The 60948-nt window shown below is 40.2% G+C and overlaps 1 protein-coding gene and 1 long non-coding RNA gene across 7 annotated transcripts; one reads left to right on the top strand and one right to left on the bottom strand.

Annotated features, from left to right (window-relative positions):
* Positions 1–274: 274 nt before the first annotated feature.
* On the bottom strand, positions 275–3627 carry LOC137384747 (uncharacterized). Of its 2 annotated transcripts, none has more exons than XR_010977653.1 (2): positions 3282–3627; positions 275–2314 (listed from the first exon to the last, which is right to left on the bottom strand). It is a non-coding gene; the product is annotated as an uncharacterized lncRNA (long non-coding RNA). The 2 variants fall into 2 exon arrangements; XR_010977654.1 differs by lacking the exon at positions 3282–3627 and adding an exon at positions 2567–2707.
* brd1a (bromodomain containing 1a) lies at positions 2841–38947 on the top strand. 5 transcript variants are annotated; one of them, XM_068059148.1, is made up of 14 exons: positions 2843–3174; positions 8482–8955; positions 9328–9866; positions 16909–17065; positions 20457–20588; positions 20717–20845; positions 22310–22622; positions 26379–26624; positions 27222–27722; positions 29198–29330; positions 32404–32534; positions 33393–33499; positions 34717–34871; positions 37080–38947. In XM_068059148.1, the coding sequence occupies exons 2-14, from the start codon at positions 8500–8502 to the stop codon at positions 37261–37263; spliced, it is 3183 nt and encodes a 1060-aa protein (XP_067915249.1). In that variant the 5' UTR covers positions 2843–3174; positions 8482–8499; the 3' UTR covers positions 37264–38947. The 5 variants fall into 5 exon arrangements, with proteins under 5 accessions (XP_067915248.1, XP_067915250.1, XP_067915247.1 ...); XM_068059146.1 differs by having other exon boundaries at positions 2842–3174; positions 8482–9866; XM_068059150.1 differs by lacking the exon at positions 9328–9866 and having other exon boundaries at positions 2844–3174; positions 8482–8768.
* The last annotated feature ends 22001 nt before the right edge of the window (positions 38948–60948 follow it).

Here is a 60948-nt window from a genome sequence, read left to right as displayed (position 1 = left end):
AGCCCTGCCTTTATGGCTGCCCGCCAGCTCTGGCGAACGCTGGCAACTGACTCCCAAGACTTGTGATCAACGTCACAGGACTTCATGTCGCGTTTGCAGACGTCTTTAAAGCGTACAAAGATAGAAAGGGGTAAAGTCATGAAGGGATTTAAATACAAGGAAAATACTTTTAAATCTGTGCTGTTGGGGGTGCTGGGAGCCAATATAGCCAATCCCCAAAACAGTTTAAAAAACTGTAGAATCTTTTGTAAAACAGATAGTTAGGATAACACAATTTTCAAAGTGATTTAAAATGTATTTATTATAACATATGTATTTTGATACCTTCCTTTATGCCTCTTCCACTGAAATACACAAACTCAAATTTTATGAAATGTTTCAACACATAACTCCATCAAATTCTCCCTATGCAAACTTATTCTTACATTTGTAATAAATGTGCTAAAATTGCTTGCTTTACAAATAGGAAATGTGAAACGCTCTTAAGTGTTAAACTTGAGAAAAGCATTAATGTGATTTTTCTTCCCAAGGTACGTTTTTAAGAACAATCCTTTACAAGTTGCATTATGATACAATTTCAGTAAGCTTCCCCAAGAAAGTATTTATAAATTCACAAACTCTCATCAGAACAAAGAAACTAATCGATTGTTTCTGACCAGTATTTGCTGCTGTAGCTTGATTTGCTAAACACAGGACATTTTTAAAACAAATACTGCTTACCAACAGAGATTAAAAACATTCTCTGCGTAATGTAGGGAACAGAAACTTTAAAAATTTTTACAATGATTTAAACTGGTAATTTTCCATTGGAACTTTGTGAACAATTGTCAAAATGTCAGGCATCAAATAAAGATGGAAACTACCAGTCACAGAATTGTTAGTGCAAAAGGAGGGCATTCAGCCCATCATGTCTGCATTGGCTCTCCTAATGAGCATTTCACCTAGTTCCACTCACTGCCTTCTCCCCGTAACCCTTCACAGTCTTCCTTTTCATACAACAGTCCAATTCCCTTTTGAATGTTTCAATTGAGCTTGCCTCCCCCACGTTCTCAGGCAGTGCATTCCACACCTTAACTATTCGCTACAAACATACGAATTAGGAGCAGGAGTAGGCCACTCAGCCTTCGAGCCTACTCTGCCATTCAATAGGGCGGCACAGTGGCGCAGTGGTTAGCAGCGCAGCCTCACAGCTCCAGCGACCCGGGTTCAATTCTGGGTACTGCCTGTGTGGAGTTTGCAAGTTCTCCCTGTGTTTGCGTGGGTTTCCTCCGGGTGCTCCGGTTTCCTCCCACATGCCAAAAACTTGCTGGTTGATAGTTAATTGGCCATTATAAATTGCCCCTAGTATAGGTAGGTGGTAGGGAAATATAGGGGACAGGTGGGGATGTGGTAGGAATATGGAATTAATGTAGGATTAGTATAAATGGGTGGTTGATGGTCGGCACAGACTCGGTGGGCCGAAGGGCCTGTTTCAGTGCTATATCTCTAAAAAAAAAAGTTCATGACTGGACAGATTACTCCACATTTCCGCCTACCCCCAATAACCTTCACTCCCCCTTGCTTATCAAGAATCTATCTATCTCTGCCTTAAAAATATTCAAAGACTCTGCTTCTCGCCTTTTGAGGAAGAAAATTCCAAAGACTCACAACCCTTTGAGAGAAAAAAAATTCTTCTCATCTCTGTCTTAAATGGTCAACCCCTTATTTTTAAACAGTGACCCCAAGTTCTAGATTATCCCACAAGGTGGAAACACCCTTTCCACATCCACACTGTCAAGACCCCTCAGGATCTTATGTTTCAATCAAGTCACCTCTTACTCTTCTAAATTCCAGCAGATACAAGTCTAGCCTGTTCAATCTTTCTTTGTAAGACAGCCGCCCATTCCAGGTATTCGTCTCGTAAACCTTCTCTGTACTGTCTCCAACGCATTTACATCCTATGTGAAAAAGTTTTTCATGTCGCTTTTTCTTGGGACGATTTTCTTAAGTTTTTTTTTTCTTCCTTCAGTCAGCAGCTTTTGCATATCCAAGTCAGCCACAATAACAGCAGGTTCAGCCTCTCCCAGATTCCTGATCAAGATACTGAGCCACCCCATTCACCTCTATCAGGCTTCTCCCAGGTTCGGATGGAAGGTCACTGACCTGAAACGTTAACTCTGCTTCTCTCTTCACAGATGCTGCCAGACCTGCTGAGCTTTTCCCAACACTTTGTTTTTATTTCACATTTCCAGCATCCACAGTATTTTGCTTTTATTCTCCCAGCAAAGGGCATGCTCGTTTCGCCTTACCGTGCTGGCAGTGGTTTGCAGCGCCCCTGGAATTGGAAACTGGAGAGTCAGCGCTTCATGGTTGCAAACAAAGCAGTCATATATATATATATATATATATGTAAATGTTGGTGTTTGTGTAAAATGACGCCGCCAAGGTGGTTAAAGGCCCCAAATGTAGTTACGCATATTGGACCCCTTACGCAACAACTGGGCTTTTCCCTCCGGCCCTTTTCGACCCGACCTCCCAGTCATGGGCACCGCAAACAGTACACACTTATCAAGACAAAGCATCGCACCATTTTTTAAAATATAAACGCGAAGTGTCTGCAACTGGAAAATACACTCTCCCTCTTCTGGCCTGAAACCCGGCAACTGGGTTTCCTTCCTTCCTCCCCCCGCACCCTCCTGCAACCCAGGGTTAACCGCGCGCTCCAGTCCGGGGGTGGGCTCGCGCGATCCCTCTCGCTACCCCTCCCCCGCCTCGCTCGCTTCCTCGCGCGCTGATTGGCGGTGACAGGCAGTCAGCCAACGGCAGTTGTCGGCCAGTGAGCCGGCGCGTGACGTCGCCGCCTTCGACGTCTTGTGTAACCGAAACGGTGCATTGTTGTTGAAGAAGCGCAAGAGCTTCCAGAGGAGCGAGAGAAAAATAATCGGCAGAAGGGCTGGCGCTGTCGAATGCTCGCGCGTTCCGTGACAGTTGGCTGCGGAACGCGAGGAAGAGGCGCGCGGGCGGAGCGGTCCTCGAGCGCGGGCCGAGGCTGCCGTGTTGTTATTTGGAAAAGAGAAGCGTCTCGAGAGCGCGGTCCGTTTGATGAACGTCCCGAGAAGCCGAGTGGAGCTGGGGCCTGCACGGAGAGGGCGCGTCAGTACAGTCCCGCACTCGGTGACACAGACACAGTAGGCGGTAAGTCCGCCCTGAAACACAGTCGATCGTGTCCCGAATGCGAGGAAGGGGGGTGTTCACCCTCTGCCTGACTGGGAGGGAGGGGGTGGGGAAGCCCTGCCAAGTACCTTTCTGCTCCTTGTTTTGTTGGACGCCATTTTTTTTGGCCAAGATTATTAATTTGCCGGAGCCCTGTGGGTTCCGGGTATCGTCGGAGTTCAGCACGGGCTACGGAAGGCGGGATGTATGGCGCGCAGTTTGGGGGGAGGAGCCGCTGCATTGCTGGGCCTGTCGGTCGCTGCTGAGGGCCGGGCGCTGCCGCCGCTCCATTCAAACAGGCCCGGGAAAGCACTGGCTGCGGTGACGTCATGGTCCCTCTGCTCCCGACGGGGAGAGACTTCCGGGTTTCTAAACCGACACGGAGTGGCAATCCCCAGCCCTTCACCCCCCACCAGGTTCAAATTACAACTCTACTCCACCCATTTCCTCCCTTATTATCGTGCTGCTGCCACAATTTCTGTTGTCCTGTAATGTGCGCTGGATCTTGTCTTTTCAACTGGCCCGTGAATCTCAACAGCCTTTTTTGCAGTTATGCAATGGTGTTGTGCTATGACATGCTCATTTCCCCTCTGATTATAATCCTGTAAGAACACCACCCCCCCTCCCCCCCCCCCCCCCAACCGCTTTCCAAGACTCTTCCTATGTTAACAGCCATTGTGACTTAAACTTCAGAAAAAAAAAATGTTCAGTTTGGGGAGGGGGCTGTTGATGTGTAATTCGCTCTTGTGGATGATTTCCTATTGTGAAATCGTTCACAGTATTGGCATATCATTCATGTTTTATTTATGCTGCAAACTTTTTTTTAATGGTTTTTTTCTGTTTGGTCAGTATGTCAGATTATATCAACAAGTTGGTGCTTAAACGTAGTGCAAATGGAAGGGAGACAGTATGATTTCATCCATGTACACCTGGTTTGGAAAAGAAACTGCATTTAAAAAAATATATATACTCTGTCTGTTACTGCCAATTAACGCAAGTTTTATTCCCAGTGCTGATGCATAGAAGAAATCAATTATGTTAAATGTTGATTTCTGAAACATTAATGACAATGGTGTCACATTCCTTTGTCTTTATGTTCTAGAATTTAAGACTACACAATCATAAGATTGTTCATTCCTATGTTACAGTTTGTCTCAGAACTCTTGATTAATCACAAGCCATGTCCTTGTCCATGCTGGAACATGCACCCTAAGCAGGGTATTGTGATGCCATGATAATTTGTTTCTTTGTAGCATTTCAATTATTTTGTTCATTTTAAGTGGACCTCAGCAGTTCAGTTATACTTACAGCAACAGTTTTTATCAAGATACTGTTTCTGCTTCATTATTAAGTGACACATCCATTAGTGTGGACTTTCTTGTGGGCTGTGAGGGAGAGCTTGGCTCAATTCGCATCAGTTGTGTCCTAACATGATAAATCTTACTAAGTTCTCATTGCCACCAAAGGCCCTTATTCAGTCTCTAATTTTGTTGTGTTTTTCCAAGTCTAAGCTGAATTTGAAAAATCCCCATGGTAATGGAAAGCATCTGTCTATCCAAAAAAAGGAACCTTGCAAGTTTGATAACTGCAACAGATGCCCTGAGAGGGAACTACAAATGTAAAAGGCTTCCTACCAAATACATTGGGTGGAGTTTATTCAGAAACAATTAAGTACTTAAATGTATGAATATTCAGTGCAGTAGAACACTGCTAAAGCTAATGCAGGCAATCTATTGCAGCAGTCATTTTTAATTGTTTTTAGTGCTGGATGTTATCCAAAATGTTCTAGCTAAAAATCTGTAATGCAGATCTACAAAGCAAATTGCTGGAACCCCTCTTTAGGGCCAGACAATTAGATGCAAGCTTTTGGAACAGCAGAGTCCAAATTGTAACCCATGTATGAACATTAAGATTCCTCTTCTCCCTGCCTGTCAAAAGCTCAGCATTCAATCTGCTGCTTTATTTTAGTAAGCACATCTCCTTTGAGGCCAGAAATTAAAAACCTATAGGTGACGAGAGAAGATGAAACTACCTGCCTCTCTTTCCTTTCCAGTCGTGTTCATCCTCAAATAGTCTGTCTTTGATGGTTAACTGTACTGAATAGTTTATTCTTTCAGATGCAGTAATATGACAGAATGCTGCAAAAAATCCTCCACAAGGCTTCAGCATTGGTTACAATCCTCAATGCTTTTGTCCTCCCTCTAGACCTGATATTCCAGTGCTCTACTGGCTGGCTCCCATTTCCAAAAAATTCAGCTGATCCAAAACTCTACCATCTGTATCCTATCCCACTTACTCATTAGCACATTAATAGTTTCAGCTGTAGATGGGCTAAGGTGGGATGAACGCATGCACTAGAGGTGGAAGTAGGGCAGTTCTTGTGGTGGAGCAGCTGCAAGATTGGAAGGTTGTCAAGGTTGGGAACAGTCTAATGCAGACTGAAAAAGGTACAGACTTGAGTTGGTGACATGGGTGCAAAGTTTGTAGTAGTTGAGGTTCGTCGCAGTCTGGATGTCGGACAAGCATTTTTACAGAATGGTAGTGGAGTCAGAGCTGGATGCTATCCGTATACACGTGAAACTGGCCCTCATGTCTTGATATTGTTAAAGGCAATGCAGTCACCACTGCTTATAGTGGGTGGGTGTGTTGGTATTAACACAATTTCCTCACTACAAGTGGACAGTAAAACTGCATCTTTGCTACTGGTGATTACAACAATATCACTGGTAGCTGGAGGGCAGCAGAATGTTGTGTATATTTTGGGAGGCAGGAGGGCTGCAAAAAAGAAAAATATGCCTGCAAGAATGTTGAACGCATCCTGCAGCATCTCAACGATGGCCTCAAGTGGTGTCACATGCAGTAGGATGTTATACAAAACCTTTTGTGGGGTTATTGTTTTGAGTTCAGATGTGTTATTTGTATTATGACGTGGTCCATCGCCATCTGAAATTGGTGGTCCTCTGCCTCCTCTCTGTATTCAATGTTAAATACAAACAAAAGGTATACTAATCAAAAATTAACTGACTTACTAACACTGGAATATGATCTTCCCAAATTCTGTGGCTACAGTTTGATTCCCATGCAGAAGAATCTTTTGGCGATAGCATATGTTATATCTTTTACTTGAATTGATTTGAGTCATTGTCACTGAATACTGTGAGCTTTCTATTGTCTCAGAACTGAGGAGGCAGTTCACAACAGGTCTTAGGAGGCACATAGGAAAGCAATTGTTTAAAGCCTACCAAAGATCTTGAACAATTTAAGTAGGTGATTTCTCCTCCCCCCCCCCCCCCTCCCCTCCCCTCCCCTCCCTTTATGGGATGATAGCAATGTTTTTGTATGTAGTTTTGAACTTGGTCAGTGAATGAGAGGGCATATCTGTGTAAAATGGCCAACTTATCCCCAGTCTATTCTTGGCATTGCAACTTGCTTGCAACTGAATTTAGATGATCTGTGATTATTACTGAACCTCAGTCCTTATACAGTAATATATCTGGCATAATGTAATTTAGAAAAAATACCCAGGAGTTCCTTTGGCTCAGTTGGTAAATGAGTTATACTGGTCAGAGATTCCAATTTTGATTCTTGCCCTATGATCAGGTAGTTAATTGGGCACTATTGTATGCCTATGCCTAGGAAGGGGGAAATTGATCAGTATTCCCGTTCATAATCATCATCCAGTGATCCCTGCTGCAAAGTGCATATGTATTGTTTGCTGAGGACAGAGTCGAGCTTAACTGATAACTTGCTCAGTTGCTGAATCTACTGACACCCAATGTCAGCTTACACATGAAGGCTGGCTACTTGGGAAATTAGTGCAGCCGAGTGCCTGTGGTACCACATTCTAGTACCAGTCAGCTCCTTCAAGAAAGGCAATGACGCACAATTGGCGAGGAATCATGTAATTTGAAAAGTTATCTATTAATTATCACTTTGAGTGATTAATGCAGAAATCAAACAATCCTCATTCAAACTCTGCACATCTTTGAAATGATGCATTGTAAATTTTGGATAAAACATATACATTCACATTGGGTATCTTTGCCACGATAATTTCATTATAAATTACTATAGGAATTGAATTACAAAATTTGTATAATACATGCAGGAAACAAAGCACCGTCTATTTTGAGATTTAGAAACTTACTGAATATAATTTAAACAATTATTGATAAATGATCTTAAGATGTAATTAATGAACTTCAGAATTTGCAAGTAGCTAAAGCCATTTAAAAACAGCATTTTAGCTTTTATAAATAGAGAATTAGAATATGAGTTAATACAATCAAAAAAAGTTATACAAATCATTCGTTAGGCCACTTGGAGTACTTCTGCAGTTTTGGGTACCTTTATTGTAGAAAGGATATTAAGACCAGAGAGTGTACAGTGTAGATTGACCAGGATCATATCAGGGATGGAAAGCTACAGTAACAAAGACTATATTCACGGGAGCAGGAAAGGCTAAGAGGAGGCTTAATGAAGGTTTTAAATAATGGAAGGCTTTAAGAAACACCTCTCATTGGGAAGTCAGTGACAAGGGGGTCATCAATTCAGAATTGTTACCAAGCGATTAAGGGGAGAGATTAGAAGAAATTCATTTGCTCATGGTTGTTGGAGCATGAGAAATGCTTAACCATAGGAGTGACTGAAGCAGTTATTACATCTTTTAAGAGAAAATTGGATAAATATTTGAAGCTGAGAAGGATGGAGCGTTATGGGCAGAGCATAGGGCAATTCATTAGTTTTGAGTTGTTTTAGTAATGATGAAACACAAGCAATGGGTTGAATATCCTCCTTCTGTGTTGTATGGTTCTGTGGGCATATGTTTGATTCCTGATTTAATGGGCATTAATCTGATTTCAGTTTGGCTTCAGTGCCCTGGGATAGGAACGGCAAACACCAATCCTGACCCTGATCTAATAACCCTTGCTGACGAGCGCATTTGTAAATTTCAGTTGTGGATAGATTACAGCTGAGCTGCAATGTTCTCCACAGTAAAAAGCCTGTAAGCGCTTGCTATTTAGACTTGCATATAAAGAATTGCCATGCTATCAAGATGCTAGAAAGTGTGAAACACACATGGAGCTGTGTCACATCATGAGTCTCTCTACCTTTTGGAGAAGAGGAAAAGTGCAGAAAATTGGACTTTGAGAAAGAATTGAAGTGGGAAAAATGCAGAGGTGTTGCTGGATTCAGTCCATTCTAACTTATGGGATAGTTCTTGTAATGTTTTGTAACTTTTAATAAAATGTCAATAGCTTTTCTTGACTTTGATCAATTTTTTTTCAGTCTACTTCCTTATTAGCGATGAGAAGGAAAGGAAGGTGCCACCGAGGGACAGCAAGGCGTCCAGCTTCACCTTGCACTCTGAAACATTCGCCAAGCCGTGAAATGCTGACATATGCTCAAGCACAGCGAATGGTTGAAATGGAGATTGATGGCCGGCTGCACAGGATCAGTATTTATGATCCTTTGGAGATCATTTTGGAAGATGACCTAACTGCCCAAGAAATTGTTGAATGTAACAGCAACAAGGAAAACAGTGAACGTCCACCTGTTTTCATAAAGACTAAAAGGTACAAATCTAATAAAGTGAAAAAGAAGGATGCCACTATTCAGAGTACACATGGAGCTCCAACACAGGTGAATGCATTGCCAGAACCCAGATTTAGAATAGTAGATTACGAACCACCTTCTGCTCCTCGTCGACCTTCATCTTATTACAGACTCATTGAGAAATCCCCAGAGGAGCTCAATAATGAAGTTGAGTATGATATGGATGAGGAAGATTATGCATGGTTGGAAATGATTAATGAAAGGCGTAAAAGTGATGGTTTGAGTGCAGTTTCACAGAATGTGTTTGAGTTCCTTATGGATAAACTAGAGAAGGAATCTTACTTTGAAAATTCTAATCAAGGTGATCCTCAGTCACTAATTGATGAAGATGCTGTTTGTTGTATTTGCATGGATGGAGAATGTCAAAACAGTAATGTAATATTGTTTTGCGACATGTGTAACTTAGCAGTGCATCAGGAATGCTATGGGGTTCCTTATATACCCGAAGGACAGTGGTTGTGCCGACGTTGTTTGCAATCCCCTTCTCGATCTGTTGATTGTATTTTGTGTCCAAATAAGGGTGGCGCTTTCAAGAAGACAGATGATGGTCAGTGGGGACATGTTGTGTGCGCACTGTGGATTCCTGAAGTTGGATTTGCTAACACTGTATTCATTGAGCCTATTGATGGTGTCAAAAACATTCCAGCAGCCAGGTGGAAATTAACGTGTTACCTCTGCAAACAGAAAGGGCTTGGTGCTTGCATCCAGTGCCATAAGGCAAATTGTTATACAGCATTCCATGTAACTTGTGCTCAACAAGCGGGTCTGTACATGAAAATGGAGCCTATTAAAGAAACAGCATCCAATGGAACAACAACATTCAATGTGAAAAAGACTGCATTCTGTGCTGTGCACACTCCTCCAGGGTGCGTGAGAAGGCCACTAAACATTTACGAGCCAGCTGAAGTGAAAAATGGCATATGTAGAAAAGATTCGCCTAACAAGGCAACTAAAATAAAATGTAAGGCGAGGCAGAAGACAAAGAAGGCTAGGAAACTCTTAGTTGAAAAATGTACTGCTGTGCCTGTAGTATCTGTCCCATGCATTCAGCCTGATAGGTGAGTGTCTTCACAAACTTGTTAAATACCTGACTTTCATTTGGAAGCTTTGTGGTGAAATCTACAGACTATTAAATAAATCTAATGGAAAAGTTAGAAGAAAATGTAATTTGTCTTTAAAAAAAAAATATGCTTCTATGTTCTTCTGTTTTGTGTTGTAGGGTGTCTTTTAAGCCAAACAAAGTAGAAAACCTGAAATCATTTTTAACCTTTTTTGCTCAGTCAATTGAAGCTATGGTTCAATCAGACCCTATAACTAACTCACTGGTTCAGAAATGGTACCAATCACATTCCATCAAAAAGAAACTGTGGTTTCCAGCCACCCATGCAATATATACACTTTTAGGGCAATTCAGTAATATCTTCCAACCTTGCCTTCCCCCACCACACAATCAGTAGCCTTGAATCTGTGTACACACTCCACTTGGAGCATATAGCATCGCACCCATTCACAACCCTGAACGCAGAACTCAGCCCAACTAAAGCTTGATATGAAAAGTGCATGTGTAGATCAAAGGCACATGCACTGTACTGATATCATTCCCACTGTGCTGGTTAGGCTGCTCGTCGCTTTCACTCGTGCAGCTCTCACAGCAGATAGACAAATACAGAACACAAAGAGGGAGAGTGACAGGAATAGATTGTCAGAGAGAAAGGGGGAAGAGTAACAGAAAAAGTTAAGTATAATGGAAAGTAGCAGAGAGAGGGAGGAAGGGGTAATTAACACACTCGAGATCAAAGTAGCTCTCCCAGAAAACTTGCAAACTACTTTGGTCAGCTTAGTTATACTGAGAGCTTCCACTGTACACAATGCAGTGACATGCTTCCCAGACACCCATCCAGAAAGCACAGAGCTTTCCACCAACAGAACCTTGTAGGTCTAAAGCTAATTTCTGAGAGCTCCTATTTTCCCTTCACTCAGTGAGGAACCGTTACAAGACTTTGATGACTTAGTGGCAACATTGGTTTAGTGAACGTAATCCACACAGAGCTCTATGCTCCCGATTACTGGTGTAGTGTGATGGGAGGTTGACTACTATTTATTGAGTGTTTGGATGTTTGTCTGAAACTGGATAGAAAAATAACAGGCTAAATACAAAATGAGATTCCCCCACCCACGCACAAATAATTTAAATAAAGAGTGCAGAAATTGCTAATGCTTGAAGGAGGAATGTGTTAAGCAGAGTACTTTTTATAGAAGAAATGATAAACACATTTGCTTGTCAGTTTTCCTGATAAACCTAAAGCATTGTCTTTTTTTCTGCTACTCTGCTCTGAACTCATTAATTATATACTGAGCTGACAGCGATGTTTCTCCAGGGTCAAACAGTCCAGATCCATTCCTGGACCAGTTTTGCCACCCTTGTTTCTAAGTGTTGTCAGACCAAATTCGATGCCAAACTGAAGAAAGAGACATTAGGATAAGTTGGTCAAAGAGGTGTGTTTTAATGAGAGGTATTTAGGGAGGGCATTTCAGATCTTGCAGTCTGGGTGGCTGATGGCAAGGCTGCCAGTGATGTGGCACAGAAAATGGGGAATGCACAGGAGGACAGAGTTGGGAGGAATGCAAAGTTGGACGAAGTTTTACAGCTGGAGGAGGGTGAGGCCTTGGAGGGATTGAACACTGAGAAGTTTATAATCAAAGCATTGTGGTTCAGAAGGCAATGTAGGTCAGTGAACAGAGGGTGATGGACAAACAGGTCTTGGTGAAAACTTGTTAGGAGCACATAGGTCACTCCACCTAATCTTCATGGAATGTCTGAAACCTTCTCCCAGATCAGTACTTGCTGTGCAGCAAAGTCACTGTACTGCAATTTAGTTGGTGAGTTGAGGATAGGAGTTGTCTGGTTTGACGAGATGAAGAGTCCATTGAAAATAGTTAAGTTTTTCACTCTGAAAACTACAAATAATTTTCAAGAAATGGATGTTATAAAGGTATCATAGTTAAATCAATGCAGAACGTGGACATAAGGGAGTATACAAAAAAATAAGTTCCCCTTTAGGGTCCCTCACCCGTTTCCATCTCTGTAACCTCTTATCGTGCTACATTCTCTGCCCACCGTGTCCCCCGCCCCACCTCATTCCACCTCACCTCACCATTGGCAGCTATGCCTTCCATTTGGAGCCTGCATTTTAGAAACCCTACAATGGTCAACCTCTTGCCTAATTTCATATGCTCTTTAAAATTTACCTTTTTTTGTCTGGACTTACTTAGTTCACCCTATCTGAATATCATCTTTGATATGGCACCTTTTTATTTTTCCATATGCCTCTGTGAAGCTTCTTGGGACACTTGAAAGTGCTGTGTTAGTTGCTGCATGTCACAGTACAATTTTGGGAATCAAAACACTGACCGTTTCAGAAATAAATCATTCACATCTTAATGCTTTGTTTATGGAGGTGAAGGCCACCTGATGGAATCATAGCAGAGATCTTGAAAGTATAATTCCTTGTGCTTTCCCTCTGTTTTGTATGCAGTTGAATAATTGAAATTGAAATACCATTGAATTGTTCAAACTATTAAATAAAATTATGGATGGGACATGGGATAATGAAGGAAAATGTTCATCAGCATTTCCCATCCAGCTAACTTTGCTGCTGCTAAAATATTTTTTCGCAGATAAATATAACATACTTTCCAGTTCTTCGTGATAATAGCAAATAAGTCTTGGATTATTAGATCTACTCATGGTTAAAAAAAAGTCACATGCAAATGTGTTTTTTGGAACTTTTTTAATGCTTTTGGACTGCCTGTAGAATTACATTTTACAAGGGTGCAAAGTTAGATTACAACACAATATTGCTAATGCCTCACTTCCTAGATAAAACTCTGGCCTGGACTTACGTGCAGTGTTTTGGCATAACTACAGTGTAAGAGCAGAGTTGTGCCTTTTATTTCCTCCCAAGGAAATTCGCTCATTACTGATTAATGCTGAAACATTATTACATGTGAATATCCTCGATCACTTGTGCCGTTTCGAGTTACTAAAATGTCACTTGGCTCATTAACCTAGTTCCACTGCCCCCCATGTATTTTTCCTGAAATCTACGCTCTTTTCTATATATTTTAATGTGCATTTGTGGCAACAGAATCTCTTGGATTTAAGAGGAAAAACTTCCACAACTGCATTTTCTTAAATATCTTGTACTTATTGTGTATAAGGTATGGTTTGATGACTACAAACTTAATTTTTATAACAAGATAAATAGACTTGTGAAGGAAATGCCACATGTTCCACACCCCTCAGGCTTTGATACTTTTTCCTGATTTCTGCTCGTTTTACCACAATTCTCAGGAAATTTTGGCATAAGTTCTCGCAGGTAAGATTGGCTTGGGGGAAAAAAGGATAAATTTTGCCATAATTCCTGCACAAGAGGGATCCAGGAAATTCCGGGCCTCTGCATATGCAGATTTTTAATTTTCCATGCCTTTTATATCCTGTAATTTGTGACTACTGGAATTTTCTTGCTATTTTTCTTCTTTTTATTTTCTGTTTCTAATCTTAAAAGGAAAAAAGGCTTGCATTGATATAGCTCCATTCGCAACCTCAGGAGGTCCCAAAGCACTTTACAGCCAGTTAAGTACTTTGGAATTGCAGTCGCTGTTGTAACGTAAGAATCATAGCAGCCAACTTGTGCTCAGCAATGTCCCACAATGAAATAATGACCAGACAGTCTGTTCAGGTATTACTTGAGTAATAGGTATTGGCTAGGGCACTAGGAAGAACTCCCTTGCTAGTCTTCAAATAGTGCTGAGGCATCTTTTATGTCCACGCGGAAGGACAGATGGTGTCTCAACTTTGTGATGAGACATTAAACTGACACCGTCAACTATATCTAACCCCCAATTTCTTAGGTCTTCTATACATATCTAGTTCATTCCCAGTGTTCCATTGGTTTAGTCTAGTCTTTGGCTGAGACTATCTTTTATGACCACCGTGAAAGAAAAGCATTCCTGAGTGCGATGAGTCTTCATCTGTGCATGTAGCTTAATTATGACAAAATTAGAGACTGAACATTCTATCGTATTTATCTGAGCAGAATAAATACTACAGCTGGGATAGTTTGGATATTGTAATGAATAGCAAAATTACCTGAATGGCAAATGTTGAATCATTTCCCCCGCCCTCCCAAACCCTCGTAGCATTTAATAGTAAAAGAAAATTGCAGTGGTATTTCAAGGTTCAATTATTCAGCTGCACATAAAATAGAGGGAAAACACGAGAGACACTATACCTGTAAGATCTCTGCTGAGCTTGCATCAAGTGGTCATCTTCACCAAGTTTTTTTTAATTGCTCTCACAACATGCAAAATTTCTCATGAATTTCCATATACTTTTAATAAAAGCAGAAAATGCTGGAAGTATTTAGAAGGTCAGGCAGGGTTTGTGGAGAGAGAAACAGTTAATATTTCAGGTTGTTTTTTCAGAACAGAAGGTCATTGACTCACAACCAGTTCTGACAAAAGACCATCAACCTGAAATGTTTGTGTCTCAATAGAGGTTGCATGACCTGAGTATATTCAATATTTTCTGTTTTATTTCAGATTTTCAGTATCTAAAGTATTTTGCTTTTCAATATACTTTTAGTTCATTGCATTTTTTTAAAAGAAGCATTTTATGCCTATTATTATTTCCTCCTCTTGAGCAAATTTACCTAATGGCTACTGTAAGGTTTGCAAGTGACAGTCCCCCTCCAATGCTTCAGCACAATGGCAGGTTGGATTGACAATCTATTTAGTCCATGAGGGCATCACCAAACTGTATTAAGCTGATATAATTTCCAGAATTCCGATAAAAGCAGAAAATGCTGGAAATGCTCAGAAGGTCAGGCAGGATTTGTGGAGAGAGAAACAGAGTTAATATTTCAGGTTGATGTTTCATAACAGAAGGTTATCAACCCACAACCAGTTCTGACAAAAGATCTCCGACCTGAAATGTTTGTCTCTCAATAGAGGTTGCATGACCTGAGTATATCCAACATTTTCTCTTTTATTTCCAGAGTAATAATCAGGAATAGGAGTTTTGGCCGATTTTCCCCCTCCTTAGCGCCAATTGTAGTATCTATATTTGTGCCTTGACTGAGGTCAGCTGGCTCAGCAAATGTCAGGAATCAAACTGCAATGTACCTTGTTTGTATAGTTAGCCATTTACTGGATACCCTCATTGGGCTATTGAAAATCACCGGCTTTCCTTTTTAATTTTAGAAGCTTGCCGGTATGAGGATGACTTAATCTTGCTTTCAGTGCATTATGGTTCTTTTTAGCCATTTTCTTGGTCAGTGCATGTTTATTATGTCAGCCTCCCAAGACCTTAGCTCAGATAAATTTCCTACATTACAACATGAGCACACTTAAAAAGTATTTCATTGTCTGTAAAGTGCTTTGGGATGTCCCAAATGCTGATGCTGAAAAGTGATTTAAATGCAAGTCGAGTATTGTTAATATTCAGTGCTTATGCCCCATTTCAAGATCTGTGGTATTCATTGCAGGTACTTTCCAACTACTGACTGCTTTTTAATCAACAAAATCTCATAGCTTCACAATTAAGGGCAGCACAGTGGCGCAGTGGTTAGCACCGCAGCCTCACAGCTCCAGGGACCCGGGTTCGATTCCGGGTACTGCCTGTGTGGAGTTTGCAAGTTCTCCCTGTGTCTGCGTGGGTTTTCTCCGGGTGCTCTGGTTTCCTCCCACAAGCCAAAAGACTTGCAGGTTGATAGGTAAATTGGCCATTATAAATTGTCACTAGTATAGGTAGGTGGTGGGGAAATATAGGGACAGGTGGGGATGTTTGATAGGAATATGGGATTAGTATAGGATTAGTATAAATGGGTGGTTGATGTTCGGCACAGACTCGGTGGGCCGAAGGGCCTGTTTCAGTGCTGTATCTCTAATCTAATCTGCCAGAAGTCCTATATTATTGCAAAGTCATTTTGTCTGGCTGTTTGTTTAAAAACATTAATAAGCAGGACTCATTAGGTTACTGCAGCATAAATGTATGCTGGTTTAGCCTTGACATCTGCTGTTGCTTTACGATTTTAACAAGCTCCAATGGAGCAATGCACAACTGTGTGGTTGCAATAATTTGCATTTATGTAGTGACTTTAATGTGGAAAACATCCCAAGGTGCTTCACAGGGGCATTTATTTTTTTAAAAAAAATTGAGCATTGACAAAACTTGGTTGAAGAGGTGGGTGTTCAAGGAGGAGAGGATGAGCATAGTGAGGAATAGAATTTGACAGTCAACTTTTGGGTGAGCTGCAGTTTTTAGAGGGCGGAAAAAGGGAGGCCAAACAATAGAGCATTGGAGTAGTTAAGTTTGAAAGTGGCAAAGGCATGGTTGAGGGTTTCAGCAGCAAAAGAACTGATGTTGGGGAGAAGGCTATTTATGCTCGAGTGGGAGTAGGCAGTCTTTGTGATGGAGAGGATTTGGAAGCTTAGCTCATGGTTTAATAATAGGATGTTGAGATTACGGACAGTCTGGTTTAGCTTGAGGTGATGCTGGATAATGGGCATGGAGTTGATAGCAAGGGTATTGGGTTTTTGTTGTGGACCAATGAAAGTTTGTCTACTGAAAGTTTAGCTGGAGGAAATTGGGACTCATCCAAGACTGAATGTCCGTTAAGTAATTTCATAGCACACAGGCCAATTTTCTAGATATAGGTCGGAATTTCAACCACCTCCTCTGTCTCCCCATTCCCATACTCATTTTCCTTCATGGCTCTATTCATAAGTTTATGCAAAAGCTTATGCACAACATATTTTTATTTTAGCTAGTATGAACAAGGGTTTATAGTGTAAAAGATTACCAAATGATATTTTACTTAGTTTTAATGAATCCATCAACATTTACAAAATGTGATTTGCTCACACAGAGCAACATACAAGGGAATGCTTTGATGAAAAATAATCTAAAATAATAGGCAGAGAGAAAATTGGTGCAATATTAAATAAAACATCTGGGACTTAGTTTCCCAAGACATCTAATGATTGTTATAATGTCTGAAATTACTACTTCTAAAAAAAAGATGAATTTCTCTGCAGGCTAAATAAAATAATGAGTCAGGTGTCAGTGCCACGAAAAAAACAGTTTATACAGAGATTATATGTTTACTGGACACTTAAACGACAATCAAGAAATGGTGTACCCCTACTTCGACGGTTACAGTCACACTTGCAAACTCAGAGAAGTGCACAGCAGGTATTGATTATGTATTACTTTACTTTCCTTTTCCTCAATCTTGAGACTTGTCAAACAGGCGTTTTTAGAAAAAGTAGTTATATCTGATGTGGGATGTTTCCATTTTGGGTTCAAACCATAAAGATATTCAGTATTGCAATGCAGGCTGTATGTGCCAATATTGAAATAGATTTTTTTCAAAAATGTGGTTGCTTTGGCATGCCAGTGTGCTACACCATAGGGTCGTAAATTAGATTTCTTTTGTTCTGCCTGTTTTGAGTTTTTTAATCTCTGCCTCCAGGTCAAATATTCCCACACAGGAAAGAAAATTTCAGTGAGAGCTATTCTGTCATATTTATCTACCTTGTGACCAGTAAATTGTGATATTGGTAAAGACCCAGGTTCAAGTCACTTATTTTTTCGGGCATAATTACTGCCTGAGCCAGATGCACATGGATGGAATAGAAAAGATGCCCATAGCTGCTTTAAGAATATTGGGCATAGTAGAAATATCGTATTATGTTTTTAAGCTCCAGTATGTGAACAATTTGTTCTGGCTCTTTACACAGTGAAATGTCAATAATTCTACTGTTAAAAGGTGTATCATTTTTGTTGGAAGGTACCAACAGTGTTTCAAATTGTGAAAATAATGTGCTTGTGTTTGTCCATGCTTTTGCGAGTTAATTTTTTTGAACATGCAAGTTAAAGTGTCTGGAATCACCAACATTGAGGAGATATTAGGAGTGAAATTGGTCTTGGAGGAAGAAAAATCATGCAGTGATCTTTCAGTGAAATACACATTCTCTTTCAAATGCTTTCATATTATCCCATAGACCCACAGTTACATAACATTGTCCTGTTTCACAGGTAGTAGTGGGTGATCTTTGAGAGGAAATGGGTCAGAAGCTGAGCTTGGTAAAATAGGTTGCTGAGTTTACAAACTGTCTGGGTCACCTAAGACATTTGCTGGGAAAGAGGATGGAATTAGTGCTGAGAAGATGAAGTTTGTAAGGTCGGGTGGGGGGGGGGGGGGTGGTTTGGTGGGGGAATGTAAGGAAAATGGCTTTGCCCTTCACAGTATTCAATTGGAGGAAATTGTGGCTCATCCAAGACTAAATATCAGACAAGCTGGTTGATCCAAAGAGGCAGTGGAGGGGTTGAAAGATACAGTGCTGGGGTAGAGATGGGTGTTGTAAGTGTACCTGACACCAAGTCTTTGGAAGATGCTGCCAGGGGCAGCATTAAATGAGAAATTGGAGGGAGCCAAAATAGGTACTTGGGGGAATCGAAGGTAACAGTGCAGGTGCAGTAATAAAATCTGTTGTAAGAGATAGGATAGGTAAGACTGGAACCAAGTAAGGGCAGTTCTACTCAGCTGGACAGTGGAAGAGAGACATTGAAAAAAGATGGTGTGGTCGACTAAGTCAAAGGCTGCAGACAGGCCACAAAGGATGAAGAGTGAAAGTGCATGACTGTCATAATCACAGAAGGTGTTATTTTTGATTATGATTAGGATCATTTCAGTGCTGTGGCAGGGACAGAAAGATGATTGGAGGGGTTCAAATATGGAGTTTGGGGGCGATAGGCACAGATTTGGGAGGTAACAAGTTCAAGGACTTTGGAGAGGAAAGGGAAGTAGAAGTTGCAGTAGTCTGCAAGGGTAGAGAGCTCAAGGGTGGATTTGTTGAAAATGGAGTAATGTCGGCAGCTTTGAAATATAGGGAGCATCACCTGAGGAGAGGGAATTGTTTACAATGTCAACTAGTATGTGGGCTAGGAAGGAAAGTTGGGTGGTGAACAGTTCAGTGGAAAAAGGCTTGAAATATCAGGGCAGTGGATAACATGGACAAGATGAACTCAGGCTGAGAGCGGGAGAGGACGTGATGGTGGAGGAGACAGAAGAGAGGGTTTCCAGTTCTTGTTGATCATGGAGGAAAGAAGTGGGAGAAGGGGTTGTTTTTGCATTCCAGGATGATCCTTAAAGTAGTGACCAGTTTTGGCAGGGGAAAGCAGGGTCTGATGGTGTTTGTGGTTCAGCCAAATCTGATGGGCTAAACCAGTGTGCAATGTTGATGTTCAATCTGCAGCTCTTGGACTTAAAGGAACAAAAATGAGGTTCGTATTGGGGGGGTTGACCAGAGAGAGGAGGAGTTCTACTGGACAAGGACATCAAATGTGAAAGAGTGATTGAGCAGATTGACAGCTTTTTGTTAGAGAAAGGACTTTGTGTGTGGGAATTATGGAAAAACGTAAGAAAGAGGGTGGTAGTGGAGGGTTGTTTTTCAGATTGGAGGCCGGTGACAATTGGTGTGCCGCAGGGATCGCTGCTGGGCCCTCTGTTGTTTGTCATATATTTTAATGACTTGGATATGAATGTAGGGGGCATGATTAGTAAGTTTGCAGATGACACCAAAATTGGTGGTATAGTGGACAGTGTAGAAGGTTGTCTAAGGTTACAACAGGATATAGATCAACTGGGAAAGTGGGCAAGGGATTGGCAAATGGAATTTAACGCAGACAAGTGCAAAGTGATGCATTTTAGGAAGTTAAACCAGGGCAGGACATATACGGTGAATGGCAGGGCCCTGGGGAGTGTTGTTCAACAGAGAGACCTTGGGGTGCAAGTACCTAGTTCCCTGAAAGTGGCAACACAGGTCGACATGGTGGTGAAGAAGGCATATGGCATGCTTGCCTTCATCGGCCGAGGCATTGAGTGCAAGAGTTGGGACGTCATGTTACAGTTGTACATGACGTTGGTTAGGCCGCATTTGGAGTACTGTGTGCAGTTCTGGTCTCCGCATTACAGGAAAGATGTGATTAAGCTAGAGAGGGTGCAGAAAAGATTCACAAGGATGTTGCCTGGTTTGGAGGGCTTGAATTATAAAGAGAGATAGGATAGGCTGGGTCTGTTTTCCCTGGAGTGAAGGAGGCTGAGCGGGGACATGATAGAGGTATATAAAGTTATGAGAGGCATAGATAGGGTAGATGGCCAGAGTCTGTTTCCCATGGTAGGGATGACTAAAACTAGAGGGCATAGATTTAAGGTGAGAGGGAGGAGGTTTAAAGGGGATCAAAGGGGTAAATTTTTCACACAAAGAATAGTGGGTATCTGGAATGAGCTGCCTGAGGAGGTGGTGGAGGCAGGAATAGTAGCAACATTTAAGAGGCATCTGGGCAGGTACTTGAATGAGCAAGGCATAGAGGGATATGGAATTAATGCAGACAGTTGGGATTAGTATAGATAGGCATTATGGTCGGCATGGACGCGGTGGGCCGAAGGGCCTGTTTCTATGCTGTACGACTCTGACTCTAAATAGTTTATTATTTTCATATAGAAACTATTACTGTCACTGATCTTTTTTCCTGAATTCTTAATCTTTCTCATTTTCTCCTTCCTCCTCGATTGGAAAAGAGAACAGATGATGAAAAGAAAAATGGCTTGAAAGAGCAGCTGAAGTACTGGCAGAGGCTACGCCATGACCTAGAAAGAGCGCGTTTACTGGTTGAACTTATTCGTAAACGTGAAAAGCTAAAACGTGAACAGGTATTGTTCAGTATCCATTCTTGTCAAATTTATAGGTTTGTTTCAATTTAAAGGGTGTTTTTCAATTTTAGTTTTGATTTGGTATAGTTGTGGATTTCTTTTAAATATGTTTAATTAAATATTGACAGGTCAAAGTTCAGCAGGTTGCTATGGAGCTCCAGCTGACACCATTAACTGTTATGTTGCGCTCAATTTTGGACCAGCTTCAGGAAAAGGACACGGCACATATATTTGCTCAGCCAGTAAGTTTGAAAGAGGTAAGAATCTCCTTATTTTGGTTACGAAAGTCCAATCTTTGTTTTGGCCAGCATTGTGTCATTTTCATTTAAGCACTCAAGATTGCTTTTAATATGGTTGCTCATGAGTAATAAAATTCACACATTTTCTTGAATGAATTATTCTATACTTTCAGATGGGGAAGGGAAGCTTGGTTACCCTACCATAAGGACTGTTTCAGAATGCCACAGACATTCACATGCACAGCCAGTTCTGTTCATTGTTACTGGACCATTTACCTTGGCAACCATCTCCCTTCAGCAGGAAATAGAACCTCCTTCCTCTTGCTGATTTCCTCCTCAAGGATCTCCATGGTGCTTTCTGAAAATGTTGGATCCCTTGCAGTCCTCAATCTCCACAAACAGAAAAATGCAATACAAGCAAAGTCTGTCTCCCTTTTAAGTGATGCAGCTGTCTTTAAATGTTGTCACTCCTACCCGCTTCACCTCTTGCTGCTTCTCCTATGGGTGAGCTGTCAAAAAGTAGCGCTGACAGCTTGCCAATCAAATGGAGTTGAAGCGCAAACCGGAAAATGCTTTGTGCCTTTTGCAATATCATTGGGCAGATATAAGGGTCATCCTGTCCACTTTGTATCCATTTCGGTGCATGTTGACACCCCGTCCCGAGTTCTTGTTACCTGCTTCTTTGAAAAGGTACCTGGACAGGCGCCTGAAGTGCTGTAACCTGCAAGGCTATGGACCAGGTGCTGGGAGGTGGGATTAGATTGGGCGGCTAGTTTTTTCGGCCGACACGGACTCGACAGCCTGAATGGCCTCCTTCTATGCTGTAATTTTTCTGTGGTTCTATGATCACTTTTGTGTGTTGTAATTTAACAATATATTTCATCATGATTTCTACAAATGGAGGAAGGGAATTCTGTACACTCAAGTTGCAATCTATCAACAAGTAGTCAGTGAAAGAAAATGGAGTCCTTCGCCTGCACTGGAATTTTAATTGACACCCTTGACTATATGTCTATACTTCCATGTGTAGGCTGACTGTTTGTCTGTTTTCATGGGGTGTGTAGCCTATTGACATATATGGTTTATGCAACTGCTTCAGTGGAATCTGTTCATCCCAAACCCCCCCCCCCACCTTCACCCCTCCCATTTCTCCTGACAAAACCTTGACTCAACATCTTACGTAATGGTGATGGGAGGGCAATGCCTATATCCCACAGCATTTTCCATAGTTGGTAGTAATAAATGTGTTCTTCACAGGATTGAGTGCCCATCTGCAAGGCAGTAGGCTCTATCTTTCTGAAAAACTTATACATTATGAGCTTCATGCTTGTATCTTCTAAAATTTGTGTTTGTGAAACCAATTTTAGTTTTCCAGAGATTGTCTTTAAAATATTTTTGGCACCTTTTGCAGTTAGCAAACATTTGTACTTGAGGCATTTAAGAAAAGCCCATCATTAACTAAAAACGTTTTTTATCTTTCAGGTTCCGGACTATTTAGATCATATCGCACACCCTATGGACTTCTCCACAATGAGAAAAAGGATAGAAGATCATGGTTATAATAATCTGGATGAGTTTGAAGCTGATGTTAACCTCATTATAGATAACTGTATGAAATATAATGCAAAGGACACAATATTTTATCGAGCAGCTGTGCGATTGAGAGATCAGGGAGGTGTCATATTAAGACAGGCTCGTCGTGAAGCTGACCGAATTGGTTATGATTATGAAACTGCAATGCATTTGCCTGAACCACCAAAGAGTGAAGCAACTAAGCCTTTGACATGGGAAGAAGGTATTTTTATTTCTACTTCCTGGGAATACATTGATCCACTGCTACAATAATTTGTCAACTATTTTGTATGGCAACCAATTCATTTAACAACTTTTTAAAAACTTTTTTCTCCTTGGGCCAATAGCTGTTAGCATATGATAGGTAATCTTGTTCCTTGGGCAAAAGCTGATTTGTTTTTCCAGATGTGTGATCACAATTTCTCTGGGAGAGAAATTCTACTTGTGCTGAAAACTGAAGTAAAATGGGTGTGGTGGCCGAAAAGCATGCCCAATGATGCTGATGAAAGGCATGGACCAAATTAGTGCTCATGTCTCCTTTGATTATGATTGCTGAACTGCTAGCGCTACAGAGGGCTGTTTATTGGCAGCTCACTGATTGTGGGGCTGCTGGGTGGGGAGAGAATCAGGCAGCAATAATGCCTCTTAAAGAGGAGGTGGACTTTGGCTACTTTTAGTCATAACTTGGTCATTGCTGTAAAGGTGGTGGCTAGTAGAAATTCTCCTAGCAGCTGCAGTATGTCATGCTTCTCCTTTTCATCATCTAGCCCTAGTAGCAGATGGAGCAACCCATCCATGAAAACAACTTGACTTTGTGCACAGGTCCCTGGGCAGAGATTGTCCTACTGACTTTCTGACTGTTGCCACTAAGGATTGGTGGGTGGGTTTGAGAACGAGTGCAGTGACACTCCCAAATTTCAATTTGGCAGGAGTTCTTAACCAGGAGCAGAGCCCTAATCTACACACACGCCCTAATTTTAACCCCATCCCCCACCCCCATTCCCAACAAGAACAAGGCGCGCTGGAGATAAAATTGGATCAGAGTACTCACGCTGCAGGCAGACGAAGGCGTCAAATATTTAAAAAGCGGATCTGATGGTGTCATTCGGATACTGACATGATTTAACCCCAGTCTAATGTTAGGTGGATCCAGGGTCAGACGCGGTCATTTTTGTTTTATTGGATTGTGAGCAGGAGGTCCTAATTTGTATGTCTTCTCTGGGTCTAGAAAACCAGTTGTCAGCATGTAAATTGGATTGAACATCAGAATTGTAAGAAGTTATACAATACAAATGGCATGTATTAGCTGATAAATTGAGTTCAGCCACTGTCCTTTAAATCCTGGAGCCTCTTTTTAAAAAAAAAAGAAATTGCTGAAACTGAATTAAATATTTCTATAAATTAAGGCTTCTGAGAGAAAGAAGTGTGAGTAGGTGCCAATCACCTAATATAAAGCCACAGTATAGAACTATCTAGAGTTTGATACAGAAACCACAAGGATAGCTTCTGTGAGAATGAAAATGTCTGTGCAACAAGACACCCTTCTGGGATTCAAAGTGAAAGCAGACTTTTGGAGCAGTGTGGAGAGGGGTTTGCACTACTTCTAGCATGTCTCATAAATTACCTGGAACTGGGAGGCTTGAAGCTGTTGCAGAAGGCAAAATGAAGAGAACATTTCCCTTTTTTGACCTAAACCCTCACTCTTCACCTTAATGAGGATAATAATTCATCCATAATTTAAAAAAAATTTTAGGTACTAAATTTTAGTAGTTGGTTTATTTGCATTCAAGAATACTAACTTAGAAACAAATCTAGTCAAAGGATTTTGCTCCCAAGGTGCAACTCAATTTAAAATTAACTCCTCTTGGAACTTATCATCTGTCATCTGTGCAGCGGGAACCCTGAGAAATGTGTGGTTCTTCATGCTGTATTTCAACTCACAATTGGTACAAACCCCACAAAAATGTCACTCACTTGGCTTTTTCTTACAATGGAAAGGGATTTTAACTTTACTAGTCCAGGTTAAATGTAGCAATGTAATCTTACATGTGGGTATATTAACAGAAGAGTAATTTGTTTGGAATAATACTGGAAGTCATGAATGGTTTTGATAGTGAATGAAGAGAAACTGATTCCAGTGGAAGAAGGGTTGATAACCAGAAGACTCTGACTCAAGGTGAATGGCAAAAGGTGACATAAGGAATTTTTTTACACAGCAGGTTGTTCTGATCTGGAACGCATCGCCTGAAATAACTTTCATAAAGGAACGGAGTACAGACTTGAAGGGAAAAACATTACAGGGCTATGGGGAAAGAGCAGAGGAGTGGGATTAGTTGGATAGCTCTTCCAAAGAGCATGGGGACGATAGGCTGAATGGTCTCCTTTTGTACTGTTTCGTTCAATGAAACAATTTTAATAAATCTGTGATAAAACAAAGTTCCAGCTAAGCAACTTCAGGGAAAGATATATAATAGTTTATACATCTGAACCTTTATTTTAAACTATTGACATAAATGTTCATGGTAATTCTGCTCAGCTGGTCGTATCTCCAGTTTTGAGAAGTTACATTTTGCTAATAGTTTTACCTCAGGAGATCCAAATGCTAATACGTTCAGTAAATAAAAATGTGCATGTTTGTTTGCAGTTTTGAAAATGAAAGGATGTCATAGTCATAGAGAGATGCAGCACTGAAACAGGCCCTTCAGCCCACCGAGTTTGTGCCGACCATCAACCACCCATTTATACTAATCCTACATTAATCCCATATTCCCTACCACATCCCCACCTTCCCTCAATTCTCCTACCACCGACCTACACTAGGAGCAATTTACGATGGCCAATTTACCTATCAACCTGCAAGTCTTTGGATGTGGGAGGAAACCGGAACACCCGGCAGAAACCCACGCGGTCGCAAACTCCACACAGGCAGTACCCAGAACCGAACCCAGGTCGCTGGAGCTGTGAGGCTGCAGTGCTAACCGCTGCGCCACTGTGCCGCCCGTATGAATCCTTTACTGTCTGTGATAGTTTATGGAATACAAAATTGCCCTATTTAGATTAAATTTTGCTGGCATCACAATGTACGGTTTATTACAATTATGGAAAAAGGTTAAAAGATTAATGTTGATGTATTAATGCCAGCCTTCAATTAGATGTCATGGGGTAGAGTTACTGCTTTGGGCACAATCGGGAAATTATGTTCAATAAGCACTTGAAATTGTGCTGGTTAGATTATAATTCAAGTTTGCACAAACACTCATTTGCATAATCACAGATGCAAAATTTTACATTGACCAGTGCAATCGGGCAGCATAATAGAATGTAATTGTTTCTTTTTTTACTCTACTCTTCCATTAAAATATACTCTGAGTGATAACCTGATGCAGTTTTATTAGTATGGCTGAAATGGGTTTAATCACAAAAGTTAGCATTGTTAATAAGAATGTCAAATTCTCCACCTTTAAAATCACTGAAAGTGAATTAAAGAAACTATTCTGAAATTTAACAGTTTCATTGGTGTATGCTAGTCATTTTCTAGATAAATTAAACATTTTTTGACAAAAAAAACTTTCAAAACAGGAACTTTCAAAACATGCCTAATAATGCCCATGCACTTGAAAAGAGAAATGAGTGCAATTTGAAGCCTTCTAAAACCACCAGAATCTCAGTTTCGACCAGGTGGGAGTAGGGTTGGGCTGTTTTGTGGGTGAGGCCTAATTCGGGCGAACTGAACCTAAAACCAGTGTAAAAGATTGTGGAAAACGTGGACATTAGTTTTCTGAGCATGACTCACATTTTAAATTCCCCGATCTTCTGCTGGTTCAGCCAATTGCACTGGAATCTGGGTGCAAAAACTAGCAAAAACTCTACCCCATATTTTTTTTAGTATAGTGGTGGTTATTTTTATGGTAACTTTAGGAAGCCTGGGCCCTTTGACTTAAAATAGAAATCTGTTAATTGATCCTTTGCTTTCTTGTAGTGGATAAATTATTAATACCTGCAAATAGAGAACACATGTCTTTGGAAACGCAGCTCAAGGAGTTGCTGGACAAACTGGACATGACCTGTGCAGTGAAATCTTGTGGTGCTAGATCTAGACGTGCCAAGTTACTGCGAAAAGAAATTAATAACATCCGCTTGAGGTTAAGCCAACAGAAGGCTCAGAGTGAACATCTACCGACCAAAAGCAGTGTAGTTGAAGATGGAACAAAATTAGAACACGATGGTGAGGAATACAGTGAATATTATTGAATACATTTGATGCAATTACCTTTTAATAACCTTTCTTTTCAGGCAACATGATTGCTAATGCCTTTTAAAGTGAAACATTACCACATGGGATGAGAAAAATCGCTCATATAAGACAAACCACTAGAATGGTCAGACCAATACCCTTCATTAGAGGAGCTGTTCTCTGGTTACCTTGTACACAAACTCCACAGAAAGCAGTCACAAGTAGTGAAATCAGCACCCAGGAATGCTGAAGGATATTTATGCCCAGTTAGCACCACAATTCAGCATGTTTCTACTCTGCAGTTTAGCTTTAGTTGTGTTTAAGCATTTCAAATCTAGGAGATGAATTGGCTACAGATGTATACAAAATAAAAATAAAAACACTACCAGGTTTTCTTGAGCCACCCTTTTTATGTAACTCTTTTTTTTCTGAGCGTATTGTTTTATATATGTGAATATTATTTAACCAAATACCTGATGCAGGCTTTGCATGGTAGAAAAGAGGAGGGCAAACTTTTTTCGCATAGTACAGTTAAACCAATTGTATTGTTTTAAAAAATTTTGTAAATTATTTTATATACAATTACAGGTGATTCAAAATCTTCAGTGCCACCTACTCTCGAGCCATCTGATTCTTTGCCTCTACTGCCATCTTCAGAAACTCCATCTGAACCGCCTACCCTCAAGCCAATAGAACCCAGCACTGACCAGAGTAGACTACACAAAAGAGTTAAGTTTGACAGTGAAGTGAGTAGCACTTCCCTGCACAATGTGACCATGAATGGACATACTCCAGATGACCTGAGTAATGGTGATGTCTGCAGCTCAAAAACTACTGTAGTTGATTCGTCAGTTGATATTGGTAGGCATACCTCTGCTCTTTTCCGAAAACCCAAAAGTGTGAACCCTCAAAAACAAGCAAAAAATTCAGATACTCAACCACTACAAGGGCAACTGGGAACAAAAACCTTCTTATCTGTGGTAATTCCCAGACTGGAGACGCTGTTGCAGCCAAGGAAAAGGTCACGTAGCTTGTGTGGTGACACTGAAGGCGATGGTGAAAAATCGCCTCTCAAAAAACCTGACCTAGGTAAATATCTGGAAATCGTTTTAAGAATTCTTGCTATTTGAATATTTAAAAGGGGCATTATATTGATCTAAGATTAAAGCTTTTTTATGACATTGCTGAAAAGATATGCAACTATTGCCTAAAATTTGTTCTTTTAGAAAAAGCCATCTCTTGACCTTCAAAAATATTTCTATAAACCCCTAAGGGCCAACAGTTTGCATGTTTCTGGGCAGAAACTATAAAGATCCTTGGGGGCCCAACAAGTTTTTCCACCTGCCCTTTTAACTGTATCTCTCAGTTCCTTAACACAAAAGCAAAATACCTGCAGATGCTGGAAATCTGAAATAAAAATAGAAAATGCTGGAAGTATTCAGGTCAGACAGCATCTGTGAAAAGACAAACAGTAAACGTTTCAAGTCGGTGACCTCCTGCTACCTGCCCTGCTGAGTATTTCCAGCATTTTTAAAATTCTATCAATTCCTTCTCTTTCCAAAACCCCATTTAGTTATCTTTGAATCCCATTTACACTATTCATATCTGCAGCCTTCCTTCGTAACCTAGTTCTGCAAGTCTAATATCGGTTTTATAGAACTTGCAATATGAAATAATTACCCTAAGCTAATCCCAAAGTTAGTGGTTGTAAACAAACTTAGCTTTGAATAACAATACCAAAACACTGAAGCTAGTATAGAAATTCATGCTTTTGTAAAAATCTGTTTGGTAGACTTTCAATGCGAGACTGTTGGACATATTGCAGGCTTTGATTTTACAGACATGAGGTGCCTAATAACTGGTGTAATTCCAGCTGCACTCAGTGACCGCTGAAACAGAAGCACCTAAGAATTGTTCTAAATTTGTTCTTGATGTCAAATTTCAGCTTAATGTCACTTTCTTAGACTATTTTCTTTTCTACACCTGTTTTGCAAGATCCAATTAGTTTTAGTGAGCAACCCATGATGTACATTGTAGCGATCACTTTACTGAGTATACATTGGCACAACTAGATCTATATTGTGCAAATTAATAAGGTTTAACTTGTATTCTATTATTTCTCTTCCCCAATCTCACTCATTTACAGTTTTCTACATTACCCAGTATTTGCCTTTTGTCAGCCTAGTTTCCTAATTTGTCCTAAACTTTTCAGTTGAAAACCTGACTTTCTTTGGTATTAATATGAATTGATACGTAATTGATTTGACCAAGCAACTAGACAAGTTTTTGGAGACTAGTAATTGAAGGATACTGTAGTTAGGTGGGGTTTCAGTTCTGTGGAAACGGAAAGATTTATTGGACATAATGTTATTATGTTTCTTAAATATTTTATAATGCGCTAACTGGATGCCAGAATTTTGGTCAGTGTTCAAGTAAGTTCTCCTTATTGAATGAACTTGACACATCACTGGGTCTCCTCTTTTTTGATAACACACAATTTCAATCCAGGGACCGATAACTTTTGTAGGTATTGAATTTAGTTAACTGCATTTTTAATTTTATAGCATTATCTAATGGATTTGGTAATGAGGAAAAACCAGAAACCGCGCAAACCAATCCAGTTGATCATCAACGTCGTCGTTGTGCTTCAGAATCGAGTATATGCACCAGTGTCAGTGTGGTTTCCAACCATGAAAGGTAAATATATTACTATATAAATTAAAAGGCATTTTATATATTTTAGGAATAATGAATTATTCATTCATTGCCGAATTTACTGAATTTGATTTAAGTCAATTTAGTGTTGGTTTTGTGAAACTGGATATTTGACCTTTTCGAGCAGCATTTTTGCTTATGGGCTGTGATACAATTTGCGAGGAAGTGTGTTTAAAAAGATGCAGAATCAAAAATCATTTATTATACTTTTAATATATGAACTGTATGAATAAAATGTGAGCCACATGGAAGATGGCAGGATCCCCAAGACACATTGTACAGCGAGCTCATCACTGGCATCAGACCCACCGACCATCCATGTCTCCGCTTTAAAGACGTCTGCAAACGCGACATGAAGTCCTGTGACATTAATCACAAGTCGTGGGAGTCAGTTGTCAGTGATCGCCAGAGCTGGCGAGCAGCCATAAAGGCGGGGCTAAAGTGTGGCGAGTCGAAGAGACTTAGCAGTTGGCAGGAAAAAGAAGCGCAAGGGGAGAGCCAACTGTGTAACAGCCCCGACAACCAATTTTATCTGCAGCACCTGTGGAAGAGTCTGTCACTCTAGAATTGGCCTTTATAGCCACTCCAGGCGCTGCTTCACAAACCACTGACTACCTCCAGGCGCTTACCCATTGTCTCTCGAAACAAGGAGACCAAAGAAGATGATGATGAATAAAATAAGCCAGCCCGTAAGCATATATGCTGACAACGCCATCAATAGCAGCAGGGAGGCCTGAAGGTTGGTATAGTGTGCTGCTAGGATTAAAGGAGTAGTGAATTATTTTGAGAACTATAGGATGAAAATAAAATAAGAAATAATGAAAGCAGAAGTTGTTAGATTTAAAAATTTCAACGGAAATTACCTGAGGAGAAATCACTTTCAGAAGAACTACTGTGGCATCTGAGCTGACGGAAAGAGCGAATTTAAAAAAAAAATTGGTTCAGTCACCCAGTAGCCAAACTCTGCTACCAAATGTGGCAGATTTATATAGAGAAATTGTATTCTTAAGTATAGACATATGGAGCTGAATTTTTAAAGAAAGCGGCAGTAAGCTTCAAAAGATGTGTGGCACACGCGCGAGATGTGTGCCGTGGAGAGGCTATGATATTTCGTGTGGCGGCTCATTTACATGGAGGGAGTAGAACGCCCGTCCCCAGTGACATATGGGGGGGGGGGGGGGGCGGGGGGCCGCAAGAGCGTCTGGCGCTACTTTTAAAGGGCTTCAAGCCCTTCAGTTACTTTTGAAGTGACCAGTTTTCCAATAAATTAAAATAAAATTTTAATCACATTTCTATGCCCCTCTCCCAAACCCCCCTCCCCCCCCATGAATAATCTGTTTATTACTTGCCCTCTTTCCCTCCAAAAAAAAGTAAATTTTCGATCACTACCTCTTTCTCCCCACACCCCCCCCCCCCTTAACCTTCAACCCCTTTCAACCGATTGCGTTCATTTTTGCCACTCCCCCTCCAACCTCCCACCCTGAATAATTCACTCCTTCCCCCCCCCCCCCCCCCCCCCGTCCCACCAGTGTTACACCTTAGATCTCTGAACGGAGATCTGAAGGCGCGGGAGTTCTGACCACCGGTCGGAATATCGGCATGGGACGGCCATCAAGACAAGCTAAGTGTTTAGGCTGCATTTGCTGACAATGCAACCACTAGGTGGCGATGTACTGGCACATGCGCAAATGTAGCCTGTGCTACTCAAATGTCACGGCCTGTTCAAGCAGCTGCTAGGACTAAAGATGGTGCTCCTCAAATAATCATAGCAAGGCAACGTAAACCCATGGCAGCACACAATGGCCGGAGAGAGGAAGTGGGGAGAGTGTGGGCGGAGAGATGGGGGGGGGGTGGCGGGCGGGGAACAAGCGGGCGGGGTGGGGGAAGCGGGGAGCGAGCAGCCACTGGCTGGGGGGGTGCTCTCTCCCTGCATTACGTAATGTCATCTGCGCATGTGCCAGCCAGTCCTGGCAATGTGGAATGCTGCGCATGCGCAGAGCAGGAACCTGTTTGCGCATATGCGCAGCTTGTTGCAGTCTGATGACGTCCAAGGCCGGCTGCATTGTCTGGAATCACTTTGAATTGTTAATGCATTCATTATAATTTATTCAAATATTTAAATTAAGGCTCTGCCACTGAGCGGCAGCGGGGGTGGGGGGGCGGGTGCGCCACCCTGAGGCTTCGCTGTCGCTGGTAAAATGGGGCGGGACCTTCCCGGCGTCAAGCCCTGGGGCGGGCCTCTCCTGGAAGTACTTTTTGGGCCCCCCCCCCTGCCTGATCCCTGACGTCGTGATTTTTTTTAAACGTTCCCAGGATGTGCCAGATGCTTTCATTCCTCCTTTATAATCTGTCTCCTAAAATTATTGTAGCACTTTTTTCATTAGAACAGTGCAAAAAGGATATGAAAGAGAAACAAAAGGCTTGTACTTACATAGCACCCTTCACGCCCTCAGGATGTCCCTAAGTGCTTTGCAGCCAATGAAGTACTTTTGAAGTGTAATTACTGTTGTAATGTAAGAAACTGGCAGCAATTTGCACACAGCAAACTTCCACAAACTACAATGTGACAATGACGAGATAATCTGTTCTTGTGATATTGATTGATGGATAAATATTGGTTAAGACACTGGGGAATAACTCTTTTACTGTCTTTTACATCTACCTGGTTTAACGCCTCATCCGAAAGGCACCAAGTCCTGGAGGGGACTTGAATCTGTAACCTTCTGACTCAGGTGAGAGTGCTACCGTTGCACTGCAGCTGACTCCTAAATTACGTTTGATTCAATGTTGAGGTCAATATATGCTTGTGTATATTCATTTCAATATAGACTTTTCAGGATTTTAGTATTTACTGGTGTTTTTTTTAATTGCTCCTTGCAGTTTCAGTTGGAGAAATGGAAGCATTTTCATTCATTCTCCTATTTTGTTTCACTAATATTTACAGGTTTGCGAAACATAGGATGTAGTATTTTAAAATGCTTCTCTCGCTACGTTATCATTTCAAGATTTAGCAAACTTGAAATGAACAGAATTTTGTGTTTTTGTTTTCTGTCAGCACAATAAACCTTCCGAAGTGTGGCAAAGGTAAGCCAGCGTTAGCTCGAAGAAACCACTTAGAAGACAGAAATGAATTGATTGCTTGCATTGAAAATGGTAATTTTGCCAAAGCAGCTAGAATTGCAGCAGGTAAGTGAACAAGAGCTATGCATCAAAGACAGATTAATTAAACTTTGATGTGTCAGTTAATTTTATATATTGGTGCTTTCTATATTGATATCTGGAAAATGTAAAAATGCTTATTTGTTTATTGATGTAAAAACATTTGTTTAAATTATTAGTGGATGCTAACTACTTTGTGCATAGACTGGAATTTAGTTTACTCTTGGGGAAAATAATTGTGTTTTCTGAACTTTTTAAAAAAAAAAGTTTATTAAGAAGTGATTGAAAAGTATTCCCTACATTAAAGGAGTTACTGAAAATTGTTTTCTTCCTTAAATACTTACATTTTGTTTATCATTATAATTATTACCAAGAAATGGATACTTGTGCAGCAAAGCTACTTCAAGTTTTCATGCATCAGAAATGAATTTGGTTACATCTGACATGACTGTGGGTCCCTTTTAATTGGCTAAAAAGTAATGAATCGCTACTCTTTGGAGGTTGGCCTACGCCTCCAAAATGATTGGTGGAAATCATAGAATGATACAACACAGGAACCCATTTGGTCCATCGTGCCTGTGCCTCATTTTGGTAGAGCTAGCAATTAATCCCAGTCACCTGGATGTGAAAGAACCTAAGTAAAAATATTTGTTATTTAGAGCTAGAAAAAGGGTTAGTTGTTTAAACTCTGGATTTCTGTCATTTCGTGTGTCTGCCAGCATGGTAATGGTGAAATATTGAATTTTCACCTAAATATACCCAGTAGCTAGAATTTGATCTGTTTGCTTCTTTATTGAATCTTGTCTGACTGTTGTAAGGAGCAAGTTTTTTTTTGCTGTTGAAGAAATGCATGTTTTTAGTTATTATAGAATGTTGTTCTTCTAGAGGTTGGCCAAAACCGTATGTGGACTTCCACAGATTCCAGTTCTGTCTTGGAGCCCTTAAAGTTGATTTGGGCAAAGTGTAGTGGTTATCCATCATATCCAGCATTGGTGAGTTAAACTGCATGGTGAAATTTATTAGTGAAGAAGTAGAAATAAAACTGAAAATGCTTTAGTTTACTTCAGAGTTGGCATTATAGTCTACTGTATAGGAGTAATTAAACATGTCAGAATAGCAGTTTATAGGTTCAAGATAAAGTTATTTTTGCATAATATCTTAGTGCCTCCAGACACAACGATATGGATACTTCCAACATAGCGATAAAGATTGGAAAGGAGGCTCACTGGACTGTCCTGCACCTCGTATTAATTATGGAACACCGAGGCTTGGCAATGCATTACTTGCTCACCCTTTCAGGCGGATGTGCTGTCTGGCAAATAAGACCATTGGGAAAAGGAATTTTAATGCAGTGATGAGAAATTATTTAAGCATTTAAACCACAAGTATTACTGACATTTCTAAATAATACTGTGCAATATTAATAAGTTTATCTTGCATTAATCTCAATTGCAACAACCTGTCTACAGTGTACAATTTAGAATTGTGCAAAAACTGTTTTGGAGATTACGGAGTTTTAATGGTTTGAAGATTCAAAAGCTTGTATTAAAGTATATTAAAAGGACTGCTTCAGGACCTAGTTTCCTGGGACGTGGCTTTGTAACAGAAATGTTACTGTTTATTTATTGAATTTCTGTTTATAGTCACAAAGCTATATGTTTTAGCTGAGCACATTTTAGGAGGAAATTTAGAACCACTACATACACTGATATACAAAGTTGAGCGAGTAACACAAAAGTGGGCTGAATTGGGTATTTTGCACAATATTAAATTGTGCTCTCTGAGCTGATGCCGTATGTACACTCATGCTCGGCAACGATTTTATTTTAGAAATTTGAATTTCTAGCAAAGTGCCAACCCTTGGAGCTCACGGTGATGCTGAAAAAAAAGTTCAGTGTGAAACCCAAATTTTGAAAACCAGCCTTTGAAAATCAGTTCCAAAGTTTTTTAATTAATTTCAAGATTGGCCATCAAAGTTTGTTCTAGTGGTAATATTCCAAGGACCAGATTAAATCTTTAATTTAAAAGCATTGTTAGATGTTTCAAATGCTACAGTTTTCTTGCTTGCTTTGTACCAGGGTTAAAATTGTATGTGCTTTCTCTCTAAAATATTTTTACTTTATGATATTGATTCGTGGTATTGAAAATAAATTTGTAATTGGTTTAATGAAAAATCTTGGAAAAAAGTAACGATCTCCTTTTTTATTAGGTAATTGATCCAAAGATGTCTCGAAGTGGTTTTCGCCACAATGGAGTGCCTATACCTGTACCCCCTCTAGGTGTACTGAAAGTGGGGGAACAAATGCAAAGGAGAGCTGGGGAGAAGCTTTACCTTGTTCTGTTCTTCGATAACAAACGGAGCTGGTAAGTGTACAGTCACTATGGGAATCTTTTGCAATAAAAGTTGAACTTTAGTATTGTCTGTAGGTTAGATATATGAGCTTTTTTTAAATTAGTGTTTTTAGTTTTCAGCCACATCATTAGAGGTGGCACTTAGAATAAATTGAGTGTCTGAAGTGGTTAACCTGATGCTGCATTTTACATACTTGAGAAACCTATGATGTCATCTTCCCCTTACACAATATATTAGAAACTAAATGAAGCCGCAGTCAGTTGTTTTTCAACAGTAACTGCTGTTCTCTTTGTTTATTCTGGTGTGAGTTGAGTTACCTTTTTTGTTCATTGCAGTACAGGTACTTTGAAAAGGAAGAAATTGTATTTATGTAGTGCCTTTCATAACCTCAGGACATACCAAAACCCTTGCAGGCAATTAAGTAGTTTTGAAGAATAGGAAACATGACAGCCAGTTTGTACATAGTAAAGTCCCACAAGTGCATTGAGATAATCTAGAACATGAGGGCACAGTGTTATGATAAGGTGTCAATCCTTTAGGACTGAGATGAGAAATTTCTTCACTAAAGGTTATGAATCTTTGGAATTTTCTATCCCAGAGGTTTCTGGATGTTCCATCATTGAGTATATTCAAGGCTGGGACAGATAGATTTTTGATCTCAGAGAATCCTGAGATATGAGGAGCAGGCAGGAAAGTAGAGTTGAGGCATATCATCAACCATGATATTGAATGGTGGCACAGGCTCGAGGGGCTATACGGTCGACTCCTATTCCTTGTGTATTCTTATGCATTGAGTGCACAAGACCAGAGCGGAGCTCCCAGGCAAAGGAGCAGGTTTCCATTTTTTTTTTTGATTTGTTGAACTGTGACATGCCATGTACGTAGGACTTTAAATATTTACATATATATTAGCAACCATGATTCACTAGTAGCAAACACAAAAAAAAAAATCCAAAAGTTGAGGAATTTGAAATCACAGGGATTTTTCAGCCTCTGGAAGTTTTAATCACTTACCTATGATAAAATAGTCTACATTCTGAGAGTAGCCTACCATTTTGTGACTGAATTGATTTTCATCTTTTTTGAGTAATGTTCATTTAATACCAGACTATAAGTTTTAAAATATGGGTCAAATATACCTATATTGTAATTTACTAACCAATAAGTTGTTAAATATACACGTAGCTCTAGTACTCCACTTCAGTGGCTACAAGCTCTGCATTTTAGATCTCTCAGCTACAATATTCAGTGGGGGAGGCAAACTTCTTACACGGTGATACACTATTGGCAGACCTACATTAGCTGAGAAATCTCCTGAGTATTAACCTACCTTTCTAAACTTCTGTAGATTTAATTTTCATGCTAAATTTTAATAGAAATTGTATATAATGTAAAATTCACAATGCCTAAATTGTAAATTAATATAAAAATTGAGTAACATCATTTTTGATAAGCTTTGATGGCCAGGATATTAAAAATATGCACAGAAGCTGTTCTGTGGTTGGTGGCAAGGTTGTGTAATAAATTTCCAAAGGCATTATAAACTGCAAGCAACCTTAATTTCATGGAAGTCAAATGAATCTCAAAACATCGCTTCCACAGCTTAACTTCATTCCATCTTTTTCTATATGATGTGTTTTTTGTGTGTTTGTGAGTTGAATGCCTGTATTACTGTGAACAAAGGCAGATATGCTTATTCCTTTTGGTAATGAGAAAAGCCAGTGCTGTGCTGTGATACCAGGAAATTGCGTAACCATTTTGAATTGTTTAGTGTTCCCCTGATAGCTCTGCATGTAAACTCACTTTATAAAGGAATTCTGAGCACATCGATCACTCCTTAGTCTGTGTTGTTTTAGCTGATCTCAGCAGGGACAACAGTGAGGGACTATAAATAGCTGGGAGGGAAACACTGGAATGAGTTTAAGCTCCTGATTGCTGTCCAGTGTCCCCGTTAGCAATTATTTATGTAGGACTTTAGCTGTGATGCTCTTGCCCTTACCTCACAATCAGAAAAGCTGGTTGATACTGGGCAGGCTCCCACATGAAGGTAGTGGTTGCAATCTTATATATAATGTGTGTGTGTGTGTGCATATATTATTTTTTTTGGAAACTTTTTTTTTAACCATTATTTTGCCCTAAATCATTATTTTAACCCTATTTATTAACCAACTAATAGTAAAAATAAAATCCTTTTTAAATAATGTATTTACTCTCAACAGGCAGTGGCTTCCAAAATCTAAAGTGGTTCCACTTGGTATTGATGAAACCATAGACAAAATAAAAATGATGGAAGGTCGAACTTCTTCAATTCGGAAATCTGTTCGCATTGCTTTTGATCGGGCAATGCTCCATCGAAGCAGAGTCCAAGGTGAACAAACCAGTGACTTTAGTGACATTGATTGAAAATGTGTCAAGCGTGGGAGATATACTCATCTGGTTTGTAGTTAAAAAGCAAGAAAGCTTTATGGAACCATTTCTCAGTTCTTAAAGAATGTACTTTCCACTGTTGTCTCAATCATTGTTCCAGTAGTTGTGCTTAGAGAAATATTGGCACCTGCTGATTCACTGCCAGCTGTAATTATGTTTTTCCTACATCATTTTTTTTTTTCTTGTAAACATCCAAACTTTCTGCTATAATTTTTTGACAGGATTAACTTGTTCATAGTGTTTATAGGTCACAGGTAAAAGCTGTAAATACTTGTATATTGCTGCACACCCTAAATTATTCTGTTAGTCAAAATTGGTTGCTATCTGTTTCTGGTACTTTTTATATAATCTGAATGTTCTGTAACTTATTAAATAAACAGAAAAAAGCTGTTGATATAACCAAGTACCATGCAGCAGGTAATTTTGGTGCAAAATATGCTGAAAAAGTTAATGGGCAAAAATCAAGATAACTTTAAATGGTGTGCAATAGAGCAGTAAAATGAGCTTTTGTATTTCTCTTACCAAAATAATCTTTGATTCTCAAGTTTGTTATATTTTAGGTTGGGTTGTGTTTCATAAAATTAAAATCAAACATGCTTGTTTATCAGAAAGTTTCCCTGCAGTGTACCTCTCTCACTCTAGGTTTTATTTAAAAACTCCCTTTTTAAAAAGTTCCCTTAAAAACAATAATTTTGAACTGGTGCTAATTATAATTGTAATGTCAACCAAAGCATGTGAAAAAGCTATAGGCACCCTGTCTTACCCAAAAAGAAAAATACCTTTCTCTTCCATAATTTTTTAATCTTCATAATTATACTATCAAAAACCACATGATGCATTTATCACATCTGATCAGTTTGAAGATGCAAAACAAAGACGCTTCACATTCTAATACTTTTCTGTGGGTGGATAAGTTTAAAGAATGCAACCTATTAATTGCTAGATGGGTGAGAGTTCTTTTTTCTTAACCTATTTTCATTTTTCCTCCTGTACAGTCTGGCTGAAGACTTGATCTTGAACTGGATAGCTTAGTGCAATATTAAATGAACACCTTGCCTTCTGTATCGCTGTTTTAAGTTTAGTTCAATTCATGGTGCTGAAAAAATGATTTACCAAAATGTAGCATTATCCTTAAATAGCATTTAAAGTAATAATTCTAAAATACTTAAAGTGAAGGTATGTTTAAAGGGAAGCTGGTGTGCAGATTTGATTTTGGGGTAATTATGAAATGCAGCTTTTTTTTTTTAAAAACCCTCAAAAGTTGGCATTTACTGCCCAGAATACCTGATATGCTGGAGTGCTTGTTGTAATAAGTGGTTTTGTAGCCTGTGTATAATTGTATATGAATTCACTTCAAACAAACTTGTAACTTTTTTTTTACTTTGGGAGGAGAATTTTAATATTACATTTCTTTTCTGCTGTGATTTAATATGGGACCTGTACACACTTTTTTAAAAACAATTTGTGCCTGCATTTGTGTTTTTTTTTAATTTATTGTAGAAAGTGTACAGATTTGCTTTGTAGTAACTTTTATAAGCAGCTGAACTGGTTTGAAACTGAAATTTGTAAAGTGTTATAACTATAGAACAAATGTTTGGTTGACTACAGGCACATCAGTTTAAAACTGTACCTTGGGAAAGAATAAATGTGATGCAATCTGTTTGTTGCATATTCCCTAAATGATTTAATAATGCTTTTGTGTGTTCAGTGATTTGTCAAGTTGTATGGGGTATTTGTTGGCAGAATCATACACATTTTTGTTACAATGGGGAAGCTGGGTAGCAGTAGAATTTTTGAATGTGCTTTCTATGATATGTGTTTTGTAAATTGAATTAGTATATTTATTTTCTATTGATTAAAAGTTGTACAAACATTTTCTTTTGGACAAAATATACGGGTAGAGCAGGCTACAAGTACTGCTATTTTTAATCTTATGATTTAAAAATAAAAGGGCATTAGATTTTGTGAACCATAAAGTAATCCCTAGTGACTGGAAGTAAAATAACTTTTTGTTGCCTAATTATTTCAGGACTAACTAAATTAAGGTCACAATCTGAAACCAGTGTCACTGTTGCAGAATCTTATAAGGATACTGTAACGTAAAGAAATTAATGGTATTGCTTACTATAAAAAGTGATAATACAGTGATCAGTGTCTTAGCAATCAAAACATTTGTTGTTCTAGTTGTAGGTTATGAAGGTCTCTAGATAGCTTACTAGATAAATGTACAGATCAGAGGGGTACTAAGTTACGCAAGTGAGGTGGGTCCTGCATTCAATTCATGATCCGTACTGAGATACCTGGTCTCTGTTGTGGTGGCAACCTCTTACTTATAGGAAAATCCGCCATTGTTCACACTCCTGTTTGTTATCTAATTAACATGCTGAAAGGGGTTGTGTGAATATCAGTAGGGCTCAGCTATAGTACCCTCACTCAACTGCCAAATAGGTGGCTGATCACTGCTAGGCTGATGTGTAAAGAAAAGTTACCTTGGGTGAGGTACTGAAGGACTGTTGGCACCTGTTGAACTGTATACAGAATTATGTGGACAAGCAAAAGATTTGGCGACAGGTTCATTGGACAGTAAAGGCAGAAACACAGACTGATAAAGCCGTAAAAGAAAAAAAACTAAAGGAATTCTAGACTTTATTGAGGTATAGAATATTGTATATAGTTTTGCTGATTCTGATTTGATGTATTCTTGAAGATTTGAACATTATGCTTAATCCTACATTGGTTCCTGGTCTGGCAACACCTCTATTAAACATCTCATCCGTGTTTTCAAATCCTTCTATGGTGTCACCCCCTCCTACCTGTAACCTCCTCCAGCCCTACAACCCTCCGAGATCTCTGCACATCAAGGTCTTAATCACTCCAGCTTTGGTGACTGTGCCTTCAGCTGTCTAGGTCCTGGAATTCCCTCCCTGAACCTCTCTACTTCTTCTTTAAGATGCTCCTTAAAAGCTACCTCTTTGGTCACCTGCCTGTGTGGAGTTTGCAAGTTCTCCCTGTGTCTGCGTGAGTTTCCTCCGGGTGCTCCAGTTTCCTCCCACATGCCAAAGACTTGCTGGTTGATAGGTTAATTTGGCCATTATAAATTGCCCCTAGTACAGGTAGGTGGTAGGGAAATACAGGGGACAGGTGGGGCTGTGGTAGAAATATGGAATTAGTGTAGGATTAGTATAAATGGGTGGTTGATGGTCGGCACAGACTCGGTGGGCCGAAGGGCCTGTTTCAGTGCTGTATCTCTAAAACTAAAAACTAATATCTCTTTGTGGCTCGAGGTCACCTGTCCTAATATCTCTTTGTGGCTCAGTGTCAATCTTTGTTTGATATTTCTGTGAAATACCTTGGGTACGATGTTAAAGGATGTATAAATGTAAGCTGTTTTCTAATCACTTGACATTTTCCCACTGTTGATAAGTATGATGGTTTTTATTTTATTTTTCTCCACATCACCAACCCCCAAATAAAATATTTGGGTTGTTTTGTCGTGAGATGAATTACAAAATTTATAAATCAAAGCAAACAAAATAAAGATTTAAGGATAACTTTTTTTTTAAACTACTTAGAGAGCAATGAGAAACACCAAGTAAATATCTCCTGTAACAAAAACATCATAGATATAAGTAACTTTTAGCTAAAGTTTTTGTAAATTTTGTAACCTTTTACAATACATAGGCTTGGTTTTAATTATTTTATAACTTGCTAATTCAATTCATTAGCTTCCTTCCCCACAATGAAAGCCCATCTGCATGCAGGTGAGGTTTAGCCCTCAGTAAAGCTGCCAGTGATAAAACACATACAATGGTGCACAACACAGGTTTAATGTGAACTGCCACTCTGTGACCTGGTTAGTCCGCCCAGGGGCTGCAGCCTATTGTTGATCTCCAACTTTCCTTCAGTCCTTGCTTACCAGATCACATTTAAGGGATACATTGGGCTGGATTTTACAGCCCCCACCCCCCTCCTCGACGTCAGGGGTCGTGGTGGGGGCCGGAAAATGCCTGTGGCAGAGGCCCGCTACAGGGCTCGATGCCGGGAAGGCCTGGCCCGATATTGCTGGCAGCGGCGAGACCTCGTGATGGTCCCTTGCCACTCGGTGACAGCACCAAAATTTAAATGTTAATTTATTTTAATTAATTAATTAATTACTTACCCGCTCCTGCCGTCTGTTCCACTCTGATATTGGTGCTGGTGTCTGGCACCCCGATCCTTCAGATACCCATCTGGTAATCTGAGGCATAACACTCGTGAGGAGCAGGTAAGTTTTTCAGTGTGGGAGGGGAAGCAGCGTCAGTGATTTGATTGGTGTAGGGGATGGTGAGAAGGGTTAAAGTTTGTGAACTTTGGGGTTGGGGGGGTGGGGGGGAAAGGTCAGGTGCACAAGGTAAGTACTTTTGGGGGGGGTGCGGGGGAGAGGGAAAGGAATTAGATCTATGGTTGGGGGTGGGAGAGGGTCTCAATCAATTAATGTAATTTTTTAAGATCCATATCCCTTTAAACATTTAAATGTAATGATAGGGCTTGAACTCCTTTAAAAATGTTGTCAGTGCCTGTGCAAAGGCTGCTGACGCCATTGCTGGGAACGGACGGCCCACCCCCTACACGTTATCAGGGTGGGTGGTCTGCCCCGCCCATTTAAATGAGCCGCTGTACTGAATATTGCGGTGACTTCGCGACATGTGGTCCGCACAGGCGGACTGCCATTTTTTGGAGCTCACGACTGAGATCGGTGGTGAGCATATAAAATCCAGCCCATTATCTGCTTCCCTTTCTCCCCCTATTACTGATCCTGATGGCCCAATCATGCTTTATTGCAGGCTGAACTGGTAAGTAGACAGAGAAGAGAGTTGAATTTCTCAGGCAGGGAATTTCCTTGTGACTAATTGTGTTTCACAATGTAACTTCATTGGAAATGAAAGGTTATGAGACAGGACTAGCTCTGCAACAATTAGGCAGCTACCTCAAGCAGGTAGTATGGAAGGTGGGGGGAGGGGGGGCAGAGGAATGGCCTTGCATTACCAGTCTGCAGTGAATGAGTCAGTGGTATTGGGTCAAGAATGTTTGAGTCAGATATGGTTTATCACCTTTGCACAGTGCAGCGTTGTATCCTGTCATGCAAGTGATTTAAGATTAGAGTTTATACTGCAAAAGTGATCCTGTTTCCATGACATGTATTTGTTGAATTGTTAAAGGACATATGAAAACATTATGCACAGTATCTGACAAAGGGAGGCACAGAGCAGAATCCGGCTTCTTGTCCCACCAGGTATCAGGTGAAAACTCAGATGAGTTGTCTCAACCAGAATATGAACATTCTTTAGGATGTGGGTTAAGATCAGCATAGTCAGAGGCCATGCAGATTTCTCGCTTTCCCCATTGCATTTTAGAGGATGGCAGAAGTCTTGAGAAAAGTCATGTAGTAATGTCTTAACAATATACCATTTCCGGCACCAAGGTAACTAGTAAGAATCAGATAATGCAGATTGGCTAATTGTGACTCATACCTACGTGGACCGTGGCTCCCCGGTTGCCAACAACAGCAGTTGAGATACCAGTTGCCCATTCCGGGAGACGCCCAAGCAAAGTGGAGAAATAGAACCCTACTGAGACATCACAATGAGGCTATATAGAACCTTGCATCTTTGCAATTTCAGTATTGTATTGAGTTCTACACAACAGAAAGCCTGTTGAGACTTTAGCGATGACACAATGCAGATTCACCTTGTATGAGGAAATACAAATAATGAAGACCGACTTGAAAAGTTGGTGTTTTTTGCATTAAAACACTACAGTTTATGGTGTGTTTGTTAGAACTGTCAGCATTCCCTTATTTTACAGAAGCAGACTTTTCTGGTAGATGATGAGAGGTCAAAAATGAAGGGCCGTAGACTAAATGAAAGTGATGTGAAACAGCAAGAGAAACTTATTTAGGGAGGCTGTGGAATTTGCTTTGTGGGTCACTGGTTGAGGCAGAAATAATAGTATTCACAATTAGATTGCATAGATGGATGAAAGAAAAGGGGATAAATAGATCTGGAACAAGTTGGGAAACATAACTAGGACTATGTGCTTATGTGGACAGACTTTGAGCTAAATGACCTCTTTCTGTATTGTAACTTGTGTAGGGAAGGGAGGGAAATATATTGAACATAAAATTTTTGTCTTCATCTGCAAATTTACTCCATGGCCTCCTTTCTCTGCAACTGTGATCTCCACCAGCCTTCTGTGCTCCTGTTTTTCTGATTGGATCTCTGCATTCACTTTATATTTGTTGGCAAGATCTTCAATCATAACTGTCCTAATCCCTCTCTAAAGCTGTTTTTTTATAATTTCTTTCCACACCTCTAAAAGCCTCGAGAAAAATCTACTTCTGACAAATCCTTTGGTCACCTCTCAACTATCAAAGGCTTGGCATCCATCCCTTTCTTCCTTAGTGAAGTGCATTGAGGTATTTTATCTACATTAAAAGCACTATATAAACATAAGTTGTTTTTAGCTTTCAAAATTAGGAGTTCTCTTGATCCATTCCAAATTGTTTATTTTTAATTTATTCTTGCAGTTTCCAAGATTTGGTCTGTCTTGCAACATTTTCACTGCTGCAATGGGTTCATTGTAGTTTGCCATGTTTCCTCAAAGCAGTTTTTGATTCTTGTCTTGACCCATATGAAAAACTTGTGTTAATGATTAGTGGAAGTTTATTTCAAATATAGTTCAAAGACATACTGATAGGTGGGGGTGGGGGCTTGTTCAAGCAATGGAATTCATTATTAACTCAGTAGCAAGTGTACCTAGAAGAAAGAGATTAGATTTTAAACTCCTGGATGAAATTACAAATCAAAATTGTACTTAAGAATTTGAAACTGTAAATTAAACCTTCAACAAGGATTGAAACAATAGTGCTTAGGTTAATAAAAAGAATTTGATTAAGGAATGATGCTTTATCATACAACATAGGTATTGGGAACAGTAGTTAATCTCAACACAGTAGCAGGCATACACTCAAAAGGCAATCTATATTGGAATGTTTGCAATGTGGTTGCTTATGCTGCTCGTTATGTAATTCCTTAAAGTAACTAATACCAAAATTAATCTTAAAGGGAATACATTCACTGAAGGTTTATTAGGACCTCTATTAATGTAGTAACACTGACACCTGCCAAATTTCACGTGAACCTCAGTTTTATTAAAAATTGTCATTTAATTTATGTATTATGAAATTACCACAAGCTCCAAATTTGTAATTATTCTGATAATAGAATTGCAGGGCATAAATAACAGTCTTTACACATCCTGGGCCAAGAGCTTTAGGCAAAATTAATGGTTAATCTTTACCAAGTGGGTTCAGACTTTCTGGGTCAATGGTTTTCCTTGTGTTTTTAACTTTTTCTATGAATCTTGTGGTCATGTAGATGTGAGAAGTTGGTACTGACAAATAACACTTTCTATTTTAGGCATTTTAATCCAGTTACCTAACACTGGCAATCTTCCGCCAGTGTGTCTGAGATCCAATTCCCATTCTATTTTTCTCTCCAACTGCCCTAAGGCTCTGTGACATGAGATTGTAAATTACAGCTTGCATGTATATTGAGCTTTTAACATAGAAAATGCCACAAGCTATTCAACAAAAGCATAAAGAAAATGAAGAACCAAAGGAGAAATCAAGTGTTGTGAACAAGAATGGTTAACCTTGTGGGTTTTAAGGAGAGTCTTAAATGAAAAGTAGGAGGTGGAGGGCTCAGGGAGGGATTCTAGAAAGTGAGAACTAAGTGGCTGAAAGCACAGTCACCATTGGGGAAGTGAAAAGAGCAGGTGCAAAAGAGGCCACAGTCAAAAGAATGGAGAGTTTGGGGTGAATTTATAGGTTTGAAGATGTTAGAGATAGAGAAGGGTAGACCATGGTGCGATTTGAGCATGAATTGAATGCATTGGGGGGACTTGAAGTCAATGTACATCAATGATGATGGGCAAGTGTCCTTTTTTGTGGGAAAAGATACAGGCAACAGAGTTTTAGATGAGCTGAAGTTTGTGGAGAATACGGGGCAACCCAGGAGAATTTTGGAGCCTCTGGGCTGAAATGTATGAGCACGCCGCAAATCGCGGTAGCGGGCTCTGCTCTCGGCGGTCTTCAGGCGCATATGCGCCCAAAGGGGCGGAATGGCTACCCCAATACCACTCCATCCCCGGCAATGGCATCCAGAGCTGCCGCCATTTTTAAAGGGCTTCAAGCCCTGCAGTAACAATTGAGATTGTTCATTTTGGGTCTATTCCCCCCTTGAACCTTGTTACTTTTGCCGTTCAACCCCTTCCCATCATCCCCACAAACAAATGCAGTAGTTATTCACTCTTCTTCCCCCACCCCGCCCTGAAATCTGAAATTTTCACTCATCCCTCCCCACCAGTGTCATGCCTTGGAGCTCTGAACTGAGTTCCGAAAGTGTGGGAGTTCCAGCCAGCGACTGGAATATCAACATGGGATGGCTGTTGCTACCAAGTAGATAATTATTCTTTCATTTTAATCTCATTTGCTTATTAAAATGAAGGCCTCGCTGCCGCCGGTAAAATACGGCGAGGCCTTTGCAGCGTCGGAGATCATGGCGGGCCTCTCAGATGAATTTTCCGGGCCCCCCCCCCCCACCAACTATGACCCCGACACCAGAGGGCTCATAAAATTCAGCCAGTTGAGTCTGGAGATGACAAAGTCATGAATGAGGATTTCAGTGGCAAATGGATAATGTTAGGTGATGTTACAGAGAGTGATGGCAGTTTTTGTGATGAAGAAGATTGTTAACATTCAATTGTTAAGAAAGCAGGATTTGCATTTATATAGCCTTTTCATGATCACCTGACATCCCAAAACACTTTACAGCCAATGAAGTACTTTTGAAATGTAGTCACTGTTGTAGGAAATGCGGCAGCCAATTTGATCACAGCAAGGTCCCACAAACAGCAATATAATAATGGCTAGATAATCTGTTTTTGTGATGTTGTTTGAAGGATAGATATTGGGCAAGACACCAGGGATAACTTCTCCTGTTCTTCAAAATAGTGCCATGGGATCATTTACATCCATCTGAGAGGTCAGACGGGGCCTCTGTTTAACATTACATCTGAAAAATGGCACCTCCAACAGTGCAGCACTCCCTTATGTACTGCACTCGAGTGTCAGCTTTGATTTTTATGCTCCAGTCTTGCAGTGGGATTTGAACCTCCTTCCTTCTATGGCTTACAACAACACACTTTGAGTAAGCATGAGACACTCTGTATATGGAACAAACTTTATTAATATCAGCAATAGTGATCAATACTGTACAGAGAGTGGCTTTTGGTTTCTAGGTCTGTCTTTCGAGCCCTCCAAAAAACTGTTGAAAACCACACCCCTTTATGGACCACATTTTGCCTACAGGAGAGGTAGGTGTCACAGATAAGACCTCATGACATATCTATGCCTGACACCTTTGAAAACAATCTATTCACATAAACAGTCATTGTCATTTAAAGCTCGTGCTTGCAGGTGCTGTTGTCCAGCTACAATGGCTTTGTATTTCCTGCCATTTTCCAGCAATACATCAATGTTGTCACCTTTCTTTTTCCCCAAGAGATCTTTCTGAAATGCTTCAATGGGTGTTGAACAATCACCAGCTCCACTAGTTGCTCTGACATCTCAGTTTCTGAGAAGTAGCATTCATTGCCCTTACTGTAACACCTACTGATGAACTGGTCTATTGATTCCTGTGGCTGTTGCCTGTAGGACATCGATTCCAGGCAGTGAATTCTAAAATTCACTCTTAATCAGAGTTGATCTTCCAGCGCTTTCTATATCTTTGCAGGATCTTTCTGGTCCTCATCAGATAAGCCAGAGAGATAGATTCTGTGTAATCCCACATTTCCAATTGCTATCAGTATCTTCACAGCCTGTTTTTCTGGTTCTACCCTTGCTTGGTCTGTGAAGCACAACTGCATTCTTTGTTTGATCAATTGGAACTCGGAGAGGGTATCCATGGCCTTCCAGTTCATGCTGGTAAATTTGGTATCAACTTCCTGCTGTTCTTTTGCTTAGAACTTGCTTTAAGACTTGTTCTGTGATTCTGCAGTATTTTCCCTTTAAGAAACTGTCTGTTCTTTAGACCAGCTGCTTGATTGACAGAAGCAGGTATTTGCTAGTGCTGTGTGTTTCTCTTGGCTTACAGCACTTAGCTTGTTCTGTTTACACAGCTGTTCAATAGACAGTTCAATTTTTTTGCTGGAGTTTGTTTATGTTGTTCACACTTGAGTGGTTTTATGAGTTTTTTTACTGTGGTTTCGTGAATGGAAGCTCTTATTCATGCTCGAGTGGTTTAATTTTTTTTAAACTTTGGCTGCGTGGGTGAGGTTTGAGGTTCTGCAGAGATCAGGGTTTTCCCGCGTTTTTTCTAATGGACGCCTCCCATAATGGCGCTGACCTCGATCAGCCTGGAAAAGGAGCTGGGTCTTCCCCGTTTTTTTTACACAGAGCGTTTGAAAAAAATCAATTTTTTTGAAGGACTTCAAAGCTTTTTTATTAAGCAGTATCCCTTGCCCGTTGGCACAATGACTCACCCGATTTACTTGCAGCCTGTTGTTCTGCACTCTGTCTTCTAGCTTGAGGTAAGCTTTTTTACTGTTTGAGCCAGTATTTTTTTTTACTTTCTCCATAGTGGCAGTAGAAATGGTCATTTTTAGAGCTGTTTTACCTAGGGTCTTCAACTTAAAAAAAAAAATTTCTCACTACCTTTTAATGAGCTCTTTTATATTGTCGGATGTGTGGAGTCCAGTTTGGTTGAAGATCTCAAACAGATTTATCACAGCTAAACTATTATGCAGTACAGAGCTAACTATTTACAGAACCTTAATCTAGGGTGTTACAGTTGCAGAGTGACTCTGGCTTCAACTCACATGACTATGTCCTGGTACTTAGCTCATTAGCATACTAAGATCTTAAAGCGACATCACTCTTAAAGGCAATCATACGACATGGAAAATTGGAGGGAAGAAGCTTGGATAGATTGAAACATACATGCTAACCTGGAAGGCTTGTTTGTTGTGCATTCATCAACATGACAATGACATGCTGAAATAAAAGTCGCTTAGTGATAAACAGCTAAGGACCTTACTATTTTCTCCAATCTTCTTTAAAGCAATCATTAATTATAGGCCTCATGAGATGTGGAGCAGCTAAGCTATAAGTGTAAACATGAGTTTGTCATAATTTAAACTGTAGGTATAACCAATATTTCATTGCTATATTGAAGTTTGCAGCAGTGATGAATTTAGAAATTACTGAAGAGAGATGAGAGCTGAAAGCAGGAGTTGTTCCCAGAAAAATTGACACCATGCTTAGTGTATTTTCTGATATTTTGAATCCTACTGAAATTCTGCTTTTAAAACCAAAAATAATTTCTCCTAGAAGAGTTACAGATATTTGAATATGAAAATAAAAGTAGTTGCACAGACTTCAGTGCAATTATACAGGGTTCAGTAAATTTGACCTGAGTTATATGTTAATTTGTGAACTGAAATATTTTACAACACACACATGCACAAAAATCTTGCATTCTACATACCAAAACAAAACAGCTCACAATTGCATCTGTCTTTGTCACTGATGATAGAGGAGTCCTGAAGCAGGTACAGGATTATATGAATTGAGCTAATTTTGATTTAACTATTTTCTACTTTTATTTGAATGACTTAGAGATAAGGGTAAATCAATATAATTGAAACAAAAGTGTAGAATGGAGCACTGATGAGGAGTCATGTCTGAGCATTAAATCGTTGTAATAAATGACAGTAAAATTCTAAATATGGGTTCTCAATGTAATTCTTTAAGCTAAGTAAATCTCATCACCATTCCAGTTGACTCAAATCATTCTGAAGTGCAGCAACAGGAACATCCTTCTATCTCAAGAATGTGTCTCGAAGAAAATAAACTTTTGTATATGAAAACTGTCGGACATGCTCCAGAAAGTTCCTTGCAGGATAATTAACTTTTTTTTTTAAAAAGCTGAATTTTAGCAACTTGGTTCTTATGTATAATATCTTTGGAGATAGACACGAAACAAACATGCCTGTAATTGCAACTCTTAGAAATCATCCACTCATGTGATAAAATATTCCTGCCTTAAGTTTATGCCAGAAACGATAGGAGAAAATAACGTCTGACTGATTGCTATGAATAGTCTCAACCTCACCATTCCACCCAAACCACAACCATCCCAGTGGAAAAAAAACTGATTTTTCTTGGAAAAGGCAAATGAGCTGCTTCATAGGTTAAAACATTTTCAATTTAAAAAATGGATGCCTGACATAGATATAAAAAAGGAATGGATGAAGAGACAAAGCAGGAGGAGTTTCATAAGAAAATACCAGCTCCTAACCCAATAGCATCATCTCATCATCCCATCAGCATCAGGCAACAGCAGGGGCACTGGTGGAGTGGTATTAGTGTGAGCACGAATGCTGTCATCCTGAGTGAGTTCAGCAGGTTCGTGCTTCATCAAGCCACTGCCACCCTCCCCAGAGCAAAGCCTCAACAATCCTAGCATTTTGCTGGAGCACAGATTGCTTAACTGCTATGTGAGTCTGAAAGCCTCTTTGAGCACAGCCATCCGCAGCCACGTTGGCAGCAGTCTGAGCCTGCATGGCAACAAGCAGAGATTTCATGACTTTAGTCTGATATTCCACTGCAGCACTCCAACATTGGCTGGCTTCTGCTTGTGCTGCAATGGAAACTGAGACACTGACCATCAGACGCTGAATCATTGTTGGGTCCGCAAGTATTCTCATGAAGTTCAGTATACTTGGAAAGGATGGGCTTCAAGATCTATACAAAGCCCTGAGCCAATTTGTATCTGGACTCTTCTGTGCTCCTTGACTGTGACAATAGGCATTCTGTCAGGCCTGCCAATGCACCAAGCATTTCTGTGTGCATACCCATCAGCCTTTTTCTGCAGGCTGCTCAATCAAAGTCCTCATCTGAGTCCTCTGCATCAGAACTCCTGGGCGACCTTGCCCTCCACAGAGCTTGCATCTGCATTGGCTTTTCCCTTTGCCTAGCTGCAGGCCATTCATGCCCAGTGACTCACCATGTGCAGATTAAGCCACTATGCTACTCTCCAAAGTACATGCAGTGCCAGCATCTGAACTGGTGGCTACAAATGTGAGATCAAGTGATGGTGTTTTGTCTTCATCAGTCTCTTGTCTTTCTTTCACTTCTCACTCCTGAACCAGTGCTTGATCAGGTGGAAGTTCTTGGGTATCTGAAGGGATAAAAAGCACAAGCCCAGGCTAATGCTCTGGGGACATGGGTTTAAATCTCACCACAGCAGATAGTGAAATTTGAATTCAATTAATAAATCTGGAATTAAAAGCTAGTCTGATAGTGACCATGAAACCATTGTAAATTGTTGTAAAAACCCATCTGGTTCACTAATGTCCTTTAGGGAAGGAAATCTGCTGTCCTTACCTGGTCTGGCCTACATGTGACTCCAGACCATGGCAATGTGGTTGACTCTGAAAACAAAATGCTCTCTGAAATGGCCTAGCAAGCCACTCAGTTCAAGGCCAATTAGGGATGGGCAATAAATGCTGGCTTAGCCAGTGACGCCCACATCCCACAAACGAATTTAAAAAACGCATAGGGTTCAGGTGAAGAAAGGGACGGGAAAGCAATAGATGCATACTTACACCATCTGCAGTTGTAAATCAGAAGAGATTGTGGGATGGGGTGGGGGAAGTGAGATGTAAGAAGGTACGTTACATAGGAATTATACCATCATTCTCTACAGTTTCAGCCTTGCTGCTGGCCACCGCCTCAATTGTGACCACTCCACTGGTGGCCAGCACTGTCTCCTGCATGGAGTGAAGGTATGTTTCCCACTAGTTGGGTTCTGCTGCCTCTAGTTATGGGCCAACTTGTCCTGCAAGAGGGAGGGAGGGAGGTGTATTACTGAGTGTGGTGAAATGTGTTTGGGTGTTGTGCCTCGTGTCACAGTTGCATAGATGGCAGTGTGTGCAAGCTGTGAGGTGTGGGTGTTAGGCTTGCAGCACAGCTAAGTGTATGAGGGACAGATGAGGCTATGAATGTTAGGTATGAATCGTGGTTGATAGAGAATGTTGATAGGTGAGAACATAAGAAGATAAGAAATAGTGAGTGGAAGTGGAGATTGGTGAATGTGAGGCTAGTGGTTCATTTGTAAGGATATCGCAATGTGGAGATGTATTCATTGTCCTTGACCACTGCATCCAGCTTCTCAGGGCTAGACCGCTGCATTGACCATGATAGCTATCTGTTCTCAGTGCCTTCGTAGTATCTGTCTGGAAGGCCTCCTGGCCCCCTGAGGAAAAATGACCTCTCTCCTCCTGTCCATCTCCTGCACCAAGGCCTCCAGTGTTGTCTCAGAGAACCTAGGAGCATGTTCTTTATCCTGCTGCACCATTTCTACTCCACTTTCTGCTCAGAGGCTCTTCCGTAACAAGTTGCAGCACCTGCTGCTGCCAAAATGCCCCTTGCCTTTAAGAGATGCACACTGGCTTTAAGTAGTGCAGGCTACTTTTAAGTGGTGCTTGCCTCACATGAACTTGAGCTGCCTGCTTAGTCATGTAGCCACTCAGCAACATGCTTAGCGCTGGGCTGCAAGTCACATTCATTTAAATTAGCAGGCAGCATGACATTTGCACGCTGCCGGCATCACTACAAACAGGCATGGGTTAATTGCACATAATGATCCTCATCCCCGTTTTCCAGCCTACTCCAATTTCTCTCCCCTTATTTCTAGGGGTATCTAAACATCAGGCTCAATTAAAAAACACATTTTTATTATTGATTATATGTTTCACCATTGTGACTGGATGTGCATACGCAAAATAACTTACTGAAATACAATTTGTGCAGAAATCTGTGATAAACAGTTAAGGACCTTAGTATTTTCCCTGAACTCATTCATATGCTAATTTTGTCAGAAATGCATCCAGCACTGTTGGAGAGGAACTGAAGCGTGAAGATCAATCTTTCAGATAAATTTCATCAAAAGGCTTTGACTGAAGTGTCCTAATTATCTAAAGTCTTTGTTGTGCGTCAATCCGAGTAGTTATATCATGAAATTGCTGATAAGTCAGCAGGTGTGTCTTAGTGCAACTATAATGTTAAAAAGCATTATTCTGTACATAAAAGAATTACCTTATTCGCACTGTGAAGGGTGTTTCAATAACAGAAGTGAATTCTGTTGCATGTTGCCAAGTTTCTTTTCTAGAGCTGCTCATATCAGTTTCTTGATTTACATGCTCATAATTTTAATTTTTCTTTTACAAATAAAGAATATCATTTCTTTCGAAGCCAATTATATTTGCAACACAATCTAGACACTAGAATTCTGAAACAAAGAATCTATTCAGACACCATTGCATAATTTTTTAAACTGTAAAAGTCAACGTAAAGACAAAGTTGGAGTAGTAATGATCTTCAAAATACTCTGTGAAAATATGATATTTATGTGTTGGTAAAATCTAATGGTAGAATATCAGTACATTTCCAACTTGACAGTAGCAGGTGTTTGTAAATCACTGTCACTGAGGATGTCTTGGACACTTTCAGTGGAAGGGAGCAATGATTTCCGCCCCAATGGCATTTTTGATTCTCTCTCGCATACACACCATAAAAGTAACAGGAGGAGGGATTGGCAACAAATGTGAATTCAGATAGGTTGGCAGATATATCTGAGACATTGAGAGTAGTAAGAGAGGGGAAAATTGAGGTTTAAGCGGAGGGATGAACAGGAAAATTGACTCTGAGTCCCCGGGCTAACTTCTCACCCCGATATGGCAGCGAGAACGGAGGGGTGCGGGCATTTAATAGAGCGCTGCCTGCTGGCATACCATTTAGCCAGCATCATCCCGCCCCAGGGCCATTTACCTGGGGTGGGATTGGGCATGGGGTGGGGGGGGATGGGCTACCTGCTTGCAAGCGGTAGGTAGCCAATTAAGGTAGGTAATAAACCAATTACCCAAGGCCAACTAGAATTTTCCAGTCAGTCTGTGGGTCCTCCATGGTGTCAGGTGCAGTCCAGCTGCCAGGAAGTGGCTTCCCAGCGACAGACCGGGGACACTGCACTCCAGTTGGCTTTGAGGCCCTCCCCGCCTACTTGGTTACAGCTGTGGCAACAGGCTGCCTGTGGAGGGGCTCCCCCTCCATAATGGTGACCAGACAGCTGTGGCCATTTTTAATTTCAATTTATTTAAAGTTGCTGAGAGGGCGCCTCAAGATGGAGGTGTCCTTTCTCTCCTTTACCTGCAATGGCAGACTGTAGCTCTTTCTATGCTGGAGGGCCTCCTATTGGTCCTCCAGCTCCGGGAGCCCGTTATGTGTCCTTAATTTGATGGCGAGCACCCCTTCTGGCCACTAATTGGCCAATTCAGGGAAAATCATTTCCGGGTTGCTGCTCTTGACATTGCGCAGGGTCGCGACTCCCATTTGACCCCGATGTCGGGGTCCCGACACAAAATGCAAAATCCCGCCCCCATATTTCCCCAATTAACTCAATCCCAGTGTTGAAACACTGCCTCCAATTAGTGCAGTACAGACTTGACAGATTGAAGAGATGTTGTAACAAGGCTGTTTCTGAAATTTATGATTTAATTCACTTCGTTTCAGCGAAATATATGTCAAAATAGATTTATTGTAACGTTTCCTATGAAAACAACAAAATTACAATCTCACTAACTTGAGCGAAGTTTGAAGTTTAATACATTATTGATAAATAACTCATTTTTAGTTTTTTTAGTTTTAGAGATACAGCACTGAAACAGGCCCTTCGGCCCACCGAGTCTATGCTGACCATTAACCACACATTTTTTTCTAATCCTACACTAATACCATATTCCTACCACATCCCCACCCCTGTCCCTATATTTCCCTACCACCTACCTATACTAGGGGCAATTTATAATGGCCAATTAACCTATCAACCAGCAAGTCTTTGGCATGTGGGAGGAAACCGGAGCATCCGGAGGAAACCCACGCAGACACAGGGAGAACTTGCAAACTCCACACAGGCAGTACCCAGAATTGAACCCGGGTCGCTGGAGCTGTGAGGCTGCGGTGCTAACCATTGCGCCATTGTGCCACCCTTTTCAATGAAGTATTAATGACAGACCATTGTGTTGATATTAATCGACTTTGAGAAAGTGGTATTTCATTTAACTAGGAGCTTCTAACTTGACAGACTTTTTTAAAAATTCAAAAATGTTTCCTGGCTCACACATGCAAATCCATTGGCCTTAAAAATATTATGTTGATTTTGTCATAGTTAAAATAATGTAAATCTCATTGAGTATTTGCATCTATCTAACACATAAGTACAGATTGCTATAATTACATTGAAAAATATGTGAATGGAACTTTGTTGCACTTATTTTATCATTAAGACAATGGATGCAGTTTAGCTTTTTTAACAAATAAAAAAAGTTTAAATATTGCTTAAAGCTATGACATATTTCACTTAATTATTAATTAGAAGAGTCAGTAAATGCTGATTTAGCATGCAAAAAAAGAGTGTCGAACTCAGGTTTTTCAACAGTGTGTTGAAGGATGCTAATGCCAAACACAGCCATTATATCTTTATAAAAATACACTGATATGTGCAAAATGGGCCACTTGCCCACTTTGAATCTACTGGCAATATTCCCAGCTCAAATATGAAACATAACAATGGCAATGTTGTACGCTTTTAACAGTGCACTAAAGTTGCAGCTTAGATCAACAAAGCTGAGAGAATCTTTCATTAAAACAACTATTTGTATTCACCTCACTTTTCAGTTTTCTGTTCAGGGATATTTGTGCACTAAAAATTTCTTATGTTTTCCTGCATATGCTCATTGAAGAAGGCCAAATAAATTTAACTTGTGACTCCTGGCAGTCGTAAGTAAGCGGAGAATTTTGATCTTATCCTTGTGTCTGTTACAAGCTAATCACCGTTTGGTAAAAGCCATCATAATTCAGGTTCATTGCTTATTCTAACTTGATCTAGAATTATTTTAAAGATAAACCAAGTGCACCCACAGATATGAGGACTGAATTCTGAATTCCCATTTTCAAATATTTAAAACCAAAATTTGGATTTGCAGACCTCCCCTAAACTAGTTCTACATTTTTACATTGTTGCTCCTGAGCTGAAAACACCTGAAGCTGTTCTTAGTTTAAGTGGCTAACCATACTGTCCAAATTTGAATAGATAGATCACACTATTTTTGCTTAGCCTATTTTGATTTTAAAAAAAGTCGAAGACCTTTCAGTTCCTTTTTCAGTTCAGTCTTTAAAGTTTACTGAGAAAGAAGGGATCGAAAATTAAAATTCTTTGCACTCATTTTACACCTGTAAAAAGTCATAATGAGGCCCAATATCAGGACGAAGGTCTTGGCCCTCCCCTTCCCCCTTGGATGCCTGAAAAATGTCCAAACTGAAGTTGAGTTGGGCCATTTTCCTAGTGCTCTGTCAATTGCATAAAACAGACATCAGGTCCCTTGCATATGTAAATGAGAAGTCTAACACCTGGTTTAGGTTCCTTCAAAGAAATTGGGCAATGCTTAGTAGGGCAGCCAAAGGCCTGGTCTGCTCAGGATTGTTCAAAGGCCACTCCAAGCTAAGTGCAATCAATGGTCAGTTTTTTTTATTAAAACAATTTTTAACAGCTTTCCTGTGGAACCAGGAGTTCTCCCCTGACTCCACAGTCCTCCTGATCACCTCCCCACACCCCACCACCTTCCTTAAATATGGGCTATTGCCAGTGAGGCAAGCGGCTCGAACTTCTTCTAAGTAAAATGTGAGAGCTGCATGCAGAGGTGACAAGTGCTGGCAGTTCTTCAATAATAGTGATGAGGCCTGAGGCTCAATTATGGGCTGGCCTTGGGCCTCCTGATTTTGACGTGCACTTATGGTTGCCAACGTCTCAATGAAGTAGCGACAAATCTCCAGTACACTGCTACATGCAGCCCAGGAGGTCAATAAATGTTTTTTTCAAATGTTCTTTGACCATTTTTGTTTATTAGCTATAAAAATATCAGTCATGGGAAAAAAAAGCTGTTGACTGACAGTGAAGAATCCTCTAAGCTGGCAATGAAGAGGCTATTCACTTTCCAACTAGCGTAAAAAGGTAGTGCATCATGAGGACGGACATTTTAGGTAGTCAGTAGAATGAGTGCGGGGGCGGGACATTTGTAAACAGGAAGTCATGTGATGAAATCTCCAGTGATATGTCCAACCAGAGTTGGCAACCCTATGCGCACTACATATGTAGCACTAATTCTAATCAAATTTTTACCCCAAGAACTTCCTTTTAGATGTTTATAAAGACTGATTACACAAATTAACTCCAGAGTTTGACGATTATTGTGAGTGATGTAATCAAATGACTGCTCAATGTAATCCTATTAAATTTCTCCTATTGTAATAGAGGAATTTAAATAAACAGATTACCTCTGTTATTAAATAGAAGCAAGAAGAATTAGACATGAATGTATTAAGTACGATAACATCGTTCACAGTAATTTCCATCTTAAACTGATCATCTCACTTAGAAAGGCCATGGGAAAGAGTAGCCAATGTGGGAAATGCAAAAGTCACACCTGTGCATGAGTGTATGTTCTTCAAAGATCAAAAAGTGCAAATGCTGGAAACACTCAGCTGACTTATCAGCATCTATAGAACCATAGAACCACAGCAAAAGTACGGCACAGAAGGAGGCCATTCAGTCCGTCATGTCCGTGCCGGCCGAAAAGACTAGCCGCCCAATCTAATCCGACGTTCCAGCACCTGGTCCATAATCTTGCGGTTTACAGCACTTCAGGTGCATGTCCAGGTACCTTTTAAAAGAATTGACAGTTTCTGCCTCCACCACCATTCCTGGCAGTGAATTCCAGACACCCACCACCCTCTGGGTGAAAAGGTATTTCCTCATGTCCCCTCTAATCCTTCTATCAATCACCTTACATCTGTGCCCCCTGGTAATTGACCTCTCCGCTAAGGGAAACAGGTCCTTCCAGTCTACTCTATCTGGGCCCCTCATAATTTTGTACACCTCTATTAAGTCATCCCTCAGCCTCCTCTGTTCTAAGGAAAACAACCCAGTCTATCCAATCTTTCCTCATAGCTGCAGCTTTCAAGCCGTGGCAACAGGCCTTCTCCCTCTGGAGAAAACCAATGAGTTAACATTACCGGTGTAGATCATTCTTTCTCTCTGATACTGATTGACCTGCTGAGTGGATTTTTTCTCTTTGTTTTAGATTTCAAGCATCTTCAGTTTTTGCCTTTTATTTAAGTTGTGCTCATTTATAAATTTGATCTTGTTGCATTAGCAAAGCAGTGGGGACTTTTATTTCACAAGTGGCAGTGCTCTGCTTGACCTTGGGATGCTTGCTGCTGAATCTGAATGCCAGAGCTGGAAGAAAAGCATTTTATTCTCAAGCACCAACATGCTTCATAATAATCGGAGAGCAGGAGAGAGAGAAAATAGAACAGATTAAAATAAATTTTGTGGTTCTAATATTTCCCAAAAGAATACTGTTTGGTGAATAGAGCAATCCACAATCCCGTTTTCGAAAGAGTAGAGGACTCATTAATGGGGTCAACATTATTCAAGTATGCCACGAGGGATATCGCCCGCACAGAACTTAGAGTGTGAATTGAGTGTCATCCACTGCAAGCACTGATCCTTGTCAGCACAGAAGGTTTTACTGCTCTTTAAACTGTGAGAAGGTACTGTGTTGTTTTCAGATAAACCTATGTGAACATTAAAGATCTTTTAAAATGTAACAGGTTTCTTTTGAGTTAAAATAACCATTAATTATGTTGATTAGTTAGAAATAGAACCTACTGCTCCAAAAGGGTATTGGTGATATTTTACTGTTAACATGGCATATTCATTTCATTAATCACATTTACCTGCAAGGTTATAGAAGCTGACAGTGACACATTGAGTCTGCATGAGACTCATGTGCTGTTAATTAACTACATGAGTCTACTACTTTATTGCCTGCCATCCTAAAATTAGCATGGGGGGAGAATCATTTTTATGCTATATTTCATTGTATATTTTCTTATAACGCTCATGCTAAAGTTTCAATGTGGTTATATTGATAAGAAGTTGTCCATTGTAATAAATAAGATCAATATTCAATGAATGTCAATCTTTCTTTGTTATGATGCTGTGATGTGAATTTTTTTGTAGCCTAACCTAGTGTATATTTCTTGTCCTTTGCAAACATTTGAAGAGAATAAACAGACTCTGTTTGATTCAGTGGACACAGTAGTGCAACTATTAAGAATTTCTTGTCACAATTTATAATAATTTGAATTTTCAGCACGGTCTAATGTTTGAATTCTTCAAGCACACATGCCCAAAGTTTGAATTACCTCTCAGACATGAATTGACAAGAGAGGTGACAGGGTGACTACTGGAGGCTATCATGATTTACAACAAATACACTTAATACTGATTAAGCACATTAAGTATCAGAAGCAAAGAAGTCTCTGCTTGAGAAGCAAGAAATATGGGGCCATTCTTTAGTTTAGAGATACAGCACTGAAACAGGCCCTTCGGCTCACCAAGTCTGTGCCGACCATCAACCACCCATTTATACTAATCCTAACCTAATTCTGTATTCCTACCACATCCCCACCTGTCCCTATATTTCCCTCCCACCTACCTATACCAGGGGCAATTTATAATGGCCAATTAACCTATCACCCTGCAAGTCTTTGGCATGTGGGAGGAAACCGGAGCACCCGGAGGAAACCCACGCAGACACAGGGAGAACTTGCAAACTCCACACAGGCAGTACGCAGAATTGAACCCGGGTCGCTGGAGCTGTGAGGCTGCGGTGCTAACCACTGCGCCACTGTGCAGGACATCTAACAGCATCTGCCAGGAATGTAGAAAAAAAAGGTTCCAGGTATGTATGTGTGCATGCACATGTGAGTGTGTGTGTGTGTGTGTGTATGTGGTAATCCAGTATGTTTAGGCCATTCCCCAATCAAATAAATTGCTAATACTCACTGTCTTGAAAATGGCCACCTGTCAAGATACACCAGCAAAATGTAGTAACCTAATGAGAAGGAAGAAAACTGGAGAGGAGGGATGAGCCCCGTAAATAACTAATTAAGATATCACTGCTAAATTCTAACTATTGTAGAAGAACTCATAACAAAAATAAGAGGGATCTACATATTGTCGCAGAGTTCCATTGTTATTTTAAAATCTACTTGACTGCTCCTTGGAAATGGCAGCAAACACTATTCATGCACAACTTTAAAAAATATGCATGCTTCTCTTTTTAATGTAACAACTGCAAAGGTGAACATTGACAAGCAATATTATGGCAAAGTACAGAATCATAGAACATGACTCAGTCCGCAGACTGGAATAAAGTCTTAACTGTTTGATTTTAGTAAAAAAAAACTTACTGAAATTCTCAAAGGGTTAATGCAACAACACAGGGAACATTGATTCCATTCCTTCATATACCCATGGTTTTCAAAGATGAAGTACAGGCATTAATCAAGTGTTAGTACTAAATTAGCACAATGTTCTGCTAGGGACATGAATAATTCATGCTGATGGATGATGTGCTCATCTAATACAAACATGAAAATTCACCAGAGAGTTACAATCGAGTTAGCAACTTTTCATGCAGAAAAACTTTGCTTGTTCATGTTGTCACACTTTAATTGCAGTGTAAGTATTGCCGGTTGCTCTACACAAGAGCCAACAATCCTCAGTACTTTTTGCGACAGCCAGCTTAAGCTGTAGCTTCCTAGCCATTTTTTAATCGAATCTCTTCAAACTACTTTCTGAATATTTCTCACAGTGCTATGAAAAAGAGCTTTTTAAAATGAAGAAGAGAAAATTAAGTTGTTACAAGTGACACACATCATGTGATATGAGTACAATAAGGCCAATTCCAAGGAGGCTACTTCCCTTGGGCCTGAGATTTTGGTGGTCAAGTATATTTACAAAGCTTTGTTAATTTGATATACTTTACAAATTATATCTGTTGCTCTGTTAAGCTCACTTGAAATGCCATTATTTCTGTTGCATTCTGTCTAAAACATGTCTATCTGCAGAACATAAAGCAAGATATTAGACCTTGACATTAACCACTAATGGGATCGTTGAATGTTTCTAAATAAGTATTTCCATATAGCGAGATGCAAAAATTTTCAACCTTGTTTTCAAATCCCTCCATGGCCGCATCCCCCTCTATCTTTGTAATGTCCTCCAGCCCTAGAACTCTCAGGGATATCTGTGCTCATCATATTCTGGCCTCTTGAGCATCCCCAATTTTAATGGCTCCACCATTGGTGGCTATGACTTCAACTGCCTCGGCCCTAAGCTCTGAAATTCCCTCCCTAAACCTCTCTGCCTCTCTTCTCTCCTTCATTAGAACATTAGAACATTAGAACCTTAAAACTTACCTCTTTGGCCAAGCTTTTAGCCAACTGACCTAATATCTCCTTAAGGAGCTCAGAGTCTAATTTTGCTTTATAATGCTTCTGTGAAGCACCTTGGGATGTTTTATTATATTAAAGCCATGTTGTTGATATTAGGTATTAAGTCTAACACATATTTTATGAATGTATTTATTTATACA

This window comes from Heterodontus francisci, chromosome 27 (genome assembly GCF_036365525.1).
Source record: "Heterodontus francisci isolate sHetFra1 chromosome 27, sHetFra1.hap1, whole genome shotgun sequence".
Classification (NCBI taxonomy): domain Eukaryota; kingdom Metazoa; phylum Chordata; class Chondrichthyes; order Heterodontiformes; family Heterodontidae; genus Heterodontus; species Heterodontus francisci.
This window is presented reverse-complemented; position numbering and strand designations above follow the sequence as displayed.

Excerpts from the sequence above, each read along its gene's own strand:
- brd1a (XM_068059146.1), top strand. The coding sequence starts at position 8,500 with ATGAGAAGGAAAGGAAGGTGCCACCGAGGGACAGCAAGGCGTCCAGCT. Across the intron at positions 22,623-26,378 it reads GCCTTTGACATGGGAAGAAG|TGGATAAATTATTAATACCT; the intron begins GTATTTTTATTT and ends GCTTTCTTGTAG. Across the intron at positions 26,625-27,221 it reads AACAAAATTAGAACACGATG|GTGATTCAAAATCTTCAGTG; the intron begins GTGAGGAATACA and ends ATACAATTACAG.